General features: G+C 41.2%; 1 protein-coding gene across 1 annotated transcript; it reads left to right on the plus strand.

Moving 5' to 3' along the window:
• The first annotated feature begins 9,781 nt into the window (after positions 1-9,781).
• On the plus strand, positions 9,782-57,828 carry C3 (complement C3). Its single transcript, XM_063449638.1, has 41 exons — positions 9,782-9,890; positions 12,363-12,555; positions 13,271-13,433; positions 14,643-14,713; positions 16,973-17,067; positions 17,378-17,460; positions 18,027-18,114; positions 18,656-18,758; positions 19,052-19,172; positions 19,819-19,934; positions 20,487-20,633; positions 26,265-26,477; positions 26,923-27,126; positions 27,438-27,599; positions 27,962-28,091; positions 28,283-28,357; positions 28,628-28,828; positions 29,280-29,391; positions 32,305-32,390; positions 33,056-33,195; positions 33,928-34,140; positions 35,568-35,634; positions 35,934-36,020; positions 36,580-36,783; positions 37,654-37,729; positions 37,910-38,069; positions 39,057-39,155; positions 40,217-40,367; positions 40,833-40,996; positions 42,830-42,988; positions 43,210-43,269; positions 44,542-44,638; positions 45,153-45,204; positions 46,013-46,100; positions 46,385-46,474; positions 48,664-48,769; positions 49,319-49,408; positions 51,400-51,483; positions 53,292-53,375; positions 56,296-56,431; positions 57,575-57,828. The coding sequence occupies exons 1-41, from the start codon at positions 9,826-9,828 to the stop codon at positions 57,714-57,716; spliced, it is 4,977 nt and encodes a 1,658-aa protein (XP_063305708.1). The 5' UTR covers positions 9,782-9,825; the 3' UTR covers positions 57,717-57,828.
• Positions 57,829-72,089: the final 14,261 nt, after the last annotated feature.

Here is a 72,089-nt window from a genome sequence, read left to right on the forward strand (position 1 = left end):
GGTCGTGGTGCTGTGATTCCCTTTTGCCCTAGAATAATGCCCAATTTTCAGAGGCCACGTACCCTGAACTTGAAAAGTTCTGAGGACATAGTTGACTGGCTAACACAGGACACCCAATCTTCTACAGCTTCCGCTCGGAACCTTGACGCACCATCCTCCTCCAGCTTAGCTTAGGCACCTCTCAAGATACCACTCACCCGCCTGCCGCCGCCACCAACACTAGCACCACAGCCGCTTCACTTTATCTGTCAGAGGAGTTATTTACACATCCGTTTAAAGAAATGAGTGATGCGCAACCATTATTGCCAGAGGATGTAGATAACAGGGATATGTCTCAGTCAGGCAGCATTACACACATGGACGTACGGTGTGATGATGATGATGTTGTACCCGCTGCTGCTTCCTTTGCTGAGTTGTCAGATACAAGTGAAGCGGTTGATGATGACGATGCGTCCATGGATGTCAAGTGGGTGCCCGCTCGGCAAGAAGAAGAACAGGGCGAAAGTTCAGATGGGGAGACAGAGAGGAGGAGGAGGAGACGAGTTGGAAGCAGGGGGAGGTCGTCGCAAGGAGCTAGTGGCACAGTTAGACAGCATGCATCGGCACCCGGGGTCAGCCCGACAGCACGCCAATCAATGCATGCTGTGCCCACCATCAGAATGCCGTCATTGCAGAGCTCAGCAGTGTGGAATGTTTTTTGTGTGTCTGCCTCTGACAACAGCGATGCCATTTGCAACCTGTGCCAAAAGAAACTGAGTCGTGGGAAGTCCAACACCCACCTAGGTACAAATGCTTTGCGTAGGCACATGATCGCACATCACAAACACCTATGGGATCAACACATGAGTACAAGCAGCACACAAACTCAAAACCGCCATCCTCCTCCTGGTCCAGCATCTTCAGCCACATCAACCACTGCTGTCCTCCTTGCCCCCTCTCAACCATCCACCACTCCGTCTCTCGCCTTGAGCAGTTCCCGCTCATCTGCCCACAGTCAGGTGTCTGTCAAGGACATGTTTGAGCGTAAGAAGTCAATGTCAGAAAGTCACCCCCTTGCCCAGCGTCTGACAGCTGGCTTGTCTGAACTATTAGCCCGCCAGCTTTTACCATACAAGCTGGTGGAGTCTGAGACGTTCAAAAAATGTGTAGCTATTGGGACACCGCAGTGGAAGGTACCCAGACGAAAAAAGTAATGGCATGTCTGGCACACAGTGTTGGGGCAAGGGTCCATCTGACCACTGATACCTGGTCTGCAAAGCATGGTCAGGGCAGGTATATCACCTACACTGCGCATTGGGTAAACCTGCTGACGGCTGCCAAGCATGGAATGCGTGGCTCTGCAGAGGAGTTGGTGACACCGCCACGACTTGCAGGCAAGCCTGCTGCCACCTCCTCTACTCCTCCTACTCCATCCTCTTCCATAACCTCCTCGGCTGAGTCCTCTTTTGCTGCTGCGTCTTGCTCCACATCAACGGCACCCCCCCAGCTCCCCAGGTACTATTCCACATCCTGGATACGGCAGTGTCACGCCGTCTTGGGTTTGACTTGCTTGAAAGCAGAGAGTCACACCGGACAAGCACTCCTGTCCACCCTGAACGCACAGGTGGAAAAGTGGCTGACTCCGGAGAAACTGGAGATAGGCAAAGTGGTTTGTGACAACGGAACAAATTTGTTGGTGGCATTGAAGTTGGGCAAGTTGACACATGTGCCGTGTGTGTGCTCTTGAAACAACTTTTCCATCACTATTGTGGCCAGAAAGAGTCCCTGTGGGTTTTAAAATTCGCCTGCCCATTGAAGTCTATGGCGGTTCGCGAACGTTTGCGGAAGTTCGCGTTCACCGTTCGTGAACCGAAAATTTTATCACTATTCTCAAACATTGCTCAGTCAGTTTGTTACCGATACTCTTATTAGATTTTGTAACCTCATTGTGCAGTTTTAATTGGATCAATGTGTTTTAAATGGTTTGTGGATTGACTTTGTACTACTGTTTACATTATTTTGTATTGTTAAAATGATATGTAAAAGAAGATCTAAAATCTGTTTGTCGACTGCTTCGCCTTATTGCCAAATTAACCCACCTGCATTACACAGCTAAAAGGCCATATTTCATCTTAGTGAAAAATGAGTGCGGCCCACGCACACAAAGATTTCTCATGAAGTTGCCCACTGCAGAAAAAACTTGGACACCCGTGATTTATGAGCTAACAACAGCTACAATGCAAATTTAGTATTCTACTGAAAATCTGTGTGGTTTGATCTTTTTTCCTGTATTGTGAATGTCTTGTTTTACTTTTTTTAATAGTTTAGAGGCCTGCATGTGTTTGAGGCTTGATAAAATGTGGATTGAGAATTGTCCATACAAAGTTTACTGATTTTGAACAACGTATTCAAAATATCTAGATATGCAAGCCCCATTACACTGAATTTATTAATCTCATTTTGAGAATTATAGTTTATCACTGAGTGCAGATTTTCCAATCCACAGACAAGATTATTAAACAACTAAATAACAATAAATTCAGAACAATATTGATTTGATCTTTCTCATTAGGATCTCAATTTCAAAAGCTTTCTAAGTGATTCAATACTATTAGAAAAAAACCATTTCAAATGATTAAATTAAAGAACTCACCATTAAAGGACCACTATAGGCACCCAGACCACTTCAGCTTAATGAAGTGGTCTGGGTGCCAGGTCCATCTAGGTTTAACCCTTTCTGCTGTAAACATAGCAGTTTCAGAGAAACTGCTATGTTTAACCCCTTAATGACCAAACTTCTGGAATAAAAGGGAATCATGATATGTCACACATGTCGTGTGTCCTTAAGGGGTTAAAAATGGGTTAATCCAGCCTCTAGTGGCTGTCTCATTGACAGCCGCTAGAGGGCTTCCGCGCTTCTCACTGTGATTTTCACAGTGAGAAGACGCCAGCGTCCATAGGAAAGTATTGAGAATGCTTTCCTATGTACTGGCTGAATGCGTGCGCGGCTCTTGCCGCGCATGCACATGTAGCCGATGACGGCGAAAAGGAGGAGGTAAGATTTAACCCCTTCCACCCCCTAGAGCCTGGCGGTAGGGGGCCCCAGAGGGTGGGGGGGACCTAGAGACCCTATAGTGCCAGGAAAACGAGTATGTTTTCCTGGCACTATAGGGGTCCTTTAAAGTATAAGGGAATGTTTGTAGATAAATAATTTGGAAAGTTTTTTTTTAACTGTAATGAATCATTTGCAAAGCATATTAAATAGGCCTATGTTTGGTATGTGTAGATATGAGAATTATTTTTATGATCAAGAATTAAAGGGACACTATAGTCACCAGAACCACTACAGCATAATGTAGTTGTTCTGGTGTCTATATCCTGTTCCTGCAGGCTTTTTAATGTAAATGCTGCCTTTTCAGATAAAAGGCACTGTTTACATTACTGCTTTGTTACACCTCTAGTGGCAGTCACTCAGACGGCCATTAGAGGTGCTTTCTGTGTTTAGCGTTTCCACACTCTGCATGGAGATGCTAAACATTCCTCATGGCGATGCAATGCATCTCTATGAAGAGATGCTGGTTGGCTCAGCTCAGCATTTTGCTGTGCATGTGCAATAGCCCTCCACTACTGTCTTATGGGGAAGCATTGTGTCACGGCAAGGGTGCACCATTTATTATTACACTATGAAATATTATCCTTTAATGTAATTTGTGTAGTAAATGGCACAAATTACAGAGATGCTATTGCTGAGGTCAACAGGGGTTACATCTTTTGAAGCTGGGACCCCCACAGAGGACAGTTGACAGTTGGCTCCCAGACTTGGTGTCGTCTAGTCCTTGGGGAAGAGGGATTATTTTTAAGCTGCCTGTGTTTTTACCTGTTTTTATCCTGACTACCAGCGGAGATACCGTGATTATACTGCTACTCCGCTACAGTGAGTAATTAGGACTTCTGTATTTTATCCTTTTTGTTTTTTATCTGTTGTTGGTGTAAATAACTTGTTTATCATATATTGTTATATGCACTGTGACTATTCTTTGTTCATAATAAACATTCATTTATTAAGTTCTGCCTTTGTCTGGGTAAGAATCACGTTACCTGAAGAGACTAGTTAGTACTTTTGTAATTCCTTAAATATTGTACTAAGTAATATTTGGTGGGATAGTAATAGTTATATTATTATGTTTAAGTGTGGGTGGTGTTAAAAAGGGGGATTTTGTCATTATTTCCGGTCTAGTGAAGACAAATAGTGTACTTTAACCCTCTCACCACCACAACTACGTCACACACACTCTTGGAGTAGGGTGCGTTCGTGACACATTGGATTAGCTGAGATCATCAAAATTGAAATTGGCAGGGCCAGCCGTGGCGAGACTGGTTCAGCATGGGAAAAAAGGTGAGTAAAATCCAGGGACCCAATTAGCCACACCAGCAGTATAGTGTCAGGAATAGTATTCCTTTAATTATCCTTTTTCTGTCCTTATATGTATTTCATGGATGGCAATGTGGGCGTGTGTAATAGCTTTCTGTATACTGCATTGGCTACTATAATGACCAGAGTCCTTAAAGTATAGTAAGGAATTTGAGATTCTGTTCCCACCTACTGTGCTTAATTAAAGGCTCCTGTTTTGGTAGTATATATGCAAAAGGAATTTCCCACCCTTCTGATCTGTATGTATAGACTGAGGTATACCTGTATCTGCCCTTTGGATATATGTTACACTGTACATTGTTATGGACACTTTTTATGTATATTTGAGATACTTTAATTTTGAAACCTTTTTTATTATAAATTTTCTTTGGGTCCAAGCATACAAAGGAAAGAAATATTCCAATAAAGAATCATATCATGTTGTATATTCTAAATGACACTATACGGTAACGTTTGCGTCAAATCAAACTTAATTGACAATAACAACCCATAACAAAAGGATCAATTAAGACTCTATGAGTAACAGTAAACAAATATAAAAAGGATCAGACATTATACCTTTTTATACCCTGGTCAACGAGTCGATCTATAAAGTAGGAGGAGAGAATGAGAGAATATTAGTCCCAAGGAGCAGGAAGGGATAGAAGGAGCAGAAAGGTAAAGTAGGAAAAGGAGCAGAAAGGAATAGAAATGAGCAGAAAGGGACAGAAGGAGCAGGAAGGTATAGGAGCAGAAAGAATCAGAAGGAGCACAAATGTAAAGTAGGAGAGGGAGCAGAAAGGAACAGCAAGGAGCAGAAAGGGCAGCAAGGAGCAGGAAGGTAAAGTAGGAGAAGGAGCAGGAATGAGAAGGAATAGAAATGAGCATGAAGGGACAGCAAGTAGCAGAAAGGGGCAGCAAGGAGCTGGAAGGGGCTGTAGGAGCACAAAGGTAAAGTAGGAGAAGGAGCAGAATGGGTCTGCAAGGAGCAGAAAGGGATCAGAAAGAGAAAGGAGCAAAAAGGCGCAAAAGAACCAAAAAGTAGCAGTAAAGTAAAGGATCAAAAGAAGATAGTGTCAGAACAATAAGAAGACTGTGTCAAATGAAGAAGAAGAAGAAGAAGAAAAGGAGATTTGAGCAAGAAAGACAAGTGAAGTGATCCTTCCACTTTATTCTAGACACCACATCATAAGGCTTTGGTACCTGGGCCTGGCAGGGAAACTTTGACCTTCTAATTTTCCCAGGTAAATAAAACAATATCAGTGTTAATATGTCTTTTATTTACTGAGTGTCAGGAAGCCCAGAGTGCCGCTGGGTTGGGGTGTCGCTGATTGGCTAGAGCGGTCAGCTGGCACTCTAACCCAATCAGTAGCTCCCCATTTACAAAAAGTAAAACAATTTTATGAACCATGAACCAGCGATTGGCTTAGAGCGTCAGCTGACTCTAGCCAATCAGTGGCACCAATGCCTGAATACCATTGAGCGACCTGGGAAGCTGGAGAAAGTCTTTGGGGTTAAACCATTTGAGAGCGGTTTAACCCTTTAAAAGAAAGAGACCATCCAGGGGCATCCTGGCATCATAGCATTTTCATTTAGATGAAGTTGTTATAGTGACCAGAATGTTCCTTTTATTTAATTAACCCCTTAAGGATGGCGGGCGTGCTATGCCGCCCTTGGAGACCCAGCTCTAAATGCCGGGGGCCGGCATAGCACATCCCCGCTGTCCTATTCACCTACCCGGTGGGGGGACTAATGCATCCCAGGGAGTCCCCATGCTCCCGTTCTTGGCCCTCCTGGGTCATGTGATAGCAGTGCCAGCAGGGGGAGTGCCTGTAATGACAGGTACTCCCCCTGCTGCATGTAAAATGTAAAATAAAATATTTAAAAACCGTTTAAAATAAAATATATACTTAGATCATATATATAATTATTATATATATGATCTAAGTATATATATATATATATATATATATATGCACTTATACATACATACATACATACACAGACATTCACTGTCTAAGTGTATTTTGATATTAATATATAATAATTATATATATATATATGTAGAATGATATTGATTAAATATATATAATTATAATTATATATATATATTTATATATAATTTAAAAGAAATATATATGTAATTACGTTAAAAAAATTATATATATGTGTGTAATTTTGTTCTAACTGTATTTTAAAATTAATATCTATATATTGAAATCAAAATACACGTAGAATGAATTAATATATTTCCATACTAAAAAAAACTGGACATCCTCCATTTGCAATACCTTGGGTTGTCTACTATTGCAAATGGTATGCCATTATGGGGGTAATTCTCATTCCTGGGGTACCATACGGTCTCAAAGGCAACGTAACCAATCTGGAAAATTTCAATGTGAAAAAACAGAAAAATGTAACGTGCTATATTTGACCCTGTAACTTCCCAATACACCATAAAACCTGTACATAGGGGGTACTGTTTTACAGGCGAGACATCGCTAAATATAAATATGTGTATTTTATTGCAGTAAAAGCAAACAGTATTATGACATTCACAGTTAAAATGTCACGTAGAACAAATTTTTTTTTTTTTTAAATCTAATTTTCTCCCATTTGTTAATATTTTATTCATATTAAATTATGTTTCATACCTATATATTTCATGTTAAATGAAAGCCCTGTTTCCCCTAAATAAAATGATATATAATAAGTGTGGGTGCACATAATATGAAAGAGGTGAATTACGGTTGGACAGACATATAGCGCAAATTCAAGGTTTTATTTACGCTTTGTTTTGATCACAACGTGTACATTTGGCACAGTCATTAAGGGGTTAAAGGAACACTATACTGTCAGGAATACATACATGTATTCCTGACACCATAGTTGTGAAAACGCTATTCACCCTGGCTTTATGTGATAATGACTATGCCCCTCCCCTTCATGACACGGTCAAAAAGGGGCCAAACATGGATGTCATTATAATTATGCCCCCCCATTGAAAAATTCCTGCGGATGCCCATGGTGGTTTGGAGTTGGACGTAGATTACCTGGGCACTTGTTTTAATCAACACTAAATCATGCCACTGTAGTACCGATACTAAAAAAACATCCCTCGACCCGTCCTTCCCCTCTAACTACAGTCCCATATCCCTGCTCCCTTTTTCCTCAAAGCTTCTGGAAAGACTTGTCTTTACCCGTGTGTCTCATTTCCTCATTTCCAACTCTCTCCTTGACCCCCTTCAATCTGGCTTCCGCCCTCTCCACTCTACAGAGACTGCCCTTATCAAAGTTACTAACGACCTAATCGCAGCTAAATCCAAAGGCCACCACTCCATACTAATTCTTCTTGACCTCTCAGCGGTCTTTGACACCATTGATCATTCTCTCCTTCTTCAAACTCTTCAATTGCTTGGTCTCTGTGACTCTGTCCTCTCGTGGTTTTCCTCTTATCTCTCCCAATGCTCATTCAGTGTCTCTTTTTCTAATGATACCTCCTCCCCTCGTCCTGTCTCAGTTGGAGTCCCCCAAGGCTCTGTCCTTGGTCCCCTTCTATTTTCTCTTTATACTGCCTCTCTTGGCAAACTTATTACCTCTTTTGGATTCCACTACCACCTGTACTCTGATGACACCCAGCTATATCTCTCCTCCCCGGTCCTCTCCCCTGCCGTCCTGGAACGTGTCACTGCTTGCCTTTCTTCCATCTCTGACTGGATGTCCTCCCGCTTTCTGAAACTCAATCTCTCAAAAACTGAGCTCCTTGTCTTTCCTCCTCCTAATACTGATCCTCCTCTTTCGCTCTCCCTTCAAGTTTATGGTACCAACATCAGTCCATCCTTGCAAGCGCGCTGTCTTGGTGTCATACTTGACTCTGGTCTCACCTTTGAGCCTCACATCCAGCATGTTGCCAAATCCTGTAGATTCCATCTTAAAAACATAGCCCACATCCGCCCCTTTCTTGCACCAGATACTACCAAGGAGCTTGTTGATGCTCTAGTAATTTCCTGCATGGATTACTGTAATCCTCTCCTGATTGGTTTTCCCAAAAGCCGTACTGCACCCCCACAGTCCGTAATGAACGCTGCTGTTAGACTGATTTTCCTCTCTAGTCGTTTCTCTCACACCTCACCCCTCTGCCAGTCCTTACATTGGCTTCCTGTATGCTTTAGGAGTCAATTCAAGATACTAACTCACACCTATAAAGCACTGAACAACTCTAGCCCCTCTTATATCTCCTCACAGATCCATAGGTATGTCCCTTCTCGGTCTCTCCGCTCTGCCCGTGACCACCTCCTGTCCGTTGTCCGCACCCGTACGGCCAACTCGCGCTTGAAGGACTTCTCGCGGGCGGCTCCCTTCCTATGGAATAGCCTGCCTACCGCCATCAGACTCTCCCCTAGTCTTCCATCTTTTAAGAAGTGCCTTAAAACCCATCTCTTTAGGAAAGCTTATGGCCTCCAAGACTAACCCCTACCTCACATACCTGTCTCTTGCCCTCTCCTAAAGGGCAGCCCACCTTATTTGATTGTAAATTCCTGTCCTAATGTGTTTTACACCCCACCTCCTATAGAATGTAAGCTCGATTGAGCAGGGTCCTCTTCAACCTATTGTTCCTGTAAGTTTATTTGTAATTGTCCTATTTATAGTTAAATCCCCCCTCTCAAAATATTGTAAAGCGCTACGGAATATGTTGGCGCTATATAAATGGCAATAATAATAATAATAATAATAATAATAATAATAATAATGTTTATCTAACATTGTGCATTCTGGGACACTACCCTTCTCCCTGCAATTAGCACTGCCAGATTTTCTTGAAAAAAAAAATCAGGCAAAAAAAAAAAAAAATAAACAACAAAAGAAGTCATAATGTCACTTCCACAGAAAAGATTTTGACCCTCAGTTAAATTGGCTTATTGGTTTAAAAAAACACCAAAAAACAAAAAAAAAACCATTCATTTGGCAATGCTACCTACAATACATAATGTTCAGCTTAGATCATGCTAAATGATTATTGTGAAACACATACAAAGCCCTTTCACTCTAGATTCATTATTTTTGGGTTCATTAGTTGCAAGGACTTTTTTTAAAGGACTATGAGGAAACGATTATCTTAGCATGATGATTCATGCACTCTGTACCTGTGTCTGTATATTATGTCTTGGTACTGTTACACAGTGATTTATACTGTGTATTCTGTGAACGTTGTTTGTGTACCTGAAGCTGTGTGAAGGCCACAGATCCCAGCCCCCCTGTGCTGTGGCACAATTGCTGTTTACTGGAAATCGAAGATATTTGGAAATACCATCAGCTCCTCCCAGTCACTGAACAGAAGGGTTATTTGCTGAAGGTTCATACCCGCCCAGAACTTTCCGATAAATATATAAATTAAGCCCCATTCAGCACAGTAAGCAGAGCATCCCGACGGCATCATGGGGTGCACAGTGCTGTGTCTTACACTTCTAGCCCTGATTGCAGGCTCCTATGCCCAACCACCGTGAGTATCTTCAATTGGGAACCAAGATTCACTAATCACATCACTTCTGTCAGTGCTTAGCATTAGACTGTAAGCTCTGTGGGTCAGAATTACTCTGTGGCATTTCTCTTTGTCGCTGTAGCATTGGACTGTAAGCTCTGTGGGTCAGAATGACTGTGGCATAATTTCTCTTTGTGCCTGTATCATTAGACTGTAAGCTCTGTGGGTCAGAATTACTCTGTGGCATTCCTCTTTGTGCCTGCAGCATTGGACTGTAAGCTCTGTGGGTCAGAATTACTCTGTGGCATTTCTCTTTGTGCCTGTAGCATTGGACTGTAAGCTCTGTGGGTCAGAATAACTGTGGCATCATTTCTCTTTGTGCCTGTAGCATTAGACTGTAAGCTCTGTGGGTCAGAATTACTCTGTGGCATTTCTCATTGTGCCTATAGCATTGTACTGTAAGCTCTGTGGGTCAAAACTATATTGTTTCATTGTCTCACTGGAAGCATGCAGCATTGGATTGTAAGCTCTGTAAGTCAGATCTATAATGTGCCATAATTCCATCTTGTTTTATGGTCAGATTTGTCCTGTGTCATTATTTAAGTCTGTGGAGCTGTAGCTTTAGAGTGTACGCTCTGTGGGTTAGCTCTACTGTATTTCATAGGATTAGACTGCAAGCTCAATGGGCGATATCTATTTTGTTTTATCACTGCTCTCTGTTGAGCTGTAGTCTTAGATTGCAAGCTCTGTGAATCAGTTATACAATTAGTCATCACTGCTGTCTGTGCAACTGTAGCCTTTGATTGCAAGCTCTGTGGGTCAGAACATGATGTTAAAGACTCTGTGGATCAGATAATGAATTTCACATCTTTTTGGGCATGTCGTATTAGTTTATAATTCACGCAGGTTTAGAACTTTTTGCCTGTAGACTTATACAGAGCTATTAACTAAAGAGTGAATAGTGTTGCCATACAAAAGACTAGCAGAGCAAATCACTAAAGAATGCATTTTTTTGGGATTCGTTCAAGATTATTGCAGGGAATTCAAAATTCAAATTCTAGGACAAAAACAGCCGAATGGAAGAATAGCTGGCGTGAAAATCTTCTGGTTATGGCTTTTGCAACCTAAAGCTAACTTCACTTTTAGTTGATGGCAATTTACACTTGGATAGCGTGAAAGTTAATTCAGCCAGGGTTATTCAATAAAGTGTGAAATATTTAGAAAATTCTAAGTGAATTTAACATTTTAGACGATTTGTTCCAAAACTTGCAATTCGCATTTGAAATCGCAACCCTGACAGTGTCAATTTGCTAAAAATAGATTTTTTGAATTTTCTCTCAGCTGCTTATCGCACTGTCCTTTCTAGATCAAATCCTGCTTTGTTCAGTTATGTAAAGAAGTCTACTTACTGTATTTGATGATTTACCTTTTTGACCGCATTTCACTTACTTTTTTTTTATGCCACATTTTTTGTTAAGGAGCAGTTGCTTATATATATATTTTTTAATTAACGTGTATCTGTCGTTTGTCACGATATCATAAAGATATATTCTTTATAAAATGCTGTTTAAGGGTACGCTAGAATTTCAGTGAAATTCTAATCCAATCCAAAAATACCATTATACAAAATAGGGACAAGCCTGGACAAGGCTGAAGGTGACAAAAAAACGGGACTTCGCTGTCAACTTTTGTCAAATCCCAGCAGCTGTCACAAGTGACGGTTGTGGGATTCAGATATTGATCTATGGAGTCTCCCATGGTCTCGCAGAATCCACCATTGACGTGTGTTGTACTCTCGTGCATGCGCGAGGGTACAGCACTGACACGGCTCCTGGCAAATAAAGCTGAAAAGGATTAGAGGAAGATGATGGGGCCATGACGGACAGCTTAAGCAGGGGTCCTCAAACTCCGGCCCCCCAGATGTTGCTGAACTACAACTCCCATGATTCTCTGGCTATCTATGTAGTTCAAAGAATCATGGGAGTTGTAGTTCAGCAACATCTGGGGGGCTGGAGTTTGAGGACCCCTGGATTAAAGTAACTAATATACTTACCTGTCCCTGCACTCTGTTGCCCCCCGGACCCATGTCTCACTATACTTGCATTATGCTTCAAATACAATCTATCACTTAGAATCTTAACTTTAGTGTTCCACTTCATTATGTTTTCTGTTTCCTCCATGCTATCAACTATTTAAACTAAATCATATTATTTTGCAGATTAAGCCTTCAAAATATAACCCCTTACTACCAAAACTAGTGTTGTCTAAATTTGGCTACTTGATACAACCATAATGCCTGCTCCTTACTGTCACCCAGTGGCTGCTGAGCTTGTCTCTTTAGTATAGCTACATTCTAAATTGCTGCCCTTTTAATACAGGAATAGCTTTAGATTCAAACACTGTTTTGGTGACTGTTTTTTTCCCCAGAGAAGTATTCATAATTTTATCTGTATCTCTCTTTATATTAACATTAATGGACATATTTCTTGACAGATGTGCTCTGATCCTGCCCAATTTGCTCCGTGTGGAGAGTGAGGAGACCATCATCATAGATGGACAAGGACAAAGCTCACAATTTGACGCCGATGTTGAGATCCAAGACTTTCCTCAAAAAAAATTCTCCCTTGCTAAAGCCAAGGTTCCTGTGAATAGCGCCAACAATTACCTCGGGGTAGTGAAAATGACGGTAAGGAGATAGGGAGAGAGTGACTGCTGTCAATGGAAAGACCAAGATGGGGACAAGAGCGGGACATAGCAGGGGTTCTGTCTGGACCTTTTTATGACATGCTTATACAATAAGTCTCAAGTTTTTGCCAGTGATCTTACTGATATTGTTACAGTATGACCAGCTCTCAACAGATCTTGGCTATAAGTCTCTTTGGAATCTCCAGTGGTTCCATTGAGGGCCCTGATTTACTGTTGAGGTCCATCACAACTTCTTCTAAGTAAAGCATAATCGTGCAGCACTCTATGGATACAACATAATTTAGAAGTTATTTAGCTTCTCAGGGATCCTGCAGTCCCATTCTTCCATTGTCTTGATAAATAGAGGCTGAGGACACATTTATTGTTGAATTGCTTTATAACCTATGCTAGTCTGAGAGTAAACCACTCTGGAAGTGAACAAAAGGCACCAAGCTAATAGTCATCTTAAACCCCCAGCCTTAAGATTTCCATTAGGACTACATGAAACTTGGTGGGTTTTGAAGATCAATGTTGACAGTTTCTGAAATAACTTGTGTACATATGTTGTAATGATGACTGTTTAGGTTTGTTTGGTGCATTAATATTCATTTCTTATATCAGCATGCAATTATAATGGGATTTCAACATTTACTCTTATTTTAGTTTGTTTGGTTTGTCAATCTTCTCCATAAGTTGATGTTTCTCTTTTTATGCAGGTTCCTTCCAAGGATTTGCTGAAAGACCCAAAGAAAAAGCAGTTTGTCTACGTCAACGTGAAGTCTCCCCTGTGTACGATTGAGAAAGTTGTCCTTCTGGTATTCCAGAGTGGATACATTTTCCTTCAGACTGATAAAACAATCTACACCCCAGGATCTTCAGGTAACCTACAGAAATCTACTTGAAGTCCTGGTATGAAGTCCACATGTGACATTTAAGGGGCATTTGGGGGAAGCAGGAAAAAAGTTAGCCCTAAAACACTTTATCCATTTCTGCATATTACGACTAGTTTCATAAAAAGGGACCTCTAATACTTGTTAAAAGGAACTTTTAAAATAAACACAGCAGATGGGGATATTCACTAACATCCGCCAAATACGGACATTGTTCACCCAATTTAAAAATGTGTAATTCAGTTCCCGAATGCACCTGAATTTGGTCCAAATTTCAGCAAGACTGAATGTCACAAAACATCTGAAATCTGGACTGAATGCGTCAAATACAAGCCCAATTAAAAAAATCTAAATGTTTTGCCCCCTAGCTAATGTTCAGCCCATTGCTACCCAGCTGCCACATTAATATGTTAAAATAAAGCAAGATAAGAAGTCTATAGGGGTCAATAAGACATGATACAGGTATATCTATAAAATCTTTAAAACTATCCACTGGGCAGTAAATGCTACAAGTCATTAAAAATGCCCCATCATCTCCCCGCAGCCAGTAAGTGGGGGCTATGTAATAAAATAAACATAAGGGAAACAGCGTTATATCCTCCTACCCCCACCCATGGTCAGCAGGTGGGGGATTTTATAATGTAAAGGGCAGTAAACTTGTGGGATTCAGACATTGATCTATGATCTCTCATTGCTGACTGTTAGCACTGACAGCAGGCAAAACAATGCTTAAACGTTATTGTCCTTTCTATAAAAGTAAATGATAATATATGAACACGCATCCTCCTGGATGCAGTTGGTCCTTAATCAGTTTAAAATGTGTGCTTCGTGGAAAAGGCAGATTTTAATCTGGACAAGGCGATTGCTGGAGATTTGCTTGAGGAGACCGAATGCTGATGATATTTTCCTATCATAAGGTCATTTTCACTGAATTTTGTCCATCCAGAGAGTGCACATAGAAATAAAACCGCATTTCAACTGAGTGTTCTGTCCTAGTGGATAAATGTGGAATTGCAGGTTAAAAGAAAGCTAAATGCACACCATTTATAAAATTAAGATAAGTACCATAATATAAGACCTGCTATTACATTTAATTCTGGTTATAGTTGAAATCATCTTAGTTAATATATTATTCCAACGCATACTAACCATTACATTGTAACTTTTTTTCTCTCTATTTCTTTCTTTCTCTTTTTAGTTATGTATCGTATATTTAGCATGAACAACTTTTTGCAACCATTGTCTAAGGCAGTAGTCATCGAGTTTCTGGTAAGACACAGTCATAAAAATCGTAAACGCTCAATGCGAGTGACATTTTTGTGATGGTGCTATTGAAAAGAAAAAGTCACAATTTGAAAAATAAGGAGAACAACTAATTTAGATAGATCTCCACTTATGCCATCTGTCTGTAAGGTCCACCTTTCTTTGTCATCTTCTTCGTCTAAACCAAAATGATTGTTCACATTTGTAGACATTTTGATCAAAATAGTTAAGTATACCTTGAATATTGACTGGTTATGAGATGAGGACAACTCACTGTTTAATAAACAAATCTCTTTGGGTAAATTCATTTAGCAATTTCTGCCCCCAAATCTGACATTAAAGGACCACTCTAGTGCCAGGAAAGCATACTCGTTTTCCTGGCACTAGAGTGCCCTGAGGGTGCCCCCACCCTCAGGGACCCCATCCCGCCCGGCTCTGGAAAGGGGAAAAGGGTTAAAACTTACCTTTTTCCAGCGCTGGGCGGGGAGCTCTCCTCCTCCTCTCCGCCTCCGTTCCTCCCCGTCGGCTGAATGCGCACGCGCGGCAAGAGCTGCGCGCGCATTCAGCCGGTCACATAGGAAAGCATTCATAATGCTTTCCTATGGACGCTTGCGTGCTCTCACTGTGATTTTCACAGTGAGAATCACGCAAGCGCCTCTAGTGGCTGTCAGTGAGACAGCCACTAGAGGATTAGGGGGAAGGCTTAACTAATTGATAAACATAGCAGTTTCTCTGAAACTGCTTTGTTTATAAAACAATTAGTTAACCCTAGCTGGACCTGGCACCCAGACCACTTCATTAAGCTGAAGTGGTCTGGGTGCCTAGAGTGGTCCTTTAATGTGATTGTTAGTGTTTTAATTAATTCGGTGCATTTCATTTTTATTCTGTTCATCTGAAATTCCAATATATTCATTATCAAGCAAATCAACCTATTTATTCATTAACATTCATTACCAATCAAATTGAGAAATGGAAAATGGAAGAAAAAAAATGGCAGAGATTTTTCATCTATAGCCAATACATTTATTTAAATTTTAAATTAAATTGGGACCTATTTTTTTATTTTTATTTTCGAACAAATTTGCAGTGTGTTAAAGAACACAGTTTTTGCTGATACTGAGTTTTTTACGTTCCTAATGCTGCCCTCTAGTGGTTAATTCCCAATATCTCAAGCAAATATAAATTGTTTCATTTTAGAATTTATGAATGATTTAATTCTCTTCCAGTAATCATATTGATAAATTCTGTTTTACAGAAGTCAAAGATACACAGTTAGAGAGAATGTGTAGGGATATTGTTATCCTTTTCCTGTTATTCTGAAGATTCCCAAACTCTCTATTTATACGTAACTAATTATTTTTTGAAAACCATATGCCCTATAATAAAGGAAAACACAAAGCCCTTAGCATTGTGCCCTGTGATGTTTATCCTATCTGCTGTTAGTGAATTTGTTGAGATTTTTGAAAATCTTGGTATTTTTTTTGGAATCTTGATTGGCCAGAACTGCAACTTTTTCTGGAATTAAATCAAATAAAATCCATGATGAAATTCGTGATGAATTGTTAGAATTTTTTTTTTAGATGACCAATTCCTTTAAACAGTACAGTATCTGTCTGATTGGTAACGATGGCTTCACCGCTTGCTTTGAAGTTTACTGATTTGCTGCAGTAACATTCCATGGATGTTGGGAAAAAGTACCATCTCCAGGACGTACTTGCGAACCAGAGCAATCTGAATGTACCTTTCCTGGTTAAATACTTTAGTATTATTTAAGACATCTGTTAAAGTGAAACAATATACCATTTAAAGACAATATTAGATAAATAAGTGAAAACTGTACTTTCGCAACAAAGTGCACGAAATTCATAAAACTTGATAAAGACACAGAGCTTAGTTATCTTTTTGCGTAATAGTCAGAAAAAAAATCAAAATTTTGTATTTATTGTTTTTATTTATTTTACGAGTATTGCACAATAATATAAACTATCCCGCCCGGCGCCTATCTGTTTTTATTTAATAGAGCTTCTGCAGACTCTAAACTCAATATTTATTTTCATTTCCTCTGGGTGAAACGTCTGTCAACGCCATAAATATGCAGAAAATATTTATTCATCATTAACTATTGAAAATATAATAGAATTGTGAACCGGGTCCAGAGAAGACAGTTACTTGCATCACTTGTCTAGGGTAACATGTAGTCTGTTTCCCTATGGTTTTAGTACTTGTTGTACTACATATTATATGGATTTTCTTTCCCATTCACAGACCCCAGAGGGGATCATTGTAAAGAGAGACACTATACGTCAAGAGAGCAAATCGGGTATTATCTCCCAGGTACACAAAATGCCTGAACTCGTGAGGTGAGAATTGCACGAACACACAAGCACATGCAATCACACAAACACTGTCTCTCTCTTAAACGATGCATCACTAACAAAACAGATTTCATTATTCGTGAACTAAACAGTACATGTATTCAAATGTTCTTAAAAGAAAATATAGTGATAAATCGCATTTCCATTCCCCTTGACTCTACACCCTCGGATGTGACCCATATGTTAATATTATAATAAATGAATACATGTTTTGAAGCCATTACACGATGCATTCATGTACATCTGTAACACTACTTTATTATATAACCCTGCATTTTATTTATCTTAAATGTAGTTTGGGGGTTTGGAGCATTTCTGCAAAGTATGAAGACTCACCTGAACAGAATTTCACCACAAACTTTGAGGTGAAGGAATACGGTAAGCGATTCTCATTCAGGGGACTTCCTTAAAACAGTAATACATGCTCAAGATTTTTCAGACAAGAGGAAACTATGGGACATGGAGTCTGTCCCTCCCAGCACAGGGTGACAGAGACAGAAGGGAGATATGGGACATATAGTCTGTTCCTCCCAGCACAGGGTGACACAGACAGGAGAGAGCTATGGAACATGGAGTCTGTCCCTCCCAGCACAGGGTGACACAGACAGGAGGTAGCTATGGGACATGGAGTCTGTCACTCCCAGCACATGGTGACACAGACAGGAGGGAGCTATGGGACATGGAGTCTGTCCCTCCCAGCACTGGGTGACACAGACAGAAGGAAGCTATGGGACATGGAGTCTGTCCCTCCCAGCACAGGGTGACACTTTAGATATTGGTGTTTATTCCCTAACAGTGACTTAGAAGTTCTTCTTTCCTTATCTGCCTGAATTTTGCAATTCTTAATTTTCTAGAAATTTCACTTTAGACAGTAAATCGATCTTGTCTCTGTAATGTGCATTCTTTCATTTTCTGATCACAGTTTGTTTGTTTTCCTCTTTCAGTTATTCCCAGTTTTGAAGTTTCCTTGTTACCATCACAGAACTATTTCTATATAGATGATGATAAATTTTACCTAGACATTAAAGCTAAGTGAGTATTGGATATGTTATTAAATACAGATAATAAAACAAGTGTCGGAAACAAGCTGATACATAATGACTTGACAGCTGTGCAATTTGAAGGGGAAAAGCACAATGTGAGGCAGATGGTGCAGATAAGAGAGAGTTCTGAGCTGTGTAGCAGGATAGGGCCATAGTACAGTATAAACAATAGAAATACATTGGCAAGATTGTAGAAATCACAAAACTTAGATTGTTGGGGTTACTGGGTCTGTTTGTAAAACTTTTTTTTAAAGAAATGGCTTTGACATAGGTGATGGAATGTCCTAAAATTCACATGGGAGAGGGTTCTGGGTAATGTTTTATTGCATGAATTTCATAAATGCATGTTTTTACAAACTTGTTTTTATCACATGTGCTCATTTACTATTAAAAAAAATGATACACTTCATCGTAAATCCACTGGTGGATCCATCAAGATTCTCAGCTAATATGAATAGGAAAAACTTGTTCTAGTGCATTTGGTTGTTAGTATTCTTACATTGTATGCAATGTGCCTTTTATTTCCATAGTTTCCTCTATGGGAAGCCTGTGGAGGGCAAGGCCTTTGTGTTGTTTGGATTGAAGAAAGGCGGTGTGAAGAAAGGAATGACAAAAACTCTGCGCAGAGTCTCGGTATTATATTCTCTCCGTATTTTTACTCCTTGCTGTTTATTTTACTTCAATTTTCTTAATTTTGCTTTTCTGTAGCTTGGCTCCCTGATGATCCTGGCTGGCTGAGTGAGCTGTAGAAGGCTATAAATAAGAGAGTGGGCTCTTCGATCACTTGCCCACCAAGGCTGTTCCCTCTAACTTGTCCAAACGTCCTACTGCTATTCCTCCACTTCTATATCTTCACTCACCACCACATTCCTTTTCTAAACATCCTTACATGCTCCTCACTTCCCTACTTATCTTGTGCCTTTTAGATTGAAAATGGTGAAGGGGAATGTGAACTGGAAAGAAAAGACCTTATCCAGTACGTCCAAAAACCAGAGGACTTGTTGGAGTTCACCTTGTACGTGACCGTTACAGTCATCACGTCTTCAGGTAGGTAAAGGTGCCCCCTGCTGGCATGACTTCCTGTAGACTATTCAGACTCGGGGTCTGTCTCTATTCATTTTGGGGCAAATTATCATGATCTGGACATGACATACTGTAATAATAAACTAAAATAACAATGGGAGACCTTAGTAGTCCCATGGCGAAGGATTAAATGCCTAAAGGTAAACTCTAATAAAATGATAATATATCATAATAAAGTCCACCTTTGTAAACATGTAAAGAAGACTTAGTGGGTTTTATAAATGAGAACAGAAAGAGGTATTGTTGCAATATTTTTTGTAGAAGATGGCGGACAAATATAGAGTGACCAAGTAATCTAAATTTACTTATAGAGGTCATCAATGACAAAATATGTAAACAAAATAGGAATCATAGATTTGTTAATCGTCTGACATCCTTATGTTTGCTATAGTATTACTTTTAGATATTTGGCACATTTTTGACACTGGTATTTTTTTAATTTTTTATATATTACCAAGCATACAGAGTTGGCGCATTATTATAATGGCAAAGTTCTAGGCCTATATCCTAATAAACAGATTTTTTTTTTTAAATCCACTGCTGAGTCCCCCGTACCCGCCCTTCTGTCTGTGCATAATGTCCGTCTCTCTCTTTTCCTTTCAATTTGCAGGTAGCGATTTGGTGGAAGCTGAACTGGATAATATTCATATGGTGATCTCTCCGTTTAAAGTCCTTTTCACCAAAACATCCAAATATTTTAAGCCTGGCATGCCTTTTGACCTCATGGTATGTGATTCTCTCCTTGTCTACATTGTTTAATCCTATGGACCTTGCTACACATGACGGAAATATTCCGTCATGATTCCCTTTTATTTCTGAAGTTGTGTCCTTAAGGGGTTAAATGGTTCTTTGCATTCTAGTTACAATTTGTACAATTTGTTTGTTTGTATTGAATATAGATCTGTTACCTTGTTGTAGAGGATTGGTGGAAGAATAAGAATGTAGTGATAAATTCGAGCCAGAACCCAACCCCCAATCACAGTTTATGTTTTGTGGAACCTGCAAGATATAGTTTCACTTTTGGGATGTAGTTCTTAAAATGTTCTCATCTACATTCCTACTCTAGAGACAGACATCTCACATAGCGCTTATCTACTGAGAGTGATGCTAGAAGGGACAGCTTTCTTTCTATTTCCACTCTGCTCTGACATTTTAGAATCTCTTGGTCTCCCAGTGCCTTTACTTTGCCAAATTGTGGCCCTGCTGAATGATCTCTTGGCCAGGGCACTCTTTTGGTCGCTTTCTTCCATTTATTTAATTTGATCATTTAATACACAGGTGTTTGTCACGAATCCTGATGGTTCTCCTGCGAATCGCATCCAAGTGATTGCGGAACCGGGTAAAGTTCAGGGAACAACACAGAGTGATGGAACTACTAGACTGACGCTTAACACCCCAGCTGGAATAAACTCTCTGCCAATAACTGTGAGTCACATCTGAATTCTCTGTTTGTGCTAACAATTCTACATCTTATAGACTAATGACTTACATTTCAGGACCTCTGCATGCTCTGTGTTAAAGGGACACTGTAGGCACCCAGACCACATCAGCCCATTAAAGTGGTCTGGGTGCCAACTCCAATCACCCTTAACCCTGCAAGTGTAATTATTGCAGTTTTTATAAACTGCAATAATTACCAGCTAGGGTTAAGTTCTCCTCTAGTGGCTATCAACCAGACAACCACTAGAGGAACTTCTGGCTTCTTAGACTTCTTAGGCTTCTTGGTCGTCTAAACGACGCTGGCCGTCCTCACGCTGTGCATGAGGACCTCCAGTGTCACCAGAATCCCCATAGGAAAGCATTAAATAATGCTTTTCGGGGAGGTGGGGGTCTAATGCATGCGTGGCGGATGTTGGAGGGGGAGGAGCGCGAGCGGAGCCTGACCTAGCGCCGAGGGACATTGGCGCTGGATTCAGGTAAGTGGCTGAAGGGGGCTGAAGGGAGGGAGCACGAGGGAGGGGGGCAGCGACATGGAATGGGGGGGCACGAGGGAGGGGGGCACTCCAGGATTCTACAATGCCAGGAAAACGGGTTTGTTTTCCTGGCACTGGAGAATCCCTGTAAGAATATAGCATGCTATGTATTAGATGTTTTGCACTTTCTGTTTTTAGAATACTGTATGCCAATGTAATAAATGCTGATGTTTGCCCATTAATAAATCTATATGAAGATGAATTAAAGCTTTCCGTATTCTGGCCGAGGCCAAGACCTACTTTAGTATCTGTCAAGTGGAATCAAGATTTATGGGTGTACGGTCAGGAACCAACAGTAGACTACTATTTTTGGTAATCTATGATATTTATCAAGCTGCAGGCAATACATGCAATACATTGTTTACTGTAGGAACACTGATTACTGCAATTAAGATAGAATATCTATTGTCATTAATACACAATACGGTGCCCTATCAAAATCAATAAGTTGTAGAACATGGGGAAATCATGGGAAAATAGTGCGGATCAGATCAAGGAGTGGGAACATTTCTACAATTAAATTATTCAAAATAGCCCTGTCCATTACATGGTTCAGACTGCAGATGTAAATTGATTTTATATTATTATTATTATTGCCATTTATATAGCACCAACAGATTCCGTAGCGCTTTACAAAATTATAAGAGGGGGGATTTAATTATAAATAGGACAATTACAAGAAAACTTACAGGAACGATAGGTTGAAGAGGACCCTGCTCAAGCGAGCTTACAGTCTATAGGAGGTGGGGTGTAAAACACATTAGGACAGGAAATAGCAATCAAATAAGGTGGGAGTGAAGCAGAGCTAGAGGAGAGAGTTGAGTGCTGCCCTTTAGGAGAGAGCAAGAGAGAGGTATGTAAGGTAGAGGTTACTCTGGGAGGCCATAAGCTTTCCTAAAGAGATGCGTTTTTAAGACAGTTCTTAAATTATTGAAGACTAGGGGTGAGTCTAATGGCGTTAGGCAGGCTATTCCTTAGGAAGGGAGCCGCCCGCGAGAAGTCCTGCAAGCGTGAGTTGGCCGTACGGGTGCAAGCAACGAACAGGAGAAGGTCACGGGCAGAGCGGAAAGACCGAGAAGGAGCCTACCTATGGATCTGTGAAGAGATATAAGAGGGGCTAGAATTGTTCAGTGCTTTGTAGGTATGGGTTAGCACTTTGAATTGACCTCTACAGGATACAGGAAGCCAATGTAAGGAATGACAGAGGGGTGAGGTGTGAGAGGACTGACTAGAGAGGAAAATCAGTCTGGCGGCAGAACTCATTACAGACTGTAGTGGGGCAATGCGACTTTTGGGACGACCAATTAGGAGAGGGTTACAATAATCCATGCGTGAAATTACTAGAGCATGGACAAGGTCCTTGGTAGCATCTTGTGTAAGTAAGGGGTGGATACATGCTATGTTTTTAAGATGGAATCTACAGGATTTGGCAACATACTGGATGTGAGGCTCAAAGGCAGAGGCGGGCTGGGCGGGGTGCAGGGAGGCAATTGCCCCCCAGGTCGCCCTAAATCATTTGAAAAATGGCTGCTGCAGGGCAGGTCCTGGGCGGGTGCACTTAGTGCACCACGCCCATGCGCCAGTAGGTGGAGGGCGCCGCATGGAACAGGCTGATAGCCTGGAACAGAGAGCCCAGCAGGTGGCCAGCTGGCCACCTAGGGCGCCCCGGTAGCAAGTTAGAGTAGGCACCTGCTTTTCCCAGGTGGCAGGTATCTACTCTGCAGCAATATACTGGCCAGCTGAGGAAGGAGGCAGGCGGCGGCGAGGGAGCATTGCCTCTGCTGCTGATCTTCCTACTCCCTCGCACGCCCTTTCTGGTGATGCCGGGAGCCGGAATATGACGTCATTCCGGCCTCGGATCACTAAACAGTGCGAGGGAGCAGAGAGGAGCAGGAAGATCATGAAAGTCACTGGGCCCCGGGGAGAGGACCCAGAGGACTCCTAAAGGTAGGAGCAACAAGGAATACAATTAATTTGTGAGTGTGTGTCTGAAAGTAAGTGTGTGTGTGTGTATCTGTCAGTGAGTGTGTGTGTGTGTCAGTAAGTGTGTGTGTGTGTCTGGAAGTGAATGTGTGTGTGTCTGGAAGTGAATGTGTGTGTCTGGAAGTGTGTGCGTGTGTGTCAGGAAGGGAGTGTGTGTGTCTGGAAGTGTGTGCGTGTGTGTCAGGAAGGGAGTGTGTGTGTCTGGAAGTGAGTCTGTGTGTCTGTCTGGAAGTGTGTTTGTGTCTGGAAGTGTTTGTGTGTGTCTGGAAGTGAGTGTGTGTGTCCGGAAGTGTGTGTGTCCGGAAGTGAGTGTGTCTGGAAGTGAGTGTGTGTGTCTGTCAGTGCCATCTTTCCGTATGGGCACGCTGGGCAGTTGCCCGTGGGCCCTACAGGCATCCCAGCATGCTCGGCCGACAGGGGAGATGCTTTGATCTCCTCTGCCGGCCAATGGAGAGGTGGCCCTGTTTTCTGGCTGTGGGCCCCCTTGGGCCGGTGAGGGAGATCTCCCTTCAATCGGGGAGAGAGGTAGCTAGGACCCAGGGCTGCAGGGGAGGCTGACCTGTGTGTGTTCAGCAGTCTGTGTGTGTATTCAGCGAACTGTGTATGTATTCGGCAGTCTGTGTGTGTTTGTATTCAGCGGACTGTATGTATGTATTCAGCACTCTCTATGTGTACTTAGCAGTCTGTCTGTGTGTGTAGTCAGCGGTCTGTATGTGTGTGTAGTCAGCAGCCTGTGTGTGTGTGTGTCTATTCATCAGTCTGTATGCGTGTATTCAGCAGTCGGTGTGTGACTGTATTCAGCAGTCTGTGACTGTATTCAGCAATCTGTGTGTATATATTGTATGTATGCATTACATTTGTTGGAGGTACTTATAAATATAATCTTCGTTGTATCTATGATTTACGTTTTTATTCCTGTAAGTTGTGTAGGCAGGGTCCCAGTGCACTGCTTTGCCCGGGGGCCCATAATGTTGTTAAAATGGCACTGCCATCTTAAGATGGTCAGCGAGTGTGTCTGTCAGTAAGTGTGTGTGTCAGCGAGTGTGTCTGTCAAGTAAGTGTTTGTCTGTCAGTGAATGTGTGTATCTGCCTGTCTGTGTGTGTGTGTGTATGTGTCTGCCTGTCAGTGAGTGTGTGTCTGTCAGGGTTTGTGTGTGTGTGTTATTGAGAGTGAGTGCCAGTGTGTCTGTCAGCAGGGCTAGCCTTTGAGGTGTGCAAGCTGTGGGGTCACGTAGGGCGCCATGACAACAGAGGTGCCCGGCGGCCAACACAGCTCACAAGTTTAGGACACCAGCATATTTAATTTAAACGATTCCCTGGTGGTCCATTGGTGCGCACCAGCAGTAGGTGCAGTCAGATCATATCCTCTCCCTCGTGGTTCCGATGCTCAGTTAGTGAGTCAGAGCACAGGCTCAGAGATTCTCAGCCTGCACTCTGACAACATTGAAAGTCGGAGCCACAAAGGAGTGGGTAGGGCAAAGAGCCACTGATTAGCCTAACATCAATATCCGTTATAAAATCAGGAAAAGGTGGGCATGGATGGTGAGCTGATTCAGTGGTGCAATGGGCCACTTGACTGGATTTGCCCCCCAGGCTTGAGGCTGCCAGCCCTCCCCTGCTCAAAGGTGAGGCCAGAATCAAGTATGACGCCAAGACGGGATGGACTTATGTGGATACCACTAACTTGAAGTGAGAGGGAAAGAGGAGGATCAGTATTAGGAGGAGGAAAGACAAGGAGCTCAGTTTTAGAGAGATTGAGTTTCAGAAAGCATGAGGACATCCAGTCAGAGATGGAAGAAAGGCAAGCAGTGACACGTTGCAGGATGGCAGGGGAAAGGTCCGGGGAGGAGAGATATATCTGGGTGTCATCAGCATAAAGGTGGTAGTGGAATCCAAAAGAGGTAATAATTTTGCCAATAGAGGCAGTATAAAGAGAAAATAGAAGGGGACCAAGGACAGAGCATCATTAGAAAAGGAGACACTGAATGAGTGTTGAGAGAGATGAGAGGAAAACCACGAGAGGACAGAGTTACATAGACCGAGTTATTGAAAAGCTTGATGAAAGAGAGCATGATCAATGATGTCAAAGGCAGCAGAGAGGTCAAGAAGAATTAGTATGGAGTAGTGGCCTTTAAATTTAGCTGCGATTAGGTCGTTAGTAACTTTGATAAGAGCAGTCTCAGTAGAGTGGAGAGGGTGGAAGCCAGATTGAAGGGTCAAGAAGAGAGTTGGAATTGAACAAGTGAGACATATGGGTAAAGACAAGTCTTTCCAGAAGCTTTAAGGAAAAAGGAAGCAGTGATATGGGACGATAGTTAGAGGGGGAGGCGGGGTCAAGAGATGTTTTTTTCAGCATAGGTACTACAGTGGCATGTTTAAGGTCAGCAGGGACAATGCCAGAAGAGAGAGCAGTTGAAGATGTGTGCTAATGAAGGCACAAGACAAGGGGAGAGAGCTCTGATAAGGTGAGATGGGACAGGATTGAGCAGGCAAGTGGTGGGGCGAGAGGAGAAGCGCAGCCACCTCTTGTTCAGTAGCCGGGGAGAAAGTCTGAAGGGTGGGAAAGGCATAATATACGTGTGGTTGAGAAAGAGAACGGCAAGGTGGGGAGAATTCTGTCCTTAGCTGTTCAATCTTGTTGGTAAAGTAACATGCAAAGCTATTGGCAGTAAGGTTAGTTTGGGGGGTGGCCACAGCAGGTCCAAGAAGAGAATTAAAGGTGTCAAAGAGATGCCTGGGATTGCGGGAGCATGAACTAATGGAAAAGTATGACTGTTTGGCGAGGTCAAGGGCTGCGCTGTATGAACACAATATGGATCTATAGTGAAGAAAGTCTATCAATACACTTCTTTTTTGGAAAGCCATATGTATCTATAAAATTTTACATTGTACGACAAAAAAAATAAATTAAAAATAAAGTTGATGTTTCCTTATTAAAGTGCTAACTTTGCTGTCTCAGAGTATACTATTTGGATTTATATCTGTATTTATTTAGAATGTGTTGTGGGAATTGTTTTTAATTTCCTGGTGCATGTACATATTTGTTTTGCTTTTTCTTTGGTTTATGACATTTTTGAATACATTTTCTTTTTTTATTTAGGTAAAAACAGCACATCCTCCATTACTCCCTGCCCGCCAAGCTTCAGCATTCATGACAGCCATAGCTTACAAGCCATTAGGTGGGATCGAAAATTTCCTGCATATCGGCATCACCGGGTCAGAGCTGAAACCGGGAGAAAATGTGGCTGTGAATTTTAATATAAGGAACAGTATTCTGGCAACTCAGAACCAGATCCAGCATTTCACATACTTGGTAATCACAATGCATTTTCTTATTCATGTCAACTTGCAATAACCCAAGGACTGCAGATATACCAGACCACTTTTAGATAGTGGTCCACAGAATGATGATCTAGAATTTTAAATTGGGAAATGACTGAGCCAATCGTGAGCCATTACTTAAATTTCTATAGCACTGCTGAACTAATCCCAGTGGAAATGCTTTACATCGCAAGAATTTATATGGCTCGAGTACCATTTTATCTCCAAAGCACAGACTCGTATTGCTCATGTGCAACTAGACCATTGCATTTATGTGTTAAACTTGCTCACTTCAAACAACGTGCATTTAGGTGGCAAACATAACAAAATGTGATCTGTGTTAGTTCTTGAACAGTGAGTTAAAAACTGCTTTTTCGTGACTGGTAAAGAAACGTTCCGTACATTAAACCTAGTTATCAAACTTTTCCTCCCATTAGATCATAAGCAAGGGCAGAATAATACAAGTGAGCAGACAACAACGCCAACCAGGTCAATCCCTTGTGACCATGTCTCTCCCGGTCACGGAAAACTTAATTCCTTCTTTCCGTATTGTGGCTTATTACATCGTGCAGACAACAGCAGGACGTGAAATAGTGTCAGACTCCGTCTGGGTGGATGTCAAAGATACCTGCATGGGCACCGTAAGTCGACTTCTGTGAACAGACTTCATGAAGGGGTAGCCTATAATTGTCTCTCTGTTTCTGGAGTCATGTGGTCATCAGTCTTGGAATACAAGCAAGCGTTTTGTTCTATTATTGATATCTTATGCATGATTCTTGTAACACTCCTTAAAATAGAGGTGGGAGGGGTTGTTTCTAGACAAAGAATTACAAATCCACCTTAGACACATTTGTTCTTTCCTTTTTCTTGTGATTGTTTTTGCAAGTCTGTGTCTTATGCCATTGGTGGGACATGTTGATATTCACACACAGCTGTTGCTATTCACACACAGCTGGTGGTCACCGGTGAGAGAGAGAGAGATAACAGGGTCCAGAGCCCAGGTTCCCCAATGCGGCTGAAAGTGAGAGCAGACCATAAAGCCAATGTGGGACTCGTTGCTGTGGACAAAGGTGTTTTTGTGCTGAACAAGAAGTTTAAGATCACACAAAGCAAGGTACAAACAAACCCTGCGGAGGAGTGACATTTATTTCCAATGTCTTGTAATTCTGTCAGTGTATGACTAATAAAATAACATTAACAAACATATATTTTTTTTACTTTATTCAAGAGAAGCATTATTTTACTTTGCCTTTGCTAAATGGCATATCTAATTTAGCAATGCAGTCTGTAATTTACGTGTCTATGTAGTTCGTCTTCTCATATTGCTGCCATGGTTTTGCAGCTCCCATCATCTTCAAAAAACAGCTGATGAAAAAGAGTGTGCATGCCATGCGTTCTTGTCTATCTTGCATGGAAAAAAATTAATCTAGCATATGTGCCATCTGTTTATTAATGGCCCTCTGTCCCATTTCCCAGGTGTGGGACTCTGTAGAAAAGTCTGACATTGGCTGTACACCCGGCAGTGGTGCTGACAGTGCGGGAGTATTTTATGATGCTGGGTTGGCTTTACAGACAAATTTTAAGATTGCCTCAGCTCAAAGATCAGGTAAAAAGCACCCCTATCCAGTTACGTGTGACAAAATTCTGTTTTTTAATAATATCTAATGATCTCTTTTTTTTTTTTTTTTTTCTGTGATATGTGATTGTATTGTCTTAGAATGTTCAATTTGTCTCCCTTTGGATTTTACATTAGAAAAATGCTGCTGTCTATTTTTAATATTATTTTCTTGTTCTTAGAGTCAGAATGCCCAGCACCATTAGTAAGGAAGCGACGTTCTTCAGCTGTGATTGTTGAATTTAAAGCCACTAAATGTAAGTGGGTCATTGTTTTACCTACCATTTTTTTTATTTGCGTTCAGATTCTGTATCATGCCCTTAAGATGTCTTATATAATTAATTTGTGCACTCAACTATCCATGAACCGCTTCACTCCAACCTCCGTCACCACCATCTCCTTGCCTTTTCTCACTCTGTACTCACAATTCACTACTGGTATCATGTCTTCATCTCACCTTGACATGTTGTGTTGAAATGTGCAATGGTTTGTCGGTAGCATTCTAATCTTGACTGTCTGTTTTGTAGCTTCAGCCTATAGTGGCCATGCAAAAACATGCTGTGAAGATGGCATGAGGGAAAATCCAATGGGATATAACTGTGAACGTCGAGCACGCGTGATCGTTGATGGAAAAGAGTGCGTGGATGCCTTCCTGGACTGCTGCAAAACCTTTGAGAAGAAAAAGGAAACAGAGAGGCATTTAAAAGAGGAAGATCCGTTTGAAAGAAGTGAGGATCATGATGAGATAGAGATAGCATAAGGCAATAGTTTGACCCAAGAAAAAATAGTGAGATTGAGAAATACAAGTATATGAGGATGGTGTGATTCATGGGTGGGGGAAACTTTATGCAGCAAATGTGGAGCATCTGTATCTATAACAAAGGGCCATCACCTTAGGGATTCTCATGGTAACGCAAAGTCCATAGTGAGCCATTAGTAGGAGGTCATCATGCAACCAAGGGGTAAGCAACCTTCAGAACCCCAAATGTTGTGGACTACATCTCCCATATTACTCTAACCCCTGATGTAAACGAAAGGATTTAACAGAAAGCGAGGATCTTTATAAAGCTCACAATTCCGTTATGAAATGTTTTACAAATAAAATGTCAGTGACACAAATATTCTGTGATATAAGACAGTTTGGAGAGATTAGTAAACATTTTCCAATTTGTGCCCCAGGTGATGAAGATGACGAGTTCTTGCCTGATGCCGACATTATGTCCAGGAGTGAGTTCCCAGAGAGTTGGTTCTGGAAAATAGAACAAATGACAGAAAGGCCAGATGAAAATGGGTGAGTAACCTACGGCACAAATTGGATACCCTTGCTTGCCATCAACATTTATTTAATCTGCTGTCACTGAATTACAATTCTAAGGGCACTAAATATAGTATGTTGACATTGTGTGTAGGCTGCTCTAAGGTTCTGTGTAGATCATAGGGATTCTTACTGTTACCTTCCAAAATGTCACTCCTTCCAGTCATTCTACCTAATACACTTGTATGCACCCACCCAGACAGACACATACTTATATAGGCACTTACAATCATACGCAGACACCAATTCCCAGAGACAAATACACATAGATACACATCCGAAACACACATATACTCACAGATGCATATTCCCACAGCCTCACACAGACATGTACGCACAAAAACACATTGCCATAAACATACACACTATACACAGTGCCATAATCACTCCCAGACACACCAAGATACAAATTGCCCCACTTACTCCTAGACACAGACATTATAAACACTACCACAATCACTCCTTGAAACACCGATTTCATACTCTGCCACAATTACTCACAGACCCACACATATTACACACTGCCACACTCACTCTCAGGCACACACATATTACACACTGCCATTCTCATTCCCAGACACACACATATTACACACTGCCACACTCACTCTCAGGCACACACATATTACACACTGCCACACTCACTCTCAGGCACACACATATTACACACTGCCACACTCACTCTCAGGCACACACATATTACACACTGCCATTCTCATTCCCAGACACACACATTATACTAACAAATGCACTATAAGACACACGGACGCACTTTATACACATTGCTACGCCAACTTACTCTCAGATGTGTACTTTGCTTGCTTCTAGCCATTTTGCAGAAGGACGGTACCTTCCCTGGTGTTCAGTGGAGCCTACAGATATATTCTACTTGTTCCTTTTGCCTTTCTGCACAACTTCCTTTGTACCTAGAGGAAGTATTAGTACATCACATTCTCCCAGCGCACAGTGCAAGAGGAGCGGGCAGTGATCTCTCCTGCGGGATCTGTCTGGACTGTACATTGCTAAAGTGTACAAGCATGCCCTTGGAATTAGGGGACAACTTACCTCTTAGCAGAACTCTCCTAATAGTGGCTATGGGAATTGTAACTAAACTATGTTGCAGAGTGAGTTAGATAATTATTTCCTCCTTGGCTATTTGACCTTAAACGTGCAGTTTCCAAGTTAATTTTAGTATTTAGTACAGTGGTAGTCAACCTTTTTTTACCTACCGCCCACTAATGCATCTTTTTGGTTGAAATAATTTCTTTACCGCCCACCAGTTTTCGCGCAAATGCAGAATATTTTTTTAGAAAGGAGGGTGTTTAAAAAAAAAAAAAAAATGTACGTACATTTATCTTTTTATTTCTACTTAATGCAGGTTTATAAGGTTTTAACTTTATAAAGTTTAATGAGAAAACAATAAAGTAAATTGAAATGACCTTTACTAGTGATTAATGAGATCCTTGAGGCTGATGCTGCGAGACTAAATATTTGATATCTGGTTTGATTTTCGTAAGAAACAAACAAAGGTCTCCTCTTTCGGTGATATTCAGACGACTTCTCTGTTTGCTCATAATATGATTTCTCATCTGTGCATCAGCTTCCCTCCTCTCCTTCCTCAATTCCCTCCCCCTTATTTTTTTCATTTTTTTTCTATTTTTTTTACCTTCGTTATAGCAATGCCCAGTAGCAAGGCTGAGCTAGGTAGCCCACTTACTATTATGAGCCAGCAACAGTTCTCTCCTTTTCCTTTCTATATTTTTTATTTTCCTTCTTTCTCCTTTTTTTTTACATTTTTTTTTAAATAATTCTTTGTTTTTGGTGCGTTTCCAGTTTTACACAATCTCGTCCAGCCACAACAGCCAGGACAGGCACTGTAACAGTAATGCAGGGTAACAAGGTTAGGTAATTCATTAGTAAGCAAGACATCATAGTAAACATTTCGCCTTTCTCCTTTTTTACAAGTACTCTGCTCCATCTTTCTCCTATTCTACAAGTACTCTGCTCCTTCTTTCTCCTATTCTACAAGTACTCTGCTCCTTCTTTCTCCTATTCTACAAGTACTCTGCTCCTTCTTTCTCCTATTCTACAAGTACTCTGCTCCTTCTTTCTCCTATTCTACAAGTACTCTGCTCCTTCTTTCTCCTATTCTACAAGTACTCTGCTCCTTCTTTCTCCAATTCTACAAGTACTCTGCTCCTTCTTTCTCCAATTCTCCAAGTAATCTGCTCCTTCTTTCTCCAATTCTACAAGTACTCTGCTCCTTTTTCTTATTCTACAAGTACTCTGCTCCTTCTTTCTCCTATTCTACAAGTAATCTGCCCCTTCTTTCTCCTATTCTACAAGTAATCTGCCCCTTCTTTCTCCTATTCTACAAGTAATCTGCCCCTTCTTTCTCCTATTCTACAAGTAATCTGCTCCTTCTTTCTCCTATTCTACAAGTAATCTGCCCCTTCTTTCTCCTATTCTACAAGTAATCTGCCCCTTCTTTCTCCTATTCTACAAGTACTCTGCTCCTTCTTTCTCCTTTTTGCTTCTGCCTGTCCCTGCTATCGTGCATCAGCTCCCACTCCTCCCCTTCCTCTTCCCACGTGTTACTCGTGTTGGCACGTGCATGCGTTCTCTTGGTCCCATGCACGCATTCTCGTGCTTGCATGAGTTCGCGCGCGTTCATACTTTCATTTGTGTTTGTGCATTCGCGCCCGCCCGTCCACTCTCTCAAGGAGGATTTAGCATTAGCTTGTTGTGCCTCCAAAACCCCTTCCGCCCACCTGAAATCCTGAAACGCCCACTAGTGGGCGGTAGGGACCAGGTTGACTACCCATGGTTTAGTATATAACCCCGAACCTCTATATATTAAAATGTGATGTTAAAATTTTCCTTATCCAGTATTTCCACCAAAGTGCTGCCTGTTTTCCTGAAGGATTCAATAACCACATGGGAGGTTTTGGCTGTGAGTCTGTCTGAAAATAAGGGTAAGCCGTTGAAGAGTTATTTGTATTATTTAAATGTTGATGTATCATTGCAGCTTTGAAGGTCCAAAAATCAGACTGGTTAATGGTCATTGTAAAAATGCCCTCTTGTGTAGTGAGATCTCAAAGGAAACTCCCAGATTCCTTGTTTTATTTAATATGTCTATTGAAATAGAAATACATCTTTAAAATCCAAAATGCTAACGATCATTAAAGAATCGTTTGAGAAACATTGCTCTGAATTGCCTGAACCCTATGCAATTATGTAGGTTCCATCAAACTCCCATATATGTGTATTCACCTCTCAACATATTAAGCTGGGGAAAAGTATGTTATAGTAGAGGAGGGGTACATTAAATGCAGTAGTTATACATTAGTTATACTGTGACATATACTACATATTGATATATAATGACAGAGTGTATGGTTTCTATGACTTCAAGATGCCTTGGTCACCATGGAAGATCTGTTTAACCTACGGTGAAGATATTGATGAATGTGTTTGTGTTTATGGTCAGGAGGGTTTGATTTGTGATGTATGGTGTGTGTAATTTAGGGTCAAGGATGATCCATGTCCCTGTGTAGTATGTGTCGTCAGTATGGTCTGTTTCATATGCTAACAGCATAACAAGTAAGATAGTTTGAGATGGTCTGTTTATCATGCACAGGTATCTGTGTGGCTCAACCATATGAGATTCAAGTTATGAAGGACTTCTTCATCGACCTTAGACTGCCTTATTCTGTTGTGAGAAACGAGCAGGTGGAGATCCGGGCTGTTCTCTACAACTATGGACAAGAAAGAATACGGGTAAATTATTACATTTAAATGCCCCTGTATAATTAATAACACAAGTGGATAATACTTGCACAGAAAAAAAGATGTAACATAGGCATGGACAGTTTTAGAGGAGGTAGTGTCCAGTTCTTGGATACTACTCCAAACCAAGAGAGTGATGGTGTGGAAAAAAAAGTGATTGACAGCCCCCTGCACCTGAAGTCATTGGATTGAAAATACATTGTTAAACAACGATCTACACACACTAGTCAAGCCATCTGTGTTTATCAAAGTTTTTACTATCCACTGACTTCAGGTGGAAGGGGTTTTCAATTATTTCCCCCCACCATAACTCCTTTGGTCTGTGCTCCACAAGTAACGCCAAGCCTCAATACAAGACAGTAACCAACCTCTGACTGATGAGTCGCATTAACAACAAAAGGCCGACCATAAGTGGTTCCCTGGCTTTGCATCTCTCGCTGAGTTGTGTTTCAAAGATGTTGTATACAGCAAACATATACTCAAAGTGGAAATAATGAGGCTTTGCTGAACTCATTTGCATATGCCCACTAAGAATCCCCTGCAGTAGTAACCGCAATGCTAATGTGAGATTTCTGTGGGAAAAGCAGATCTGTGTTTAACAATGTATTTACTATCTACTGTATGTCCATGTAGAGAGAGGTCCTGTGGATTAAATTCTCTAGTTATGTTACTCATTAGTTCTGACAGTGGAAATACTCACTTTATTCTGTATTTATATGCTAGGTACGAGTGGAACTGACACACAACCCAGAATTTTGCAGTCTCTCCACGTCTAAAAAGAAGTTCCGCCAAGAGATCTTCATCAACTCTCATTCCTCTGCTGTTGCCCCATTTATTATTGTGCCGCTAAACTTGGGTCTGCAAGAAATAGAAGTAAAGGCCTCTGTTGCAAATCAATTTGTGGCAGATGGTGTTAGAAAAAAGCTGAAGGTTGTGGTAAGTTCATACCTGATTTTTTTTTCAAGTCTATCACTTGGTCACAAGTTTTGAGGTACAGGACAAAAAGTCATCCTTCAGGGAACACTTACCTATAGTTTTATCTTTGGAGCACCATTCACTTTAAATGTTCAACAAGTGTGAGGGAAAGTTGGTGGAAACATATATTTAAATATATATTTTTGCATTTAATATAGCATGGAACAGGTCACTTTTAAAGCGCCTCTGTCACCCCAAACTTACCGTGCCGATCACTCCTGATCCATTTTTCTTTTCTTCATTTTGATCTCTTACCCCTAATATAAATAAGGCAAAGTGACTACTTTGTCTTATGAAACTTTCCTCCATTTGACAAAACTTGAGCTACCGCCATCATGTTTTGTTACTTTCTCCAGTCGTTGCTGGTAAAAGGCATAATCACTCTTATTGCGAGACTATATCTATGGAGTCTCCTGACTTCTCATGAGATCCTCCATAGACTTCAGTGTTGTAGTCTCACGCATATAGCGGATGTGAATAAAGAAAATGGTGGTGCCTCAGAAACAGTAAGTATATATCAGCATGGCTTCACCCGGGCCACTATACACCAAGCAGTGATGTCCCATCACAGGTCTTTGGAAACAATGCAAAAAAGACCCCAGAACTCACAGAGCTGCTTAAATGAACAATAAAACATTAGCAATACAAGCCTGTATTCCTAATGCTTTAGTGTTCCCTTCCCTAGTGATATAGGCCCTAGTGAAATTACCTTTTTCTAGCACTGAGGCTCCCTGGGTCATGCATACCTCTCCTCCTCCCGCAACGCCATGAAGGAGGCATGACTTCCTCTGGTGCTGTCCAATCCATTTGGTAGCATTGGGGACCTGCTGTGCATGTTTGACAAGCTTCCCCATAGGAAAGCATTGAATTAGTGCTTTCCTATAGGGGTCTCTGCATCACGTCAGGGGAGGCGCCTCCCAGTGACTGTCAGTGTAACAGCCACTTGAGGTGTATTTAACCCTGTAAGGTTAACATTGCTTTTTCTGCAAACTTGCAGTGGTTTACCTTGAAAGGTGACCTTAGTGGTTCTTTTAAACATTAGCTTTTTCTGAAGAGCATTTATTGTTTGAAGTTGAGTGATGATCAAAAATGATTACTTCCAAACTAAGCGAGTTAAGTGATAAACTTCCATGTGCGCGTTTTGTGTGTTTGCTCCATTTTCGCATTTTTTTTAAAATTCTTCTTTCAAATTGTTTTCCTCCTTATTTTCCCTGATGTTTTTGCCATTGGCTAATTTTACAAACTAAGAAAAAGTAGTAACATGATAGGGAAAACCCCCCAAAAAACACATTTGCAATGTCAACAATTTGTTATTCCTTGAACAAAAAGGAATATTCCGAAAATTACTTGGCATGTTTTATTCTTACATTGTTATACTCTTTTTTTAGCCAGAAGGAATGCGTCTGACCCAAGTTGTCAAGTCAGTGACTCTGGAACCACAGGTGAAAGGTGTAGGTGTGTACGATCTCTATTTTTGGGAGACAGAGTCTGCTGTATGGTTTCTAAATAAATGTTAATGCTAACTTTGTGGTGTCCAGTGATGGGTAACAAAACCATGTGGTTGTTGAGTGATGTGAATATCTAATAGAACTATATTGGAATAATGCTGCCTATTTTTGATCTTGAGAGATTTATCAATGTGATTATAGCGAATGAGATTCTCTAAGTTTGGATACTTGGTCATATGTCATAAAGGCAAAATATCTAAATAAATAAAAAGATAAGTTTTCGATGTGATCCCTCATTTACCATAGATGGTGTGCAGACTGAAAAGATTTTACCAGTGGATGCGAAGAACATTGTTCCCCGTTCAGACATTGATACATTCGTAACTGTAACAGGTAACGTGGGATAATGTGGGTAACAGATACATACCATATATAAATGCTATTTAATCAAATATCTGCAAAATATGGCATTCTCCATTCAAGTCATGTCAGTTCTGGTCACATTACACATTCCAAGCACCATAAGCACTACAAAGTTTTGTAGTTTTTGGTGCAAGGAATCTTTGGTTATGTCCTCTCATTTTCTATCAAAATGGTTGTAAGTGGTCAAAGAAAAATCCAGGTTCTCCTGACACTCACAGTTAGGCCATTCAGATTTAACTCCCAATGTACCATACCAAAGCCATGCAACCTTAGATGGCTTTGATAGGATCCAAGCACAGGGGTTGATTGCCTTTTTGTGCATTATACATTTGCTGACACAAAATTCTTACTGATTCTCAAACCGGTTCTTGGGTAGCAAAACTGTCAATGATTTTGAGATGATCAAGTCCTATTTAAAAGTGATATTGATAAAAACCAGCACCATTGGTGATTTGTGAAGATTGGTCCGAGGAATGGTCTCTAGATCAAATGCAGAACTAATCCACTTTTCATTCATTTCCATACTCAGGAACTCCAATCAGTCTCCTGGTGGAAGACGCTGTTGATGGCAAAAATCTAAACCATTTGATTGTGGTGCCGGCTGGGTGTGGGGAACAGAACATGATCACCATGACTCCCAGTGTGATAGCCACACGTTACCTTGATGCCACCAACCAGTGGGAGACAGTAGGACTAAACCGCAGAGAACAAGCCATCAAGAACATAAAACAAGGTAAGGGTAGCAGAATTGCAGACACACAATATGTTCACGGGCATCTCAAACACGTCAAAAATGAACAAAGAGTAATTTCATATTCTCGTGCAAGCATTTTAATTTGTACAAATTAACATTTAAATGAATTCACTCACCCATAAACTATTGTAAAGTAAAGTGTTCACAACATTATTGGAAATCTGCTGCTTCAGTAATAATGGTCATACAATGGGAGATGTATAAGGCATTATGACGGTTATTTTATTTATGCAGTCCCATTTCTAAACGCATTTACCATAGTTTAAATAAACACTTTTAGTTTAGTTTTTGTAACGGATCACCTGGCACCCTGACTGGGTACCTCCGGAAGGATGCTTCTAGCGCTTCCTGAGGACTCCAAGCACTGCAGCAGACACCACAACCACCGAACCGGAGAAGCATACAAATGCTCTCAAGCATATGAATGCTGTAAACAGCTGAACAGGAAAAGCATACAATCAGCTTACACTCCTGGCAATCAGCATACAATCCAATTCCTCCAATAACGAGACAACACTGCGTTTTGAGGTCAAGCAGAACTGACTGTACTGGCGCATACAGCCTCTTTTATTCACAATCCACAAACATAGTACTGCCCACAGGGTTTTGAAATACAACCAATCAATCCGTACAATACACACAGACACTCCCACACAAAATCCTCCCCTCTGCCTGTGATATGATTACTGAACACAATTTCATTTCTGAAGATACATTCCATTGAATGGGAAATGAGGGTCAACCATAAATTCACTGAGTATTTTTTATGGTGTTACGACCATGTTTATGTTTGGATTTTTATTAACATATGCTTGGATTACTCTTAACGTGTGCACATGATATTTGCAGGTTACGTACAGCAACTAACATACCGTAAACCAGAAAACTCCTATGCAGCCTTTGTAAATAGACCAGCAAGCACATGGTAAATCCAACCCTACTCTATCTCTTTTTAGATCTTTTTACATCCTATACACACTTTATCATTATCCTCTGTCTCTTTTTCCTTTCCCTTCTCCTTATTTAGTTTACAATTTCCCTAACTTTCCTGTTTTTTCCCAAAAAAATATTTCCCTTTTTCTACTCTTGTTTCATCTCTTCCCAGGCTCACTGCTTACGTTGTCAAGGTGTTTGCCCTTGCGCAGACGCTGGTGGATATCGAAAGCAATGTTCTGTGCGGGGCCGTTAAATGGTTGATTTTGGAGAAACAGAAACCTGACGGTTTATTCACAGAGACTGCACCCGTCATTCATCAGGAAATGATTGTATGTACCCATGGAGATACAATTAATTAGCATTTCCCAATTATTTTTTTTTTTTATATTAACAAAAAATGATTTAATTTCCCATGTTAATTTCCGTTCTCTGGAGTCTCTGTGGAATCCAGACAAAAATGTTGGGACTACACTTCTAGCTGTGGTTATCACTTCCCATGGAACATCAAAAAGTAAATCTGCTGTGTTAAAATAGCACACCATTTAAACCACTGCCTCCAAAGTGCACGGGATAATTTTTCCTTTTATTGTGGAACGTAATAACTGGCAAACTGTTCCAATGATAATGTGAGCTATAGTTAAAGCAGAGCACGCTTCCAGAATGTGAACCTTTTTTGGTAACTATTGCTTCAATTTAATATTTTGGATACACATATAGAAAAATTTGTAAATATTTTCATATTTAGATATATTTTTTTAATATTTAGATTTTTTTTTTATATATATGATGTTTTTTGATAATTTAAATTTCGAAAATAAAATAATTTTAAAAGTTTAGCCAAAAATCTTAAATCGTTTGAAAAGCGTTTCACAAAATATTGAATCAAAGCCCAAGTGCTAAGAAGTAAGCAACAGAGGCTAAAAAAGTAAATAGTAAAAAAAAAAAAAAAAATCTCTATATATATTATATAATTATAAATTATTATTTTACCGTTCCTCCTTTTCCCCCTCTATTGGTCTCTTCTTCTTACTTGATCTGTGAATTATATCCAACATTTAGTGGCTGTCCCCTAACCATCAATCAATTTTAATCCATTAATTTTTTTATTTTTTTTTTGGAGCTACAGGCGGAACTCTGAATCGTGAAACAAGTGAAACATTTTGTCCATTGTCTGTTTTGTTTGCTTCATGATTCATCTAAATGTCATTTTGGAGTTTAGAATATCGTCCGAGTCACCAAAACTTGGACGAATTGCAATGCACAACTCTGGTATCCTATCTTCTCTTGTCTCATAGCTACGTTTCCTTTCCTTACAGGGAGGAGCCAGAGGATCCAAGGAGCCAGATGCAGCCCTCACAGCCTTTGTACTCATTGCTTTGCTGGAGAGTGAGAAAACGTGTACCGCGCATGTCAATGTGAGTAACAAGGCTTAACATGCTGCCAATCATTGCTGAAATTGAATAGGATGATTGAGGTTCCCAAATATCCCAAAGATATCTAGACCATCAGAACCATGCCACGTCTTCTGATATTCCAACCTCTCTACTCTCACTATATGCTTATATGACACCCAGGCTACACAGAGACCGCATGGGTTGACTTAAATAACTTTTTAACAACTATCTAAAAACTTATTTTTAAGGAACGCTTTAAATCCCCTAGTGGCGGGATGTATAAACTGCAATCACATTAAGTACAAGAGGAAACAAGCCATAATGAGTTATACGCTGTGACCCTCTCTCAGGCCCGTCATATTTACTGCTGTAGGTTTCTACATCACTTAGTTTAAGGCATCGCAAGTCTGAATACTTTACCCTTAAATATCTCCCATTCTTTTTTGGTGTTATACTTGTCATTGCAAGCGTGATATTTTAATAGAATATGTACAGCCATTGGGGACACATTATTGTACTACTACGGTAAATCTTATTAATATAAATTATTTATTTATACATTATATTTATAGGAGAGCAATAGCGGATTCATATACATTGTCTCTGACTACATTCTGATAATATAATCTTATTACATTTAACCGCATATGGTAAAGCCGCATTAAATATTACTACCCTATGTGTAGTGTAACCCCCCCCAAATATACTTCCCTGTTTTCAAACTTTTGGGGAGATACAAAAAAAAGTGTTTTAGTCAGCATTATTTTAAATGAATTATGCCGATGATTTATAAAAACAAAAAATGCAAAATAATACATTAAAAAATAAAGAATATACCCATTTTTGAAGATCTTGCCTTTGCTGCAAAATTACAGTCTTTGTAACTTCTGCAATTAGCTGACACAAACCTTGAATTGACTCAGCCAATCATGCTCAACTTGTGTATCAAACGATCAGGGAACAGACCCTCGGCATCTCTCCTCATGTTCGTCAGTGGACAAATTGTGTCATTACTACATCTGCAATAGTGTCCCACTATTCTCCTCCATTCTGTGTCTAACACCGTACAATCTCTTCTGCAGAATCTGAGACCCAGCATTGAAAGAGCAACAAGTTTCCTAGTAGGACAGTACCCAACACTACGCAAACCGTACACTGTCGCAATCACCTCATACGCTCTTGCTATGGCTGGATTCCTAGATGAGACCAGGACCCTGCTTGCAGCATCCACAGGTAATGCATTCATTCAGATAGACAGATGTATATAGTTAAGGGGTTGTCACTGCACAGGATGAGCAATTAAGGGGGTAACATTATTTTTTCCATATGTATAAAATTACAACATCATAAATTAGTGGCAGTTTTTGCAGATCTTTTTACTTGTAGATAAGTGGACTCTGCAATGCATAGCACTGAAAGCTCACATTGTAGCGCAGAAAATCATAGACCGTAGCACAGAGAATAATAGGCCATAGCATAGAAAATCATAGACCGTATCGCAGAAAATCATAGACCATAGCGCAGAGAATCATAGGCCATAGTGCAGAAAATCATAGATAGAATCATAGAGAATTGTCTCTTAGAACGGCCACTTTACAACCAGTGTATAATCTTGTATTGCTTTTTCCTTGTTTCTCTTGTTGATGTCACACTGTAACTCCCAGTAAAATATGTTATCTTTGTTTTTCACACCACTAGATAAAACTCACTGGGAAGAACCAGACTCTCGTTTCGTCACACTAGAAGCCACATCTTATGGCCTTATGGCTTTACTTAAAATGAAGCAGTATGAGCTGACTGGCGCCATCGTACGCTGGCTCACTGAGCAGAGGTATTTTGGAGCAGTTTATGGATCAACACAAGTGAGTGATAATCACAGTAATTATTTATTTTGTACACTCTTTTCATTCTCATCACCTCTTGAGACTCTTTATTAACTTAACTGTATTAACTGAGCTGCGAGGGGTAAATGGATGTGTGTCTGGTGGTGGGTATGTGACAAGAGGTGGGTATGGGACAGGTGGGGTTAGGTGTCTGTTACTTATGGTGAGTACGTGGCAGTGAGTATTATTAATTTATTATTTATATAGCGCCAGCAATTTCTGTAGCGCTGTACAATGGGTATGTGTGTATATGTGACAAGGGGCGAGTGGGCGTATATTTATTTTTAACATCACAATATTAAAATTATTTAAGATTATGAAAATGATTTTAATGTTGTAATATAATTGTTCCCTTGTGTGAGATTCCCACTTTAAAATTAGGGAGATATCTACTAAACACAACAGCTCCTTAATTTCATACCGTTAATGATGGCAATTCCACGTACAGATACCAAATGAGTGTGCTATCTACTAAATAATTGAATGGTGAAAATTAAGAAGAAGAGACATTGTCTTAATTTTGCTGTTTCAGTTGCTTAGAAGATATAGATAAATCCCTAATTTGTTACCCTTAATTATGGCAATCCCATGTAAGGATACCAAATTAACAGGCTATCTACAAGCTGTAAGGTAATTATTAAGAAAAAAAAATGCTGTTTCAGTTGCTTAATGATTAAATCCCTAATTTGCTATCCTTATGAAAATGAATGGGTCCGAAAAATTTCAGATAAATTAGCTCAGAATTCCTTTGTTTTTTGGGTTGTGCACATGTCTATTAAACAGTTTGTAAAATGGTGTCGGGACTCAACAGAGCAGATAAGAAGAAAAGAAAAAAAAAAGATAAATGGCAAAAAAAGACAAACGCAGGACCACCCAATAAAAGTGATTAAAAAAAAAAATGATTAGTGCAAAGAATAATCAAAGAAAATATAAACAATATAGAGTTGCTGGAATTCAGGGCACCTTGTGTAACCACCTTAGATCACCTCTGTCATGAATAGATTGACTATTCAATGTTCTAGACGAGTGTTCCTCACTGTTTCCCTAAAGCAGCCACAATGGCAAGAAGCAGCCAGTTGGAGAGCCACATTTATTGAAAATCTCTGGGGTCTACCAATTTAGCAAATTTTGTCTTGCAGAAAAAAATACAATTTAAAAATATAGCACAGACAACATGGGTTGACTATTTGTTTATTAGGAAAGTGCACAGCAGGTTTGTGGGAGAGGGACTTCCTCGTTGAGGTACTCATCCTATACCCTCTGGTATCTCCTTCCCAATAGCCACAAGAGGCGCTTCGTCTGCTATTACTGAGTTAGACTGGGTTATTCGATCAGATGACTCTCATAGAGAAGCTACCGATTTAAAAGGTCCAACTTACTACCGTGGGCTGTAGTGGTTATGAAGGCTGGAGTTACCTTTTTAATAGGTAGCCATCATGATGCAATTTTAAATTCACAGGAAATGTTCTTCTATTCACCATTCATCATGTTGTTCTTTTGGTGGGTTAAATGCATCTTAGATGTAAATTTTGTGCGAAAACGAACCCTAGTATTTCTCTGCAGCGTTGTCGACTCTTCATTACTGTATTCATACATATATGAAAACGAATTGTTCCTCGGAGAGCAAGCAACTCCCTTTCTTCAATTTGTGAAAATTGTGTTACTAGCTTTTTTTGATTAAATTATTTGCCTTCGGAATCTTCATGGCTCTGTGGGCCCACTCTGATATATGGATTGTTATTGTTAAATTGCCTGTTACATTAAAATGGACACGTTTCTAGATTAACAGAATTTTTTATCTTTTTGTTCTAGGCAACCATCATATATTTCCAGGCTCAATCGCAATATCAGCAAGACGTCCCAGGGATTAACGAATTAGACTTGGACGTTGCTCTTCGTCTGCCAGAGAGAAACCAGCCTATAACTTACCGCCTTAATTTGGCTAATGCTATGTTAGCCCGTTCAGCTGAGGTACAACCTATTTTACATTTGACGATAAAAAAGAAAATTAGAATTGACCAAAACACACTTAATATCATGTCCATACTTCTTTCACTGTATCCTTGGAAGTGGTATTTTAGAAAAGTGTCAGTCCAGGTGTGCCTGGGATTTAAATCCATACCTCACGTGTGTGTAATGGAGATGTTGACTATGTTGTTCCAAATGTGACACTATGGTTGTAATTTCTACAGACTCGTGTGAATAAAGGATTCCAGGTGGAAGCAAAGGGTAAAGGACAAGGAACCCTGACGGTGAGTTTAACCAAGCTTTCTCTATATTTTAATCGGCAAAGCATTGTCCAATACCTCTTAAAGCCATCGCAAGTAATTCATTAAAGGGAAACTCCAGTGCCAGGAAAACAATCTGATTTCCTGGCACTGCAGGTTCCCTCTCCCTCCCACCCCCCAATCCCCGGTTGCTGAAGGGGTGAAAACCCCTTCAGTCACTTACCTGAGGCAGCGGCGATGTCCCTCGTCGCTGTCTCCTCCTCCGTGCCGCTCCTCCCTGTGCTTCCGTCGGCCAGTGGGCGAGACTGATCCCGCCCATCGGCCGAGGAGACCTAATGCACATGCGCGGCAATGCTGCGCATGCGCATTAGCGCTCCCCATAGGAAAGCATTGAAAAATATTTTCAATGCTTTCCTATAGGGAAATGAGCGACGCTGGAGGTCCTCACACAGCGTGAGGACGTCCAGCAATGCTCTAGCAAGGAAAATCCTTGCTACAAATCAAGAAGTGACCTCTAGTGGCTGTCTAGTAGACAGCCACTAGAGGTGGAGTTAACCCTGCAAGGTAATTATTGCAGTTTATAAAAAAAACTGCAATAATTACACTTGCAGGGTTAAGGGTAGTGGGAGTTGGCACCCAGACAACTCCAATGAGCAGAAGTGGTCTGGGTGCCTGGAGTGTCCCTTTAACCGTGAAATTGGCAGAATAAATTACCTGGATCCACCATATAGAGGTAAATTGCTGAGTTCAGGATAGTTCCGACTGGTTGACACCAGTCACCTCTCTCTATGACTCTCTATCCAACTTTGTCAATATAAATAATAAGCAGCAATGTCGAGATCAAATATAAAATGTCTTAACGTCCTTTATTCTCCCACACGTGTGTATAAAATTTATAAAGCAAACTGAAGAATACGAGTTTAGCAGATCACCAAGGTAACAGTAGTTTACACATTTTATATCTCTGTCAGTAGAACTCTTAAGCTCCGGATTTACCACTTTTCTCCAAATAGACCGTGTTTATTTTTTGGCACTGCAGAGTTCTTAAAACTATTGCAGACAACAATAGAGCTCCTGGCCGTACAGATCACTGTTGCTCTGTCAGTCGAGCGTGAGTCCCTGTACCAGGAACTGAACATACCAGGAGCTCTGTCATTAGACCCCAGAACCTCCTCTATGGAGATACTGTATTAATAGACGCTTAATCATCACCAAACAGAACTATCAATAAGCCTCAGAGCCTTTGGGCATACAAGAGATTTTTTTTTTAAAGATTTTCTGATATATCTTGTACAGGTAGTGACCGTGTACCACGCATTAGTGACAGAGAAAGAGAGAAAGTGCAACAATTTTGACCTTTCCATCAAGGTCAAAGAACTTGATGGATTTAAAGGTAAGCATGTGTCTTGACCCATAATATCATATATATATATATATATATACATTTTAAAAAATGTGCTTTCTTATTGTGTACTTTTCATTCTTAGGTCCTCTACCCTTTGTAGACCTTAGGATTTTTTTTTTCACTAGTAAAAATGTCTTCAAATCTTTCCCCAAGTTAACAAATATTGATAAGAAATAGATAATTTGCAAATATTTAACTTTTTTCTTTATTTCATTTTTTTTAAAATAGCCCTTTTTTTCAAAATGTGTAGTCTACATGTGTAGTGATATATTTTATTTGGAGTGTATCCTATCTCTGGGTAGTCTTTGAGCATGGGTAAATAATTTCTTCCTAAATCATGGACTGAATGTATTGGAATCTTGAGAGGGACTGTATGTAAAAATGTCACTGTTGTGTTTATCTTTTGCAGTTGTGTTTAACTTTCTATGTTTGTATATGGGGTCTTCCTGCCATTGCATTCAAGTCATATTTACTTATTCCCTCTTTTTCTTTCTTTACCCAGTTAAGAGACCCGAAGGTGCATTCTCATCGGTGGCTTTGGATATTTGCTTCAAGTATGTCCGAGAATACTGATATAAAAGAGATGGGTGGATAGAATTAAAAAATAAGTTGTTTTTATGAAATGCTTTAGAGGGGGACAAATACAAGAGAAGAGAGAAAGAGTTGAAGGAATACCTAGAAATGGGGAATATAAAAAAGAGAGAGGCAACATTCGGGAAAAGAAATCCCCATCCCCCCCCTCCACCCCCAAGGAAGCCAAATTTCACTTTCTAGACACCTAGATCCATGTCTCAAAGCACAAACCACCTAGGGGTCGAACTGATACCCATAACCAAATTAAGTTACGCACACATTACGGTGTCCGATAGATAATAGATAATACACGCGGTATTGTTGACACATTTATTTGTGAATTCGAATGCAGAGATGATGTATCTTATGGATAGGCTATTATAATGTATAAGAGTCATCAAATGACACACGACACCGCTACATGTACGCTTATAGCTACGTAAAACAACTGGAATTGTACTCTTATAATTTTGAAGCAAAAAGTAGAAGAAAAGATAACAACCGATGTAATATGTGAAACTTAGTTTTTTCTGTACCATTGTTCTAAACTATAATACCATGTATGTAAACACTGTTAAAAAAAAAAACAAATAAAATTTAGTATATACATTTAAAAAAAAAAAAAAGAGAGCGGCAGATGACATGAAGCGGAAGAAAGCCCACGATCCAAAAGAATGAGTTTGTGGAAAAGAGAACAGAAGGGAGATACATTAGGCACTATACATAAATCTCACTTTATTAAATTGGGATAGTATGAGTGCTAAACAAAATTTCTAAACTTTGTTTCAGACATCTCAAAGATGTAGATGCCACCATGTCTATCGTTGATGTGACAATGATGACTGGTTTTGCTCCAGACATAGATGAACTTAACAAGGTGAGAGCAAGAGGCCGATTTTTATAAAAGCCCAAACTTTTACAATTATTACACCGAATGACACCGAATAATTTCATAGCTTACCGTTTTGAAAAGGATGAAGTCTAACCAGTTTGACATTTCAGTAATTATATTTCTTGAATATCATTTAAAGCACAAACAAACATTTGTAGATAATACAATTATGAGAAATACCAAGAGGAAGTGGTTCCTGCTTATATTTTACTTAAAGTCTTATATTTGTGCCAGGTATTCCTTAACTTTTCTTTTCTAATTACGTACAGCTCACAAGAGGTGTAGACAAATACATCTCTAAATTTGAGATCAACCAGGGAGCAACAGACAAAGGAGCCCTAATTATTTATCTGGACAAGGTAAAGGACATGTGTTATCCTTTTGTACTTCTGTTTTGTCACTTTAAAGCTTTTATTGTTTATTTTTTTTCACCAACTTCTGTCTCCTGTTGCTTGTCACACACACTATCATCAAATTATTTCAGTAGATATAATACAGTCTAGACCAGACATGGGCAAACAGTATGTCCCCAGATGTTGTAGAAATGCATCTTCATTTATGCTTTGCAATTCTAATCTACCTGAGAAACTACCTTTTACCGAGCCCTCGTCCAGAGCAAAATAACTAGGTACAATAAATTGGCTCCACGTTTCTCACAGTACCAAGCATTGTAGCTATGTGTCCAGCCCCGGTCTATAACATCAAGGATGGATGTGATGAACGTTCATCCTGTCTGTACAAGATTTTGTACCTGGCGTTGTGTGCTAAGTCTCAGCGTTGTGTGCAAAGTCTCAGTTATTCTTTAGGTTTATGAAATCAACCCGCTCTGGGTGGTTTATTTTGGAATATTAGCTAACAAGTCCATATACCATGTTGAAATTGTTAAAATTGCCTGATTAAGGATCAACCTTATATCTAAGATACTAACTTGCATCCAAACTTCACTGAAAATTTGTATTTAATATTGTCAAACATTTTCCACATCATCTAAGGATTTACTTGATGCTCCTATCTAAAGTCTGTGTTTACTTATTAAAGACCTGTATCTCAGGGTAGTGTTAGGGGTGAAGCTGACAGGGGCTAGAACCCCAAGTGGGGTCCAGAAGTCCACAGTGCGGCACACTGTGATTTATATAGCACATTAGTGCTTAGGTTGTGTTATAGGTCTGGTTTTAAGAGGAGCTCTTTGCTCAGGAGCTCAGAGAAATCTATGTCTACAAGTGTGGTCACAACTATTTATAGTCAAATCCCCCCTCTAATAATATTGTAAAGCACTACGGAATCTGTTGGCGCTATATAAATCGTAATAATAAAAATAAAAGTAGCTTAATTCACACAAATCATGAATTAAACTACTATGCAAGATAATATTAGTCTCTTTATGGCTCTGTTTATCTTGCTGAGTAGTTTTATTAATGTTAGTTCATGTTGTTTCTTGTCTCAAGTATTGTTTAACTCCTTTTTTTATTTTTTTATTCTTTATTTATTGCGTGCATGGAAATACAAAACATGCCTGGTGTGCCACGACAGCATATACAGGCTTTTGATATGATTACAGATTGTACATTTTCATGGCGTTTGAGAAAATACCACACATTTTATATTTTATAGTGAAAGTAAACGAGTTGAACTAGGCGTTTCAGTTTTAAGTTATACAAATGCTGGTACTAGGTCTGTCAGTTGGCTAGGAGTTGTTCATTAATTATGTCATAGTAACAAGATATGTACGGTATGCTCATTCGGATTCTGCACTTATAGTAGTTGAACAAACAAAGAATAATCATATTTTTAAGAATATAACAAATGGCAGATAACTAAAGACAGGCTGGTTTAACTGACAGGGTGAGCACTCAGGTTTATAAAACTATTTATAGGCAAGCTAAGGGATAAAGTATACCACCGGGGAGCAGACCTCCTAATCGATAATGGCACAGGGTTCCGGGAGATGAGTTAGCTGGAGGCAAGACAGTCTCGGTTTTAGAAAGTCCCTCTGCAAATGAGTGCCTTCTGCAGCCACTACAGATCTGTTGTACTGGGGTGCACGGTTTGCTGTCAGTCGCTGGGTGCTGGGCGAGGTCTCTGCAGTGCGTTTACCGTCTGCCCTGCTCACCGCTGGAGTAGGCCTCGATATTGTCAGTGAGGAATCTTCCTCCAGGGGACTGAAGCCCTTTGAGCCAGCCTCACCCCGGATCCAGAGCCCTCTGCCCGCTGGTTTTATGTCTGGAATCATGTTTTTTAAGGCTTATCTGGTCTTAGTTAGCAGGAGCTGGTCTCTCTTGCTGCCATCCAGCTTGGCAGTCCGGCCCCACCCCCCGTTTAACTCTTTTTAAACTCTGTATTTTAGTTTAAAAAAAAAAAAAAAACACGACGAGGCAGCGTTCGTCTGTGAAATAAATTGAATTTACAATATACATTCGTACATTTGGTTTCCTCAAAATAATATCTTTATTTCCAAGTTCAGACATTCTTCTAGTAACTTGTTTTCTCTGTTCTCGCCTGTTATATGTTTTCTGCCAGCGATGTACTCACAGCCTCTCACTTCCCTCAGATCTCACACTCCGAAGAAGAATGTATAAGGGTTGTTACTCATCAGGTCTTTAAAGTGGGTCTTATCCAACCGGCATCGGTCACAGTCTACGACTATTACACTCCAGGTAATAAATCTCTGCACCCGCTATTTATATGATTTCACTTTTTCTGTGTTAAATAATTTATTGTAATGCCACAAGGGATCAAACTTGCTCTGGATTAGATTGGAACTATAATATTATACAATTATAACCTAGGTGGTCTAGGTGTATGAGTCTCGCTTGGGGTGTGAGACATCCCGGACGAGCCCAGGTTTTGTTTTAGAAAAACTACACTGAAAAAAATAAACTTTTCAACACAGTAAAGGAGGAGAGTATATTTAAAATAAGAAAAGGACATAAAAAAATTATCAGGAAGTATTACTTTACTGAGAGGGTAGTGGACGCATGGAATAGCCTTTCAGCTGAAGTAGTAGAGGTTAGCACAGTGAGGGAGTTTAAGCACGCATGGGATAGATATAAGATAAGGCCAGGGACTAATAATATTTAGAACATTGGGCAGACTAGATGGGCCGAATGGTTCTTATCTGCCGTCACATTCTATGAAATCTGCAGAAAGGAAGAACATCACTTGTTCTAAATGTATCTAAATACGTGTTTTTATTGTATTTACAGAGAGCCGCTGCACTCAATTTTACCATGTGAACGAGGGCAGTTCTCTGCTCGGCAGAATCTGTCAGGATGATGTGTGTCGCTGTGCAGAAGGTAAGAGATATGGCAGGGCTGGTTCCACATTAAATTGCTATTAGGCATGTTCAAATAAAGTCAGTATTAAGGGCAATACGTACAGGAGGCTGAGAGATTTCAGGCACTAATGAGAGGTCTGTCCCCATTTACATCCCTACCGGCACGTTTTATATCAGTCTGAGCCTGTGTAATAGAGTGATTCTGAAAATACACAGAAAGGAACTCACCTGCATTTATCAAAAGGGTGCTGCCAGTAACAACTGATATAGGGAGTTATAGGGAGAGGTTATATGGCGTAATAGGAGGAGTTATAGGGAGAGGTTATATGGAGTAATAGGAGGAGTTATAGGGAGAGGCTATATGGAGTAATAGGATGAGTTATAGGGAGAGGTTATATGGAGTAATAGAAGGAGTTATAGGGAGAGGATATATGGAGTAATAGGAGGAGTTATAGCGAGAGGTTATATGGAATAATAGGAGGAGTTATAGCGAGAGGTTATATGGAGTAATAGGAGGAGTTATAGAGAGAGGTTATATGGAGTAATAGGATGAGTTATAGGGAGAGGTTATATGGAGTAATAGGAGGAGTTATATAGAGGTTATATCGAGTAATAAGAGGAGTTATAGAGAGAAGTAATATGGAGTAATAGGAGGAGTTATGGAGAGAGGTTATATGGAGTAATAGGATGAGTTATAGGGAGAGGTTATATGGAGTAATAGAAGGAGTTATATAGAAGTTATATCGAGTAATAAGAGGAGTTATAGCGAGAGGTTATATGGAGTAATAGGAGGAGTTATAGAGAGAGGTTATATGGAGTAATAGGATGAGTTATAGGGAGAGGTTATATGGAGTAATAGGAGGAGTTATATAGAGGTTATATCGAGTAATAAGAGGAGTTATAGAGAGAAGTAATATGGAGTAATAGGAGGAGTTATGGAGAGAGGTTATATGAAGTAATAGGTGGAGTTATAGGTGGAATTATAAGGAGAGGTTATATGGAGTAATAGGAGGAGTTATAGGGAGAGGTTATATGGAGTAATAGGAGGAGTTATAGAGAGAGGTTATATGGAGTAATAGGAGGAGTTATAGGGAGAGGTTATATGGAGTAATAAGGAGTTATAGGGAGAGGTTATATGGAATAATAGGAGGTGTTATAGAGAGGTTATATGGAGTAATAGGAGGAGTTATAGGGAGAGGTTTTATGGAGTAATAGGAGGAGTTATAGGGAGAGGTTATATTGAGTAATAGAAGGAGTTATATAGAGGTTTTATGAAGTAATAGGCAGAGTTATAGGTTGAATTATAAGGAGAGGTTATATGGAGTAATTGGAGGAGTTATAGGGAGAGGTTATATAGAGTAATAGGAGGAGTTATAGGGAGAGGTTATATGGAGTAATAGGAAGAGTTATAGGGAGAGGTTATATAGAGTAATAGGAGGAGTTATAGGGAGAGGTTATATAGAGTAATAGGAGGAGTTATAGGGAGAGGTTATATTGAGTAATAGGAGGAGTTACAGGGAGAGGTTATATGGAGTAATAGGAGGAGTTATAAGGAGAGGTTATATGGAGTAATAGATGGAGTTATAGGGAGAGGTTATATGGAGTAATAGGAGGAGTTATAAGGAGAGGTTATATGGAGTAATAGATGGAGTTATAGGGAGGGGTTACATGGATTAATAGATGGAGTGGTGGTTGGGGAGACATGTACTAATCCTGGGTGACTGGGTGGTCTGTCACAAGTAGGGTTCATAGGGAGAGGTTATTTAGACTAAAAGGTAATATGAGAGGCTGAAGGAATAGGTCCTTTCAACCGATGGGAGCAGATATGGGAACATTATATTGAATAATTTTCAGAGAGGCGGCTGTAAGGTTTTCTTTTTAAAATTTAACTTTATGGGAGTACCTCGTTGTTTTAAAAAAAAAAAAAAAAAATGATTACCATTTTGATTTTTTTAACTGGCTACCACATTCAGTAATTATGTGCAAAACTCATTTCTAACTGTCTTACAGAGAACTGTTTCATGAAGCAGCATGTAGGAGATGTCACAGCTGAGCAAAGACTGGAAATGGCTTGTGCACCTGGAGTGGACTATGGTGAGTCATCATCGCAATAGTGCATTGTATTCTTAAAAGTGGGTTTAGGATTTTTGCATTTTTTTGCTAAAAACTTCTCAAAGTGAAGTGTCTAATTGCATATTATAAGGGAAAGATGATATACTTCTATAAAGCTTTTTCTTTTCAATGTTTCTATCTTCTGATTAAGTTCCATCTTTAACTCCTTGCAAATGAAGACACTAGAAGACATGTCATTGACGTACTGTAATGAGCTAAAATACGAAATGGGGGTTTATGGAAGAGCCTGCTTCCATGACCTGTCCCAAATTGGTGGAAAATGACAAGACGTGGTAGGAGGTAGCTGTTTTGCTATCTTCTACTTCCACCTTCTCTGTCCATAGAATCAGGCTTTAGATGGCTATCTATCAGTAAAAATTAACGTCCTGACCACAGCTCAAAAATAATGAGAGAAACATATAATCATACTAAACAATCGACAATTTGAAATCAGGACCAAAGATAGATACATCAGTCAATCCAGACACTATTAGTCAAAAAGAAAGGGTACTTAATCCCACACTTAGGTTTCCAAAAATCAAGAACAAGACAAAGTTTTTATGCATGAAATAGTAAAAAAAACTACACCAAGTATCAAATATACCCAAACCAAATCCTGATTTCAGTGCATAGCTGGTGATTTAATGGCCTTTAAAACAGTGAGAATGAGTTTCAGTATTGTGTTGATTTTTTTTAGAATGTTTCTAATAACAAGGAATACGAAACAGGACAACTAGAATTCCCCCTTTCATGACTGCGTTTATATTTTATATATATATATACTGTATATATATATATGTAAAATTGAAGAAAGGGTGCACTCTGAGGTCTTTGAATAATTACAATGGTGTTTATTCAAACATTAAATCACAAAAGTGTTTGATCAACGTTTCGACCCGTTCAAATTTTTCTCAAGATCAATGTCAATCAATCAATTGAACGGGTCGAAATGTCTATAAAACACTTTTGTGATTTAGTGTTTGAATTAACACTATTGTAATTATTCAAAGACCTCAGAGTGCACCCTTTCTTCTATTTGTATATATATCTCAATGTGGGATTGCACAAAGGCATTTTTCAGGAAAGTAAGGTGATGAAGGGGTGAGTGCTAAACATTTTTTTGGATTACATATATATATATATAATAAATATAACAATCCCAGAAATGATGAGAGCACTCACTGGATTTGGTGAACAAATAAAACAAGTGTATTCACATTCGCATAAAAAGATCAACGTTTCAAGCACACAATGGTCTTTATCAAGATGCTGAAACTACCTCAGTGCACTGTATTTATAGACAATAAACTATATTGAAAATAAGCTTACCTATTACCAGTGGTGCAAGCAAATCCCCAGTCTCATGCGGCAATCGGCCGATCGGAGCCCACGTTTGTGCGTAGTGACGTATGTACGTGGTGATGACATACCCCACTGACTGGCGTCCTGTTGCCACGGTGACACTAGGCTTTGAAAAATTAAAACCATGCAAGGAGTATGTAATATAGAACGAAACCTACACGTGATGTTCTAAACCAGAACCTAGACATGAAAAAGCTATTAATGTAGTGTCACAAAGAGTGTATGGAAGTATGTGTGATAGAGTGCATGAAAAGAAAAGAGGACCAGACAAACGATCACAGGAAAAGTATGTAAGAAAGTGAAGTGTGTGTGTGTATGTATGTGTGAAAGGAACAGTGAAAGAGAAGCTGAGAGAAAATAGGAAAAGAAAGGCAAAACCCTATAGCTGCTCTATTAAATGTTACAATATTGCCATATTCTGTCCACAGTGTACAAAGCAACACTTATTAAAGTAGAACACAATGACAACTACGACAATTACGTCATGAAGATTCAGAAGGTCATCAAAGAAGGTAAGCAGATTTGCATGTAAAGGTTTTTTTTAGGAGGTAGAAGGGATTATCATTGTTAACAATTTTGGGCAGATGAAAAATTACTATTTGTATCTGCGTATATACGGTGTGAGGAGCACCAAAGGGAATGCAACGTGGATAGATAATAAAAATCTTTGTTTAGAATCTAGATATCTGCAACACTGAAAAAAGGTAATATTTGTAATAATATTTCTGTGACATCCTATCCAAAGTGTTCTTTAAAAAAAAAAATTCAATTCTCAATCCAAATCAATAATATTGACGATATCTACATTTATATAAAATAATTTTTAGGTTTTATGACAAAAAAATAATGGGGTTAATAAGTACAGTTAGCAAAACTTCTCAAAGTGAAACAAGACATATTTGGGAATGTCGTTAATCCTATGAGTGTCACTTTTCTTAAAGGAACACTATAGGGTCAGGAATACAAAAATACAAACACCATCCCCCGGCCCAACTCTTGTCTCCCTAAATATAGTAAAAATCTTACTTGTTATCAAGTTTGCAGCTGCTTCCTCTGCATCTGCTTTGCCGGCTTACAGCCGACATCATCTGAAGTGATTCTGTAAACCAATCACAATGCTTTCCCATAGGATTGGCTGAGATTGTCAAGGAGGCAGATCAGGGACAGAGCAGCAAAAGTCAAACACAGCCCTGGCCAATCAGCAACTCCTAATAGAGATAGATTGAATCAATATAACTCTATGAGGAAAGTTTAGTGTCTGCATTTAGGGTGGGCACAGTCACACTGTGCAGCACTGCTCCAGGAAGCACCTCTAGCAGCCATCTAAGCAGTAGCTAGTGGAGTTATCACTAGGCTGTAATGTAAACACCTTATTTTCTCTGAAAAACCTGAAGGGAATGATTCTACTTACTAGAATAAATACAATAAGCTGTAGTTGATTTGGTAACTATAGTGTCCCTTTAATGGGTTACTCCTTTTTAAAAAATCGTTCCTTTCCACTCCCCAGCTGACATCTCAAGCTCCCCGGCGCGGTTCAATCAAATGCTTTTCAAAGAGAAACATTTGTTTGGACCATTTTTACTGGCTCTGAGCACATGAGCGTGCTTGGAGCTATTGAGGAGAGGGAGTGGGGGATGGGCTGAGGGGGAGGGCTACAACTATGAAACAAATAAATACTATTTACAGAATGATGAAGGGCGGGGAGGCCTGTGAGAGACAGCACGGGCGGAGTGAAGAGAAAACTGACATCTGTCCCCAGTGCTCACTGCGTCCTAACGATAGTCGTAATTTTTGCACAGAATTAAAATTAGGCAGCTTGGAAGAGAGATCTCAGTTGCCTAAGACATGTGTGTCAGAGGTGTAACTAGCCCTCAGTATACAAGGGCAAGTATTTCTATATCTCTCTATATGCATGTGCAGCATTTCAGGCAACATACAGATTTCTACCATCATAATCACGTCTAGAAGCACAACTGGTCACGGTGGTTGGAGTAACCCTTTAATTAAAGGAACACTTTTTACATAACTGTAATCCTAACACTATATCGCCCCTCTGGCCCTGTACACACCCCATAAAAAAGGGTTAAAAACCCTTTTTTTCACTTACCTGATCCTAAGCCAAGATCCCTCAATACTGGATCAGGCTCAGCCTCCTGTGATGTCATGGCGAACAGGAAATCTAATACGCTGCGCATTAGTCCTTCCCCATTGAAAAGCATTGAATCAATGATTCCCTATGGAGATTTTCAAGATGCTGGACATCCTCATGCAAAAAGTTAAACTCCATAAAACTTCAGGAAGCACCTCTAGTGGATGTCTGTAAGACAACCACTGGAGGCAGTCTTAACCCTGCAATGTAAACATTGCCGTTTCTTTAAAGGGTTAAGCGGACAGGGACACTGCACCCAGACCATTTCAGTGACATGAAGTGGTCTTGGTGCCTATAGCGTCCCTTTAAATTACATAAAAACCTTGCACAGGAACCCAGAGAACATGTCTTTTGGACAGGATGCATCCATTCAACCCACCATGGCATGTCCAAGATGATAGAAACATAGAATGTGACAGCAGATGAGAACCATTTGGCCCATCCAGTCTGCCCAATTTTCTAAATACTTTCATTAGTCCCTGGCCTTATCTTATAGTTAGGATAGCCTTATGCCTATCCCACGCATGCTTAAACTCCTTAACTGTGTTAACCTCTAACAGTTTTGCTGGAAGGCTATTCCATGCATCCACTACCGTCTCAGTAAAGTAATACTTTGCATGCTTCCATTTTTATTGTGATACTAATTGTTAGAAGATTCATTTGTATTGGGGGTAGGAAAATATCTTCTGACAACAGTTAGTTTAATATATTTTATTGCAACTTAAAGGGCTTTATTCCCTAAACTCCAAATCGTGGTAAATTCTACAAATCCTAAATGTAAAATATGTACTAAAACTGCCAAGCATTGTGGAAAATTCAGATTCATCATTTCAAGTGTTTATGAAAAATATCTTGATAGAAGCGTTCGTTTGTGCAGTATATCGGCAACTAAGGCTCAAAGATCAAAGGATAATTGGATTGGTTGCCAACTTGAGCAGGGCAACTTGAGAGAAACTTCCCATCAAAATGTGTACCAGTCTCCGCAAAGTCCTGAGTGATGGTTTTGTGGTCTTGACTTGGGCAGGCTCATGAAAACTGAACATTTCCAATCACTCTAAATTTTGTTTTGGAAGCCAAGGATTCAAGAATTATTTTTTATGTATCCTAATAAAGTTTTTTCCCAACCTTTTTATCTTGGCTATCTCCAGTCATATTATATATTTTGGACTGTATACCTAATAGCAATTTTAGATTTAAGATTTGAGAACTCTATAGTCTCTCCTTTCAGCTTCTAAGTTGTGTCTTACACGTGGCTCTCTATTGACTTTATGTGTGCCCTACAGGTACAGACGCTGACACCACAGACAAAGAACGGAACTTCGTCAGTCACAAAAACTGTCGTGCTAAATTAGAAATGCAAAGAGGCAGAGATTACCTGATCTGGGGTGTGACTGGAGATCTTTGGTTACAGCCATCGGGGTAAGCAATACAATAAAAATATCAAAATTCAAGTATTTCCACATTAATAATCGTTGTTTACAGTTATAAGAAAACAAGAAGTTGGCTTTTGGTGGCTGTAGGTGGTGTAGTTTCATTTCATCAATTAAATTCATGTTCTTATTGTTAATATTTAGTATTTAATATTCTATTTGTGTTTTGAGTTTGCCTTTAATTTTCTACCAAGTGTAATGTGTCTATAATTTATGTGCATGCAGACCAGTCTGTATGTAGCAACCTTAAAGAGACACCAAAGTACCAAAACAACTTTAGTTTAATGAAGCAGTTTGGGTGTATAGATAATGCCCTGCAGTCTCACTGCTGAATTATCTGACACTTAGGAGTTAAATCACTTTGTGTATGCTGCCCTAGCGACACCTCCCCTGGTTGAGACTCAGCCTGCATGGATAAAAATGCTTTAATTTTCAAATCTATATTTACTGCACAGATTGTTATCCTCTGCTCTGTTAATTGAACTTTAATCACACACGAGGCTCATGTATGCTCTAGCAGGCTATTAACAGAGCAGGAGATAAATAAAATTCTAAATTAAACAGACTGTGCAACAAAGGAAGTTTAAACAATAGATCTCTATTTATGGAAAGTGTGTAGGGAGATTGTATATGTCGAATGCAGGGAGTTGTGGGTAGGGCTACATAAACAAAGGTAACTCCTAAACGGCAGAGAATTGAGCAAAGAGATGGCAGGAGCATGATCTGTACACCAAAACCACTTAATTATGCTAAAGTTGTTTTAGTGCTAAACTTCCTTATAACACAGTACAAGCTGCCGAGCTACCAGCATAGTTACATTGAAAATACTAGTCAAAATAATGTATCTTTATTTACATTTATGACCACTACAGGATACAGTTTATTACATTGTTTATTATTATTTTTTTTTTCTCCTCATATAATTCAATATATTTGAAAAATATAAAATATTTGAAAGAAAATACTAGTCAGTGTTAGGTGGACTTCTTAAACCTAGCTTTTAATTGTCTAAAATCTAATAATTTCAGACAAAATATTGATATTAATGATATTTAAAATGTACAGTTTCAACAGTCATGCTGCGAGAGACCTGTTTATTTAGTTGTAACTAACATTTCTGCTCTTCCTGTAGCTATTCGTACATCATTGGGAAAGACACATGGATCGAGTGGTGGCCGAACGAGATAGAGTGTCAAAACCCTGAGAATGATGATCAGTGTGAGGCCTTCTTCCTGGTGGCTGAACACCTGGATCTTATTGGCTGCCCTTCGTGAAGAGTCGGATTCCAGATACATAACTGACCCCACCTTACCTAATTATAAGTCTGACACCTTGTAAATGTCTTTCATTTTATATATCATTAAAAACCATTTTTTTGTGTTGAAATGACTGCATTTAATCTCATTGATGCCACTTCAGACTTCTTACTTTTTTAAAAATGTATTTCTCATTTTATTTATTTGTGTAATTCCTCACTGTGAACACTATATTCTATAGGCTTTATTATGAACGGACATAACTACTAAAGTGTCCATAGGACAAGATATGAAGCTGCTTGAGTAAGAAATGGTGTGTAGGTGCTTCACATGAAAATATAAATATATATAAAGGGTGTATTAAAGGTGTTTCCCCTGTTCATCAAATACAATAGATACAATATAAAACAGATACAAATACACTCCAAGTGAATGCACTCAGTGGGTAACTAGATCAGTAACAATACTTCAAGTAGAACAGGTACATCTAAAACATAAAAAAACAATAAAAAAAAAACATAGTGCTATCTGTATAATCAATAAATACATAGAAGGTCCCAAAAGAAAATCACACAATCCTGAGCCATATCAGGCTCTATATCACAGGCTCCAGGGTGCCTATACAGGCTTAGGCATATGTTATTCAAACTATCTGGTTCCAATGGAGGAAAAGTAGAGACAGACTCCACGTTAGTATTAAACTATTTATTGGGATAAGTATAGGGACAAAAAATGAGCAGTGTATAAGCAAAAAAAATACAAGTAGAATAAAAAATAAATATAACAAAATATAAAAATATAGTCCCAAGAGTCCAATAGAGATGGGTGGCATACGCGTTTCGACTCCAACGAGTCTTTCTCAGTGCTGATCCGTCTTAAACCTAAATCGGAAATAAATATAAGTAAGATAATACAAATCTTTATATGTAACACACAGAACACAGATAAAACAGGAGTTCCTAACCTGTGGCGGCGGTGCAGAACATGTGTGAAGGTCCATTGTTGGGAACCTGTGTGAAGGTCCATTGGGTGGCCCATGCCCTAGGTCCACCCAATGGACATGTGCAATGAGAGTCCCAGTCGTGCGATGCGGCGCTTTAACAGCGCGACTGGGCCCCTTCTATCCTGCATGGAGAACTGGGAGGAAGTGACAGTGTAGCTCATAGCTCACACACACTGAGACCGAGCCGCACAAGAGGAGGGAGCTGCGAGGATGGGGCTGGATCAGGAACGCAGGCTCCAATTCCCACCAGCCACAGCCAGCAAAAGGTAAGAAACTGCTGGGTGGCTTAATTTTTTTTAAATGTTTGTGTAACGTGTGTTTGTGTATGTGTGTGCTTGTATATGTGTGTAGGTGTGTGCATGTGTGTATCTGTGTGTAGTGTGTATCTGAGTGTTTGTGTGTAATGTGTGCGTAGTGTGTGTGTGTAGTGTGTGTAATTTGTGTAGTGTGTAGTGTGTGTATCTGTGTATTTGTATATGTGTAATGTGTGTGTATGTGTGCAATGTGTATCTGTGTGTAGTGTGTTTGTATGTGTGCAATGTGTGTGTAGTGTGTGTACCTGTTTGTATAAGTGTAATGTGTGTAGTGTGTGTATCTATGTGTAGTGTATGTATCTGTATGTGTATCTGTGTGTGTAATGTGTGTGTGTATATCTGTATCTGTGTGTGTATTTGTGTGTAGTGTGTAAATCTGTGTGTATTGTGTGTCTGTATGTCTGTATATATACATGTGCGTCAGTGTGTGTATCTGTATGTGTCAGTGTTTGTATGTGTATGTGTGTTAGTGTGTATGTCTGTGTATCTGCAGGCATATCAGTGTATGTATAAGTGTGTCTGTACATCTGTATGTATGTCAGTATCTGGATGTGTGTCAGTGTTTAACCCCTTAACGACACATGACATGTGTGACATGTCATGATTCCCTTTTATTCCAGAAGTTTGATCCTTAAGGGGTTAATCCATATACTGACACACATGCAGATGCACAGACACACATACAGTTGCACAGACACACCGATACACATGCAGATTTACGCAAACATTGCCACACATGCAGATACATAGACAAACAAATACAATCACTGACACACATACAGATACAGACACATAGATACCAACACTGACACACATGCATATACACAGACACAGTGTATAGGTAAGTGCATTGGCTGCAGTGCACACACAGAGACGCTACATCCCCAGCACACACACAGACACACACTACAACCCCTAGCACACACAGACATATACTACATCCCCTTCACACACACACACACACTACATCCCCAGCTCACATACAGACACACACTTCATCCCCAGCACACACATAGACCCATGTAATCTCAAGCGCACAGTTAGACACACACTTCACCCACAGCACACACACTTCACTCCCAGCACACACAGACACTACTAATGCAGAAGTATATATGCTGTTTTTGTTTGAGGGGGATGAGGTGCAGCATTTCATCCGTGGACCCAGGCAGCACAATGTTTTGGGCCGGACCTGTCTGGCAGCCATCTGAGGAGTGGCCAGTGGAGTTATCACTAGGCTGTAATGTAAACTAGAGAAAATTTATGCCAAACTTACCGTAATTTTCTTTTCCTGGCTATTTCTCATGGCAGCATCACTTATGGGTAGCTCCTCCCTTAGCAGTCACAGGACAGGAATTAATTAGATTAATTAATTAATTAGACTGATAGGTATAAAGAGTCCCTCCTCCCCTTACACCACAGTCCAATTATAAAGCTGAAAATAAAAAATGGGCGGGAACCCTGATGCTGCCATGAGAAATAGCCAGGAAAAGAAAATTACGGTAAGTTTGGCATAAATTTTCTCTATTCCTGGCTAATCATGGCAGCATCACTTATGGGTAATACCCAAGCTCACAAAATTAGGGTGGGAATAAAATTATGATAAAAACACACAGAACGAATTATTATGCTATGACTGAATTTAATATCAACGGGACAAAGAAACCGTAGACAAGACACTCTTCCCAAATGAGGTGGAAGGAGCATCCACATCAAGTTTGTAGTGTTTCATGAACGTCATCGGGGAAGACCAGGTGGCTGCCTTGCAAATGTCATCGTATGGAACCTCTGCCCAATTAGCCCATGAAGTTGACAATGCTCTGGTTGAATGAGCCTTTATCTTCAGTGGAGGAGAGCGATCTTTATTGAGATAAGCCTTTTTGATTACAAGAGCAATCCAACGCTTCAATGTAGATAGAGAAGCTGCCTCACCTCTCCTGGCCCCTGAAGGCAAAACGAAAAGCTGGTGAGTTTTCCTGTAAGGAGCAGAACGTTCAAGGTACATAGACAGGCAGTTCATGACATCCAAACGTTGCCACTTGATCTCCTCTGGTGAAGAAGGATTGGGGTAGAAGGATGGCAGGACCACCTCTTGAGATAGATGGAAACGAGAGACCACTTTAGGCAGAAATGCAGGATTAGGTTTCAGGCACACCCTATTGTGGTAGAATTGGAGACAAGAAGGCAGGGTGGAGAAGGCCTTGATCTCTGAAATTCTCCTAGCGGAAGTAATTGCTACTAAGAACAATGTTTTGTAAGTTAGGAGGACAGCATCCAAATTCTCAAGAGGAACGAATAGATCCTCAGTCAGGTAGTCGAGAACAAGCGGAAGGTCCCAAGGAGGGGTAGTGGATCTCGAAGGTGGTCTCAACTTGAAAGCTGCCTTGAAGAACCTGGAGATCAATTGGTCTGATGACCAAGAGGTGTTGCACAAAGCTGACAGGGCCGAAGACTGAACTTTAAGAGTGCTGATGCTAAGACCCTTATCCAGACCTTCTTGCAGGAATTCCAAGATTTCAGTGTTGCGAGGGCGTATGAAGTCAACTCGCTTGGCCGAAGCCCATTCCTGAAACACATCCCAGATTCTATGGTAGCATGAAGACGTAGAAGCCTTCCTTGAGTGTAAGAGAGTATTGACCACTGCTTCTGAAAGGCCTAATTGTTGAAGTCTTTCTTTTTCAAGACCCACACCCCCAATTTGAGGCGTTCCGGATGAGGATGGGATATTGGACCCTGCGTTAGCAGATCCTTCAATATAGGCAGGGGCCGAGGCTGTTCCTGGCTCAGCGTTGACAGTAGGGGAAACCACGGCCTTCGAGGCCAAATCGGGATTACGGCAATAACCGTTTTCCCTTCTGCCCAAACTTTTCTCAGGAACCTGGGTATCATGGGTAGGGGAGGGAACGCATACCCCAGATCGAACGACCAAGGAGGAGATAGAGCATCCTGGCCCAGTGCCTGACTCTCTGGGTGGAGGGAGTAGTAATTCTCCACCTGGCGATTCCTGAACGAGGCCATCAGGTCGATCTGGGGCATGCCCCACCGACGGGTGATCCAAGCAAAAACTGACTGGTGAAGTTTCCATTCTCCCGGGAGAATTTCTGATCTGCTGAGAAAATCCGCCGCTACGTTCTCCAAGCCTGGGAGATAGATAGCCTTCAGTCCCTGGAGATAGGTCATGGCCATCACCATTAGAGGAGCTAGCTCTTTTAAGAGCCGCTTGCTCCTTGTGCCTCCCTGGTTGTTTACATAAGAGGCCACCGCTCGGTTGTCCGTCTTGATCAACACCCAGGAATTCCTGATCTTTGGAAGGAACACCTGAATGGCCTTGGAAACAGCTCGCAGTTCTCTTTCCTGGCTCAGCGTCTTACTGTCAGGGGCAGAGAAATTTCCTGATCCCAATCCGTTTTTTCTCTGTCGAACTGGAGAAGAAAACAACTCTGTACAGGGCGAAGCTTCCATTGGGCCCACTTCACCAAACCTATCGTAGACGTCAAAGAACCCAGGAGACTCATGACTTCCCTTGCCGAGGCCTTTTCGAGAACCTGGAGCTTCTTGACTTTGTCTTGTAACTTCATGACCCTCTCTGGAGACAAAAACACATGAGCAGAAATTGTATTTATCACCGCTCCGAGGAACACGATGGTCTGAGATGGAATCAGGGAGCTTTTTTCTATGTTGAGAAGCCACCCGTGATCTTGCAGGATGTTCATTGCCATTAATGTATGAAGCTCCACTATTCCTTGTGAAGGCCCTACGATGAGTATGTCATCCAGGTAATGGAATATCTCGATACCTCTCATCCTTATGACGGCAATCAGAGAGACAAGGACCTTCGAGAAAGTCCTTGGCGCTAAGCTGAGACCAAACGGAAGCCCTCGGAACTGGAAATGTCTTCCTAAAGCCCAGAACCGAAGGAACTGCATGTGATTGCTGTTTACAGGGATTTGGTAGTAGGCGTCTTTTAAGTCTATGGAGGTCATCCAATCTCCTGCTTTTACGCACTTTAGGATAGTCTGTAAGGATTCCATTTTGAATGTCCTTACGTCTAGAAAGGCGTTCACTCCTTTTAGGTTCAGGATGAGACGCCACTTTCCCTGGGGCTTTGGGGCCAAAAACACAGTGGAATACATCCCCTGGAATCTTTCGTGAGAAGGGACTTCCTCCAACACCTTCTGTCCCAACAGAGTGGAAATGCAAGTCCTCATGGCCCTTCGTTTGACACCTTCTGACACTTTTGATTTTCTGAAATGGGCAGCACGTGGACGAGAGGAAAATTCTATCCTGTAGCCTTCTTTTATGATTGAGGTGACCCACTCGTCTGTGACATTTGCGGCCCACACCGGGTAAAAGAACTGCAGTCTTCCACCCACCGTACCCGGATGGGCCCGAGGACCTTCAGAAGGTCTTCCCGGAGGTCCTGGCACCTCTACCTCTGGAAGCCTTATTGGAAGAGGAGTGAGAGAAGGACTTCCACGAAGAGTTCCTGGAATACTCCCTTCCGGGCTTGTAGCTTCTACTGTCCCGAAAGGACCGATCCTTAAATCGCCTGGTTTTCCAGGAGGAGGAAAAACCCTTTCTGCTGACTTGTGGAAGAAACGCTTTTTTCCCATCAGCCGCTTTCTGAATGGCATCCTCCAGGATCTTACCAAACAGGAGGTCCCCTTGGAACGGTAGACCACACAAGGACGCTTTGGAGGCATAGTCCGCCCCCCAGGAATGAAGCCATAAAGCCCTTCTGGAGGCCACCGATAGGGCCATACCTTTGGCAATCATGCGAGTGATGTCCAGGGAGGCTTCAGAGCAAAATTCAGTAGCAAGGCACAAATCCTTGAGACTTCCCAGGAGATGTTTCTCTGAAATTCTCCTAGCTCTACGGACACCTTGATCAATATCTTCCTCCAAATTAGCGAGCCAAACTCGTAAGGCCCTGGAGAGAGTGGTCAGCGCCACTGCCGGATGAAGGGCGGAGCCTAGCGCCAGATAGGCTTTAATTAGGTCACCATCCATACGCTTTTCCATAGGTTCTCTTAAGTATGCCATGGAGTCTATAGGAAGCGTGGTCTTTTTAGCCATATGGATCACTGCGGCATCAACCTTGGGAACCGAATTCCAAAGGCAGCAGTCCATGGTAGAATAAGGATAAGTCCATGCAAACTTGTTTTTCAAGGTGGACTTCCTCTCCGGCTTATTCCACTCCTGAAGGATCATGTCCTTTATAGAGGAATGCACTGGGAACGTTGGTCTACTAGGTTTCAAATCCTCAAAGAACCTGTCAGCCTCTCTCAATTCAGACTTCTCTTCCGTGAGGCTAAGAGTGTCTCTGAGGAGGGTAATAAGCCGATCCACAGATTTAGAGTCCAGAGACCTGGAGGCATAGTCAGCCTCCTCCTCCCCCTCATCAGAGACCTCCCACAGGTCCGGATCCTCCTCAGAGCTGGAAGACTGAGGTTCCGCTCTGCGTCTCTTAGGAGGGCCGCCACATCCCGTGGTAGACTTAAAGCCCTCAGCAATTGCACGGGAAATCCAAAGCTTAAGGTCGTCCTGCGGTGAAGTCTTACTGGGGACATTAGCCGCTTCCGACAAGCATTCCCTGCAGAGGTTCCTTCCAGGTGGAGCAGGTGATGAACAATTGATGCATCTGTTGGTCTTTTCTCTGGATTTTCTCGCTGGAGAATCCAACTGTTTGCTGGGGCTGAAATAAAGCCATATATAACATATATTACAGGCTCAGCATGGCACTCTTTTAACAACCCCCCCCTGAACAAAATAAATGGCTCACCTATGTTTTCTAGAGAGGGATCTAGCAGAGGCAGAGGGAGAATCCATACTATAAAAGGAACAAAGGCAAAATCAGAAACACATTCCTAATAAGTCCAAAAGTGCAAACTGGAAAGCAAACCCAAAGCCCCCAGCAAAAACCATGGAAACAGGCAATCCTACCTCATAACGGCAGAAAACACACTCCAGGCAGCCAGGAGACAGCAAGAAGGAGAACTGGCGAAATACAGACCGAAAATCAGAAGTTCCGAACAGCTGACAGGCAAGTGTCAGTATTCCCCTGTTTAAATACCTCTGCGCCCGGTCCGCGCATGCGCAGAGCGCTGGAACGCACGCCATGCGTTCCAAGCCTCGCGGCCGGCGCGAGGCACTTCCGGGTTCGGCAATTCCGCGGCTGGAACGCACACCTCGGCAAAACAGCAACGCTGGCCGAGGAAGAGCTGAACACAGCCCCCACAAGGACAGCAACTCCCAGAAAGCCCTCAGGGGCAACCCAGGGCGTGCAGGCAAGAAAACACAACTCCCAATAGAACACAACAGCACCCTTCATTAGGCAGACAGCAGTATGGATCCCCAAAGCACTGCCAGCAAGGTAAGGGGGGGATTTCAACCCCAATTACTAGGGGCACTTCCAGAACAAGGGGAAATTTTTAAGGATAACCAACCCCAGGAAGCTTAGAACAGTGTCTCCCTCAAACACTAGATATACATCCCACGCAGCAGTTCAGTACTTACACTGAACCTGACCCAGTTAGTCCTGCTCATGCAGGCTGTTTACTGGGTCCTTCAAATGAAGAGAGGCTGAACTTCATTCGGAACGAACCCACGACAAACGCAGGAAGGTGGCCATAAAATAAAAAGTAAAAAGTCCTGTAGAACTTGCTAAGGACAGGAAAAAAGACTGTGGTGTAAGGGGAGGAGGGACTCTTTATACCTATCAGTCTAATTAATTAATTAATCTAATTAATTCCTGTCCTGTGACTGCTAAGGGAGGAGCTACCCATAAGTGATGCTGCCATGATTAGCCAGGAAATTGCATTTTCTCTGAAAAGACAGTGTTTACAGCAAAAAGCCTGAAGGTAATGATTCTACTCACCAGAACAAATACAATAAGCTGTAGTTGTTCTGGTGGCTTTAGTGTCCCTTTAACATGAATAATAAAAAAAAACACATGTACATATAGATCCTAAGAGTACTGGAAATTAATCAGAAAAAACGGTTTGCAGGAAAACACTTCATTTAAACCTAATGGTGATAGTGTTTTTAAATCTTTATTTTTGCATTGACGTAGTGTGCAGCATAATAAGTTACATTGGGTCTGCGCAGAGGCCCCTTCGTAGTGCATATAAGCAGGACATAGTGTTACAGAAGGAAAAGTATGGTTAGGTTAATTGTACTTTATGTCGAGCACGACTGTGTAGTCATGGTACATTGCGTCAGCATTTTTCAATGGTGAGCAGTGACAGTAGGTCTATGCAAAGGTTTATCTACAGCGTACATATGCATTACGTGTTTTTACAGAAAAAAAATAAAAGGTGAGTTTTTATGTACATTTCTTGCGTGTCGGCTTAACAGTGGTAAAAGACGTCAACGTTTATTGTTTTATATTTACACGGTACATTTATAACATAAACAATAACATTAACTGTGTTGCACTCCAATTGCATTTTTCTTGTCTTTGCTTAACTGTGTTAATTGTATGCCTTCCCCTAGACCCCAGTCCGCAGGCTTGTTGTTTGTCTATTGAAGATGTGATACCCATTAGTCCCGTCATCTGAGGTCCAGCCCCACTCTCTGTCACCATGCCCCGAGCACCCCCCCGGGTGCCCACCGCCGGGGCGCTCCTTGTGGCAGAGCGCCTTGGCCCTGGTCGGCCGCCCTCCGAGTGTGCCCACAAGGTCGGGGGTGATAGTGTTTTTAATTTGTATATCCACTATCTCTCGTTTTGGCACAGCTTTTGTCTCTTTCCTGGGACCCATCATTACCCTTTCAATTCCAGAAAAGCAGATATTTTCTGCTAATGCCCCATGGCACATGTTGAGATGTCTTGAAAACGGGGTATCGATTGGTCTTGAGGGTTTCACTGAGTTGACATGTTCCAAAATTAGCTTTTAAAATAAGAGTATGGTTTTGCCTACGTATTTCATGGAGCAACTTCTAGTCAATAGATATACTATACCAGAAGTGGTATAGTTGAAAGATGAGCACATTAATGGAGGCATGCTCGACTGTCTGGGGTGAGGAGCTTTATGGTGCTATATTATCTGGGGTGGGGGGATATAGGGTGCTGTATTATCTGGGGTGGGGGGAAATAGGGTGCTGTATTATCTGGGGTGGGGGATATAGGATGCTGTATTATCTGGGGTGAGGGATGTAGGGTGCTGTACTATCTGGGATGGGGGATATAGGGTGATGTATTATCTGGGGTGAGGGATGTAAGGTGCTGTATTATCTGGGGTGGGGGATATAGGGTGCTGTATTATCTGGGGTGGAGGACATAGGGTGCTGTATTATATGGGTCAAGGGATATAGAGTGCTGTATTATCTGGGTCGGGGGATATAGGGTGCTGTATTATCTGGGGTGATACAGGGTGCTGTATTATCTGGGGTGGGGACATAGGGTGCTGTATTATCTGGGTAGGGGATATAGGGTGCTATATTATCTAGGGTGGGGCATATAGGGTGCTATATTATCTGGGGTGGAGGGGATATAAGGTGCGGTATTATCTGGGGTGGAGGGGATATAGGGTGCTGTATTATCTGGGGTGGGGGATATAGGGTGCTGTATTATCTGGGGTGGGGGGTATAGGGTGCTGTATTATCTGGGGTGGGGGGTATAGGGTGCTGTATTATCTGGGGTTGGGGGTATAGGGTGCTGTATTATCTCGGGTGGAGGGGATATAAGATGCTGTATTATCTTGGGTGGGGGATATAGAGTGCTGTATTATCTGGGGTGGGGGATATAGGGTGCTGTATTATCTGGGGTGGGGATATAGGGTGCTGTATTATCTGGGGTGGAGGGAATATAAGGTGCTGTATTATCTGGGGTGGGAGATATAGGGTGCTGTATTATCTGGGGTGGGGGATATAGGGTGCTGTATTATCTAGGGTGGAGGGGATATAAGGTGCGGTATTATCTGGGGTGGAGGGGATATAGGGTACTGTATTATCTAGGGTGGGGCATATAGGGTGCTGTATTATCTTGGGTGGAGGGGATATAGGGTGCTGTATTATCTGGGGTGGGGGATATAGGGTGCTGTGTTATCTGGGGTGGAGGAGATATGGGGCGCTCTCTTATCTGGGGTGGATTGGATATAGGGTGCTGTATTATGTGGGGTGGGGGATATAGGGTGCTGTATTATCTGGGGTGGGGGATATAGGGTGCTGTATTATCTGTGGTGGGGATATAGGGTGCTGTATTATCTGGGGTGGAGGGGATATAAGGTGCTGTATTATCTGGGGTGGAGGGGATATAAGGTCCTGTATTATCTGGGGTGGGGGATATAGGGTGCTGTATTATCTGGGGTGATGGATGTAGGGTGCTGTATTATCTAGGGTGGAGGGGATATAAGGTGCGGTATTATCTGGGGTGGAGGGGATATAGGGTACTGTATTATCTAGGGTGGGGCATATAGGGTGCTGTATTATCTGGGGTGGAGGGGATATAGGGTGCGGTATTATCTGGGGTGGGGGATATAGGGTGCTGTATTATCTGGGGTGGGGGATATAGGGTGCTGTATTATCTGGAGTGGAGGGGATATAGGGCGCTGTATTATCTGGGGTGGATGGAATATAAGGTGCTGTATTATCTGGGGTGGGGGATATAGGGTGCTGTATTATCTGGGGTGGGGGATATAGGGTGCTGTATTATCTGGGGTGGGGGATATGGGGTGCTGTATTATCTGGGGTGGGGATATAGGGTGCTGTATTATCTGGGGTGGAGGGGATATAAGGTGCTGTATTATCTGGGGTGGGGGATATAGGGTGCTGTATTATCTGGGGTGGGGGATATAGGGTGCTGTATTATCTAGGGTGGGGCATATAGGGTGCTGTATTATCTGGGGTGGGGATATAGGATGCTGTATTATCTGGGGTGGAGGGGATATAAGGTGCAGTATTATCGGGAGTGGAAGGGATATAGGGTACTGTATTATCTAGGGTGGATGGGATATAGGGTGCTGTATTATCTGGGGTGGGGGATATAGGGTGCTGTATTATCTGGGGTGGGGATATAGGGTGCTGTATTATCTGGGGTGGAGGGGATAGAAGGTGCTGTTTTATCTGGGGTTGGGGATATGGGGTACTGTATTATCTGGGGTGGGGCATATAGGGTATTGTATTATCTAGGGTGGATGGGATATAAGGTGCTGTATTATCTGGGGTGGGGGATATAGGGTGCTGTATTATCTGGGGTGGGGATATAGGATGCTGTATTATCTGGGGTGGAGGGGATATAAGGTGCTGTATTATCTGGGGTGGGGGATATAGGGTGCTGTATTATCTATGGTGGGGCAAGAGGTGGCTGCGATTTAACTTTCCTCTCGCCCCACCACTTGCCCGCTTTATCCTATCCCATCTCACCTTATCATATCTCTCTCTCCTTGTCTTGTGCCTTCCTTAACACATATCTTCAACTGCTCTCTCTCTTCTGGCATTGTCCCTGCTGACCTTAAACCCCGCACTGTAGTATCCATCCTAAAAAAAAATCTCTTGACCCGTCCTCCCCCTCTAACTATCATCCCATATCCCTGCTCCCTTTTTTCTCAAAGCTTCTGTCTCACTTCCTCAATTCTAACTCTCTCATTGACCCTCTTCAATCTGGCTTCTACCCGCTCCACTCTACTGAGACTGCTCTTATCAAAGTTACTAATGACCTAATCGCAGCTAAATCCAAAGGCAACTACTCCATACTAATTCTTCGTGACCTCTCTGCTGCCTTTGACACCGTTGATCATGCTCTTATTCTTCAAACTATTACAATCACTCGGTCTCTGTGACTCTGTGATCTCGTGGTTTTCTTCTTATCTCTTCCAGTATCTTCTTTTCTAATGATACCTCCTCACCTCGTCCTGTCTCAGTTGGAGTCTCCCAAGGCTATTAATGGGCCGCCCAGAAGCTGGCGTGCGCCGCCAATCTACCTCCCTGAAGCCGCGGTTAACTGCGGCTTAACGAGCGTGTGCAGTAGTGATGTCGGAAACATAACATTTTCGGTTTGCGAACGGCGAACGCGAACTTCCGCAAACGTTCGCGAACCGGCGAACCGGGCGAACCGCCGTAGACTTCAATGGGCAGGCGAATTTTAAAACCCACAGGGACTCTTTCTGGCCACAATAGTGATGGAAAAGTCATTTCAAGGGGACTAACACTTGGACTGTGGCATGCCGGAGGGGGATCCATGGCAAAACTCCCATGGAAAATTACACAGTTGATGCAGAGTCTGGTTTTAATCCATAAAGGGCATAAATCACCTAACATTCCTAAATCACAATGGATATGGATTGACACCTGACATATGACATATTGACACCTTGACATATGGATTGACACCTTGACATATGGATTGACACCTGTCCTCAGAGACCCTGATACACACTGACACAGAGCAGAATAGGGACTGTTCCCCCTACATAGGGTCACTTGGCAGATATGTATTGACACCTGTCCTCAGGGACCCTGATACACACTGACACAGAGCAGAATAGGGACTGTTCCCCCTACATAGGGTCACTTGGCAGATATGGATTGACACCTGTCCTCAGGGACCCTGATACACACTGACACAGAGCAGAATAGGGACTGTTCCCCCTACATAGGGTCACTTGGCAGATATGGATTGACACCTGTCCTCAGAGACCCTGATACACACTGACAGAGCAGAATAGGGACTGTTCCCCCTACATAGGGTCACTTGGCAGATATGGATTGACACCTGTCCTCAGGGACCTTGATACACACTGACATAGAGCAGCTCATCTCATCAGGCCTTTTTTAGTCGAATGTATCACCCACTGTCAGTCCCTTCGGGATCCATCCCTCATTCATCTTAATAAAGGTGAGGTAATCTAGACTTTTTTGACCTAGGCGACTTCTCTTCTCAGTGACAATACCTCCTGCTGCACTGAAGGTCCTTTCTGACAGCGGGGCAGCGGGGCAGGCCAGAAGTTCTATCGCAAATTGGGATAGCTCAGGCCACAGGTCAGGCCTGCACACCCAGTAGTCAAGGGGTTCATCGCTCCTCAGAGTGTCGATATCTGCAGTTAAGGCGAGGTAGTCTGCTACCTGTCGGTCGAGTCGTTCTCTGAGGATGGATCCGAAGGGCTGTGGCGATGCATAGGACTTAAAAAGCTCTGCATGTCCTCCATCAACAACACGTCTTTAAAGCGTCCTGTCCTTGCCGGCGTGGTCGTGGGAGGAGGAGGATTACTTTCACCTCTTCCCCTGTTAGATTCCCGTTGTGCTGTGACATCACCCTTATACGTTGTGTAAAGCATACTTTTTAATTTATTTTGCAAATGCTGCATCCTTTCCAACTTGTTGTAATTTGGTAACATTTCCGCCACTTTCTGCTTATACCGGGGGGTCTAGTAGCGTGGACACCCAGTACAGGTCGTTCTCCTTCAGCCTTTTTATACGAGGGTCCCTCAACAGGCACGACAGCATGAAAGACCCCATTTGCACAAGGTTGGATGCCGAGCTACTCATTTCCCGTTCCTCCTCCTCAGTGATCTCAATGAAGGTATGTTCTTCCCCCCAGCCACGTACAACACCACGGGTACCAGATAGGTGACAACGAGCACCCTGGGATGCCTGTTGTGGTTGGTCTTCCTCCTCCTCCTCAAAGCCACATTCCTCCTCTGACTCCTCTTCCTCACAATCCTCTTGCAGCGTTGCCGCAGGTCCAGCAAGCGATGCTGATAAGGCTGTTTCTGGTGGTGATGGTGACCACAACTCTTCCTCTTCACGCTCATCTACAGCCTGATCCAGCACTCTTCGCAGGGCACGCTCCAGGAAGAAAACAAATGGTATGATGTCGCTGATGGTGCCTTCGGTGCGACTGACTAGGTTTGTCACCTCCTCAAAAGGACGCCTGAGCCTACAGGCATTGCGCATGAGCGTCCAGTAACGTGGCAAAAAAATTCCCAGCTCCCCAGAGGCTGTCCTAGCACCCCGGTCATACAAATATTCATTAACGGCTTTTTCTTGTTGGAGCAGGCGGTTGAACATTAGGAGTGTTGAATTCCAACGTGTCGGCTGTCGCAACTCAAGCGCCTCACTGGCATGTTGTTTCGCCGC

The sequence above is a fragment of the Pelobates fuscus genome, chromosome 3 (genome assembly GCF_036172605.1).
Source record: "Pelobates fuscus isolate aPelFus1 chromosome 3, aPelFus1.pri, whole genome shotgun sequence".
NCBI classification, from domain to species: Eukaryota; Metazoa; Chordata; class Amphibia; order Anura; family Pelobatidae; genus Pelobates; species Pelobates fuscus.

Bases quoted from the DNA above. Each gene is read 5' to 3' on its own strand.
- C3 (XM_063449638.1), top strand. From the start codon at position 9,826: ATGGGGTGCACAGTGCTGTGTCTTACACTTCTAGCCCTGATTGCAGGC. The intron at 26,478-26,922 runs GTAATCACAATG...TCCTCCCATTAG, and splicing joins TCCAGCATTTCACATACTTG to ATCATAAGCAAGGGCAGAAT. The intron at 40,368-40,832 runs GTAATGCATTCA...TCACACCACTAG, and splicing joins CCTGCTTGCAGCATCCACAG to ATAAAACTCACTGGGAAGAA.